The 72,089-nt window shown below is 43.7% G+C and overlaps 1 protein-coding gene across 2 annotated transcripts; it reads left to right on the top strand.

Moving 5' to 3' along the window:
* The first annotated feature begins 21,603 nt into the window (after nucleotides 1-21,603).
* CLRN1 (clarin 1) lies at nucleotides 21,604-59,559 on the top strand. Of its 2 annotated transcripts, XM_065876846.1 has the most exons (4): nucleotides 21,604-21,856; nucleotides 44,642-44,821; nucleotides 45,888-45,921; nucleotides 59,289-59,559. In XM_065876846.1, exons 1-4 carry the CDS (start codon nucleotides 21,604-21,606, stop codon nucleotides 59,557-59,559), a joined length of 738 nt encoding a protein of 245 aa, XP_065732918.1. The 2 variants fall into 2 exon arrangements, with proteins under 2 accessions (XP_065732918.1, XP_065732919.1); XM_065876847.1 differs by lacking the exon at nucleotides 45,888-45,921 and having other exon boundaries at nucleotides 59,294-59,559.
* The last annotated feature ends 12,530 nt before the right edge of the window (nucleotides 59,560-72,089 follow it).

The raw sequence follows: 72,089 nt of genomic DNA, 5'->3' as shown, positions 1-72,089 counted from the left end.
TGTCCTTATCCCAACCAGACGATGCTGGGGGAGGAGGGGCACCGTCCTCCTGGTGCCCACTGTGACTTTTCATTCCTTGGACAGCACCCTGGCCTACTAGGGTCTCTTTCCTCTCTGCCTGCCCTGTTTGTTCTGCTAACTACCCTTAAAGAGAGGCTTGGCTCTGCTTGGGCCCAGACCCTGAGCTACACTAGGCATCTCCCTTTTTTGTTTGCCTACAAGTTACGCAAACGGTTGTGCATAGAAACCTTGAGTTAACTGATGTCCTGCTTCTCACCTATTTGGGATGATTTGGAGGCTCATACAGAATCTGCACCCCAACCCAGCTCTGAAGGAAGGTGCACAAGAAAGTTCAGATTCCATACTGCTCTGTGTGAAAGGGGAAGGGGCTCCCCCTTGCAGGAATTGGCTAAGGAGGAAGAATTGCACAAACAGACTGGATTCCGGATTAGAGATTAGGGCAGTTACTTGCAAATCTGATTGTACCATGGAATCATTCTGGGAACTTTTAAATAATATTGAAGTCCTAGCCCCATTTCACCCCATTTAATTCATCTGGTTGGGACTTAGGATGATATATATATATATTTTAATTGTGGTAAAAAAAAAATCCACATAACATTTCCAGCATAACCATTTTAAAGTGTACACGTTCATTAGTGTTATGAAAGAGATCACCAGTTCTCTTTTATCTTGCGGCTCTGAACTCTAACCCCACTAAATATCAATTCCTCTTTTTCCCCCCTCTCTCCAGACCCTGGTAACCACCATACCACTTTCTGTCTCTATGAATTTGACTACTTTAGATATTTCATTTAAGTGGACTCATGCAGTATTTGTCCTTTTGTGACTGGCATATTTCACTTAGTATAATGTCCTCAAGTTTCATCCATGTTGTAGCATGTGACTAGTTTCCCCCCCTTTTTTTTTTAAAGGCTGAATAATATTCCTTTGTATGTTTGCACCATATCTTGTTTATCCATCTGTCTTTTGGTGGATATTTGGTTTGCTTCCAGCTCTTGGCTATTGTGAATAATGCTGCTTATGAACACGAGTGTGCAAATATCTCTTCAAGACCCTGCTTTAGATGCTTTTGGATACACATCCAGAAGTAGGATTGCTGGACCGTATGACAGTTCTATTTTTAAGTTTTTGGGAAACCTCCATACTGTTTTCCATGATGGCTGCACAATTTTACATTCTTATCAATGGTGTACAAGAGTTCTAATTTCTTCACATCCTTGTCCACATTTGCTATCTTGTGGGGTGTTTTTTGGTTTGGTTTGTAATAGCCATCTTAATGGGTGTGAGGAATGATGGTGATATCTCATTGTGATTTTGATATGAATTTCTCTAATTAGTGGTATTGAGCATCTTTTGATATGCCTGTTGGCCACTTATATATCACCTTTGGAGAAATATCTATTCAAGTCCTTTAGCCAATTTTTAATCAGGTTATTTAATTTTCTGCTGTTTTCGAGTTGTAGGAGTTCATTATATATTCCGGATATCAGTCCCTTATCAGATATTATGATTTGCAAATATTTTCTTCCATTCCACAGATTGCTTTTTCACTCTGTTGATTGCATCCTTTGATGCACAAAAGTTTTAAGTTTGACGTATTCCCATTTATCTATTTTTGCTTTTGTTGTCTGTGCTTTTGATGTCATATCCAAGACACCATTGTCAAATCCAATGTCATTAAGGTTTTCCCCTATGTTTTCTCCTAGGAGGTTTATAGTTTTGGTCCTCACATTTAGGTCTTTACTGTATTTAGAGTTGACTTTTATATGTGGTAAGGGTCCAACCTCATTTTTTTTTTTTTTGCATATGGTTATCCAATTTTCCCAACACCTTTTTTTTTTTTTTGGCTGCGTTGGGTCTTCGTTGCTGTGGGCTTTTCTCTAGTTGTGGCGAGCGGGGGATACTCTTCGTAGAGGTGCACGCGCTTCTCATTGCGGCGGCTTCTCTTGTTGCGGATCATGGGCTCTAGGTGCTCGGGCTTCAGTAGTTGTGGCTCACGGGCTCAGCCGCTCTGCGGCATATGGTATCTTTCCGGACCAGGGCTCGAACCCGTGTCCCCTGCATTGGCAGGGGAATTCTCAACCACTGTGCCACCAGGAAACCCACGACACCATTTGTTGAAGAGACTTTCCTTTGTCCATCGAGTGGTCTTTGTACTTTTGTTAAAGATCATGTGACCATATAGGTAAGGGTTTATTTCTCTATTCTATTCCACTGGTCTATATGTCTGCCATTATGCCAGTTTCACATTGTTTGGATCACTGTAGCTTCATAATATGTTTTGAGATCAGGAGTGTGAGCCCTCCAACTTTGTTCTTCTTTTTCAAATTGTTTGGACTATTTGGGATCACTTGAGATTTTATGTAAGGTTTAGGATGAATTTTTCTGTTTCTGAAAAAAACTGCCACTGGGATTTTGATAGGAATTACATTAAATCTGTAGATTATTTTGAGTAGTATGGACATCTTAATAATATTGTCTTCCAATCCATGAACACGATGTCTTTCCATTTATTTCTGCTTGTATTTTCCCCAGCCTCAGTAATTTCTTCAGAGATAGGTTCATTGCCCCTTCAGAGCCAATGAGACACAAGGAGAATTTTATTGAGATTTCTGAAACAAAAGCAAGCTCTAGTCCCATGTGCCCTGAACCTGAGGGGATAAAGAGACTAAATCTGTTGTTACCATCAAGCCATGAAACGGGAGATGGATGTCAACACAGTAAAAGGCTGAGATAAGAGATGGAGTGATATTGAGCCTGGATTATTTCCTCTGAGCCCTGAAGGCATCACTACTCCTGATCTTTTCAGTTATATGAGCCCAAACAGTTCCCTTTCTGCTTAAACAAGTTTTCAGAGAATTCCCTGGTGGTCCAGTAGTTAGGACTCCATGCTCTCACTTCCTAGGGCCCGGGTTCAATCCCTGGTCGGGGAACTAAGATCCCACAAGCCGTGCAGCCAAAAATAAATAAATAAGTAAATAAAAATAAAGTAGTTGTCGGTTGTCATTTCTGTCACTTGCAACCAAGATCCTCACTGATTTAGAAAACAAGATAGCTGTCAAAGAGTGGGTGACCAGGCAGCCAGAACCCAGGCCAGGAGTCCTGGGCATGAGCTTTCAACGATCAGAATAATGCTGCCCTTGAACAGAACTTGATCACTGGTTGAGGCCAGTCTGCAATTTGAAAAGGTAGCCCAGCTTGCCAACCTTGCAAGAATCTCCAGAGTCCCCAAGCCCATCACATCTGATTCTTGCAGATTACTCTTCTCTTCCTCCCAGCACTAATCTATTCTGCCCATCAACACTGCTCTCAGGGAAAGATGTAATTAATTCATTCCCACGAAGGTTTACATGACTCATATGTTCCTACCTGTTAGAATATCTACATTTCAAAAGGGAGGAAAATATCCCAGTAACGAATAACATTTCTAGTGACGGAATGTTTTAACATGAGAGTAGTTACTTATTTAAAATTTTAGACTGTCTTGGTTCACTGTACCATCTTTGAAGCACCATTCATTGAAGACAAATGAATTTGTCTATGCCTCTATAGCTCTATACTGATCATATAACTCAGTGATACAGTACTTTATTAATCATTATAGAATACAGCAATTCACAGTAGGCTCAGTTTACTCTCTTCCTATGCAAAAAAAGTGCAAAGTACCCTCAAAAACATCAAGGAAACCTCAGCATCATTGATACTTATTGAACACTTATTACACGTTCTGTATGCTAGGCACTGTTCTAAGAGCTTTGCGTAGGTTACCTGGTCTAATCCTCACTGGCACTCCATGAGGCAACTACCTTACGAATCACATATCGCAGCTGAGGAAATTAAGGCACAGAGATGTTAAGCAACTTGTTCAAAGTGGCACAGTTACTTTTTGAAGAAAACTACAGAGCAAAAAATTAGAGGCTCCAGGGTGGAGACGGCCTCCAGGGTTCCTCTGAGGTCCCCCAGGATTCACAATCTGGAATCTAATGAAACTGTGAACTGAAAAAAATTATTTTAGAATCACAGAAAACAGGAGTGTCCGATGTGCCATTAAAAATATAAGAAAAGGGCTTCCCTGGTGGCGCAGTGGTTGAGAGTCCGCTTGCTGATGCAGGGGACTCGGGTTCGTGCCCCGGTCCGGGAGGATCCCACATGCTGCAGAACGGCTAGGCCCGTGAGCCATGGCCGCTGGGCCTGAGCGTCTGGAGCCTGTGCTCTGCAATGCGAGAGGCCACAACAGTGAGAGGCCTGCGTACCGCAAAAAAAAAAAAAAAAAAAAAAAAAAAATAAGAAAAATGAGATCCAGCCCGAATATCAGAAATAAGACGAGATCACAACGCTGGTGCTTCCTAGTCTGTGCTCTTTGCATTCATTCATTCACTTATTCATACATTCAGCATAAACATTCCACAGAAAATGTTCATTCACTGCACATGGAAAATGTTGGGGGTGCCAAAATTTAAAATGTAAATATATAAGAAAAATAAATAAATAAGCTCTTTGTCCTCAAAGAAACAATAGTGTTGGGGGAAAAGTGTGAAATCATTGCCATGAAGTGTGATGATGCACTGATCAGCCACTTGGAAAGGGAGAATGAAGACAAGACAGGGAAGGGCCATCCAGAGAGGGAACCACAGAGGCCAGGAGACAGGGTGGGAGACAGCACGGGAAGTGTTTGGGGAGCTGCAGGGGCCTTGTTGCTGAAAGTGAGGCTGGGAAGATGGGCAGACAGGGTGGTGAGAATTCTTACACCAGGCTGAGAATTAACTCTTTTGGGGGGGGCCATGGGTGTTCTTGGTCACATTTGCAATTGGAAACAGATAAAAGTCTGGGATTAACATATACACACTATTATATATAAAACAGGTAAACAACCAGGATCTACTATATATCACAGGGAACAATACTCAGTATCTTGTAATGACCTATAATGGAAAAGAATCTGAAAAAGAATCACTTGCTGTACACTTGAAACTAACACAACATTGTAAATTAACTACACTTCAATAAGAAAATTTGTCTGTGAAGAAGGGGTTAGAGCTTGGTAGGTGTGCTGAGCGGGGGATTTCGAGCATGGAGGTGACCTGGTTAGAATTGCCCTTAGGTTTGGGGTGAGGTGGGGAGGCTTCTGAGGAGCTGGGAAGAAAATGGATGAAGTTACAGGGGGTCGGGTTCAGAGGCCATTGCCTTAGTCAGACAAGAGCTCACGAGCTCTCACAAGGGCTGCAGAGATGGGAGTAGGGGTGCGCTGAGAGATACATAGGAAGTAAACTCACAGGGCTTGGTTACTGAGCATATCATGTATGGGGGGCAAAAGGGAAAAAGGCAAGTCTGCCCCCTGGTTTCTGAGCTGGAAGATGGAGCAGACGGTAAGGCCTCAGGCTTCTTTTCTGCATTGGTACACGCAGGCTGTAAACAATTCAACCAGGCAGACCTGGAAGAAGCAACAAGTAAGAGCTCCCTTCTCTTCTTCCTGCCTCATCTCCAGTGCCACTCGCAAAGGCAGAACCATTGTTAGTGCTATCTTTGTGTATTCCTTCAGATGTTTTTCTATGCCCATGCTGAACTCAGATAATTTTTTTTTTTTTTTTTTTGTGATACGTGGGCCTCTCACTGTTGTGGCCTCTCCCGTTGCGGAGCACAGGCTCCGGACGCGCAGGCTCAGCGGCCATGGCTCACAGGCTCAGCCTCTCCGCAGCATGTGGAATCTTCCCGGACCGGGGCACGAACCCGTGTCCCCTGCATCGGCGGACTCTCAACCACTGTGCCACCAGGGAAGCCCTGAACTCAGATAATTTTTTAAACACAAAGAACGATTCTGCTACAGAGACATCTTGCTAAATTGTTGAAGTTTCTGGAGAGAATGTTTGCAATCAACTATGCATACCACAGTGTTGGGCAAAGTTTCAGGAAAGGGGGCAGTGTCAGAGATGACACTTCTGGGAACCACATTGCTGAGAGTTTATTTGGGGCTATGACACAGATTCACCCCGGGCTACAGCACAGTCATTCAGAGGACTAAAAAACTGTCACACGATGCCCAGGTATAATGCACCAGTAATGTAATTAATAAACCTTCTTTATTAACAATTCTCCTATAATATAGGTATATTCATCTCCAAAAATTAAATATAAAAATATGTCCTCTTTGGTATTCAATGCCCTGGAAATGCCAGCAGAATTGTAGGTACATCAGCTTTCAGTTGGAGAATTGGCTTTGGAAATTTTTCTTTCCCCTGTGACCGAGATAATATTACTTCTACAAATTAAAAGTAAGGTAAATGTCATAAGGATGTGAAGAGATGATTTTGATAGCATATGGAACTGCAATTAAATGGGATCTCTCTCTCTCTGCATCTCTCTCTCTCTCTCCACACACACACACACACACACACACACACACACACACACTCCATAAAAGTTGCTCAAATTTTCAGAGGAAAAACAAAGTCTACCCTTTTTATGGAGCTAAAATAAATCATACTGCACACACTAAATTGTGCCTGTTCCTATAGGGGATTCACTGGTTGGGAGCCGCTATCAAGAACTAAAATGGAACTAAATAGCCCCATTTAAGAACTCTAAATCTTTCTAAAGTTATGTTTCAGAGAGTACCTGTAACAACAGTTATAGTAGAATGGTAACTAAGAATATTAGGGCATTGGGCAAGAAAAATTTAAGTCTTATGCTTAATATTTTTAACTTGATGTAAAAATAGAAACTAATATGTAGCAAGTGTTAATTCTTGGTCCCTTGGTTTTCTTCAAATGTGCTTATGATTTTAGCTATTTCCAGTGAGGCATCTCCCCAGTTCAGGAAGTAATTATAATATGTTATAATATAATAATATCTGTTACTATGGTAAAGAATAGATAACATTCACTGAGCATTTATTAGGTGCCAGGAACTATTTTAAGGTGTTTGTATCATTATTCTATTCATCCTTGCAATCCATTATTATCCCCCATTTTAGACATATGACCATTCCTGACTTCTAGTATTGGGTGTTATAGACTTGAGGGCTGCTTAATCAGGGTATTGTTTTAGGGTGACAAAACATTAAAATGGTTTCAAAAACATTTGTGCAAGGAACCCTGTCCAAATCAGGTATTTGGGGCTGCTTCACAGCTGAGAGTAAATTGCCCAGGTTGGTAACGGCAATAAAATGGAAGTTAAAGCACTTGGTTCCACCCTTGGCACACAGAGAGTCCAAACTCAGAAATATTACCCTTTTGCATCTTGGACTACAGGTTGCCAGGATAGGGCATTCAACATGAATCCAGAAGAGAACTGCTTCCAGATCTCAAATGAGGGAGAGGGTGTGTATATCCTGGGAAGTCGCAGTGGGAAGCTGTGGATACGTGCATGGATAGGGTGCATACTTCATCAATGAGATCCCACCACAGAGTCAGTAAAAGTTGAATTTGTTGCTGTCAAAACAATCAGACCAACCAACCAAAACAATCATGTATATGTTCCCATTAGAATGTTCGCGAAGACATTTTATTAAATGAAAAAGCCAGATGTAGAAGAGTCTGCGTGGTACATTATCAATTGTTTAGAAAGCAGGTGGTGGAGGGAGGATGTATTTACATCTATGCTAAGATGGTCAGTGAATATAACAGGAAAGTTTCACAAGAAATCACCTCGGGGGAGAGAGCTTGATAAAAATGTAAACAGTGAAGGTCAAGGATAGAAGACTTAGTTTTCACTGTTTACATTTTTATCATTTTAAAATTTTGTAAACCATGTGTATACTTTACTACTTCAGTTAGATAGATAGATAATAGAAGGATGGATGGATGGATGGATGGATGGATGGATGGATGGATGGATGGATGGTGGTTGGTTGGATAGATAGAAAGATAGATATTTATAGTCAGCAAGATTTCTTACATTTCCCCCTTCATATCCATTTCCCCTACATATCAATTTTCCACTCTTCTCCACCATGCCCGATGCCCTGAGAGACTGACTTTTGGTTTCCAGTTAGGTTTGGCCAATGGGAACACCAGTAGCAGATCAGAGGAGAGGAAAAGGAAGTGGCTCTCTCCACACAGCCTTCTTTATCTATAGATTCTGAGAACTGTGCCCTCTCCAGTCCCCTTCACTTCTCATAGAGGATGACATCATCCCTTGTGATTCCTCTAAACTCTGCCCACACCTTTGTAAATTGTCCCTTTATTAAACTCTCCTGCTCAGATTACCACATTTGAGTGAGCTGAAATTTCCAGCTGGGATGCTAAGACAGACAGAGATGGTAGACTAAGATAGACAGATAGATAGAAGGAAGGAAAGGAGGAAGGAAGGAAGGTGGGAAGGGGAAAGAAAATAAGTTTAAAAGAGGGTGGTTTAGATGTGTTGGTTCACCAGGGCACCCCACTGCAGGGTCTGGCACTCAGCATTTCAGACGCATTAACTTGATTCTGCTAGGGCTCTGAGAATGGTTCTCTTCTTGGGGGTAGACTCCCACTAACAAAGGTCACAAAAGACTGAAGAATAAATCAGAACACAGGTTCCTTATTTAAGGCACAAACCAGAACTCCCAAAGGGACTGGCCACTTATCTGCTCTGGACAGCACCTTCCTCCCAGGAGAGGAATCCATGGGTAAAGCCAGATTACCCTCTGGGAGCAGACAACTAGGGTCAGAGCAGTGGAGCTCAGTGAGTCTCGTGTTTAAAGGATCAGGGTGTCATCATCTTTTTGGGTCCATCTCTGTTGCAGGAACGTCTTTGTATCAGGAACACAACATATCAGGTTTAAAGGCCAAAACCTCCCTCTTCCAACAACTGAAGGCACATTGCTAACTTTTTCTCTCTCTGACATTCTCTTTTATATTTTCTCTGCTGATTCTTCTGATTGACCTTTTTTTTTTTTTTGGCTGCATTGGGTCTTCATGGCTGCACGGGCTTTCTCTAGTTGTGGCGAGCTGGGGCTGCTCTTCGTTGCAGTGCACGGGCTTCTCATTGCGGCGGCTTCTTTTGTTGCAGAGCACGGGGTCTAGGTACGCAGGCTTCAGTAGTTGTGGCATGCTGGCTCAGTAGTTGTGGCTTGCGTGCTCTAGAGCGCAGTTTCAGTAGTTGTGGCTCACGGGCTTAGCTGCTCTGTGGCATGTGGGATCTTCCTGGACCAGGGCTCGAACCTGTGTCCCCTGCATTGGCAGGCGGATTCTTAACCACTATGCCACCTGGGAAGTCCCTGATTGACTCATTTTTCTCTTTAGACATGCTAATACCATTTACTCTGCAAAGATTTTAGACAGGCTATTATTGTCAGATTTTGCTTGTCCTCCCTGCTTCTGATCTGGAGAAACATTTTGCCTACACATGCACCCATTTATTCTGTTAATGGTATTTATTTCGGGTCTTCCCTGTGTCAGAAGATATGTGTTCCATGCCCTGGAGACATAGTGGAGAACCAGAAAATTTCCCTGTCCTCATGGAAATCTTATTCTAATGGGAGAAACAGACAATAGTCAAGTTGACCAACAAACAAATTATATAATACAATCTTAGGTGGCAATATGAAGAAAATAAAACAGAGCAATGGGACAGAGTGGTTGGCCAAGGGGTGCTTTCAAGGAGGGTGATCCAGGAAAGACCTTCTGAGAAGGCAATGTTTGGGCTGAGATCTACAATGGAAAGATGGGACCAGCTATTGGGAGGTCTAGGGGATAATCATTCCCAGCACAGGGAAGGACAAGAGCAAAGTCCCTGGAGCCCACACAAGCACTGACTGTCCCAGGAAGAGAAAGCAGACAGGTGCTGAGCCCAAGGAGAGAGGGAAAGAGTGGTAAGAAGAGATTTCATGGTGTAGATAGGCTGGAGCCCAGAGGAGCTTGTAGGTCCCAGTAGAGTCCAGATTATATTACGAGTGAGATGGGATGTCACCACAAATCATCCATCAGGTGTGTGATGGGATCTGATTTACATTTATAAAGAATCATTGTGTTGGCCGAATTGAGAATAAATTGTACAAGGGAGAGAACCTAAGAGGTAATTGCAAGAGCCCAGGCCAGAGCCAATGGTGACTAAGATGATAAAAACACCCAGTCAGTATCAGGATATAATTTGGAGACGGAGATGGAAGAATGTCCTGATAGATTGAATGTTGCAGAGTAGAAGGTGTTGGCAAAAATCAAGAACAACTCTGGGGTTTGACCTGAGCTGAGGGGAGACAGGGATGCCATTAACAGTATGGGAAAGGATCAGGATTAGGGAGTGGGGAGGAAGCGTTGTGTTTTGGTTTTGTTAAATGATTCTTCCAATCATTATCATCTGATGGTTCATGTCTCCGGGTTCTGGGGGGAGACCTGGCTCACATTCTTACTCTTGGAATTCCTTGCTCCCTCTTTTATCCCCCCATAATACAAGCAAGCAGAAAAGACAAATAACTGGATTTTTTCCCCTTCCTTCTATTTCTATGAAAAAGAAACACATGACAAATAAACCCAACTCGATTTATTTAAAATAGAACTTGCAGGGTGTCATAGGGTCAGCACAGTTTCAGCCTAGTGCTCTGTACCATCTGTACTCTCTGCTCTGCTTGGTGGGAGCTGATGGTCCAAGTGACCGTGGTGATGATCCCAGGACACTGCAGGGTATGTGTGTCTTCTGAATCGTCACAGAAAGATGAACTTTTGTGCAGCATCGTTAGTGTTAGGTAGACACTGTTTTATTATGCTCTCAGCCAAATCCCAGAATGAACTAACATGCTTCATGGAGACTATTTAATATAATAATTTTTCAAACAAGTAGAGGGTGACTCCCTCAACAAGTTCAGGTGTGTGAGAGCTTTTAAAATGTCTCATTACCGGGACATCCCTGGTGGTCCAGTGGGTAAGACTCTGAGCTCCCAACGCAGGGGGCCTGGGTTCGATCCCTGGTCGGGGAACTAGATCCCTCATGCATGCCTCAAGTAAGCGTCTGCATGCCACAACTAAAGATCCCACGTGACGCAACTAAGACCCAGCACAGCCTAAATTAATTAATTAAATATTTTTTTAAACGTCTCATCACCCCCAAAGATACTAAAATGACCCTTTGAGGGTTAGTTTCTCCCTTGGCTGCTTCCCCTAACCTGTTGGAAACCACTATCTGTGATGAAAACTCCCCCCAATGACAGTGGATTTTATCTGCTGCTCCTGCATAGGCAGAAGAAAAGGTTGAGAACTATGAATCATGTCAAATTTACTAGTGTGAAGTAGGAAAAAATAAAAGCCAAAGAGGAAAATTACTTGTCCATGGTCACTGGATAAGATAGTGTCAAGACCTTTAGTTGAACCCAGGTCTCCTGACTATGCCACTTCTAAAACACCTTGAAGGTTTATAGAACAAATTTTGAAAGAAGTATTTCTTGAATTGTAATTCCTTTAGAAGCAATGCTTCCTGTTAAACAAAATATTGAGTTGACGAATATATCCTGTTTTCCTATTCTAAGAAAAAGTTTAATTCATGTTTAACTTTTTAAAAAATTAATTAATTAATTAATTAATTTAGGCTGCATTGGGTCTTCATTGCTGTGCACGGACTTTCTCTCTAGTTGTGGCGAGCGGGGGCTACTCTTCATTGCCATGCGTGGGCTTCTCACTGCGGTGGCTTCTCTTGTTGCAGAGCATGAGCTCTAGGCACGCGGGCTTCAGTAGTTGTGGCTCTTGGGCTCAGTAGTTGTGGCTTGTGGGCTCTAGAGCACAGGCTCAGTAGTTGTGGCCCAGGGGCTTAAGTTGCTCCGTGGCACGTGGGATTTTCCTGGACCAGGGCTCGAACCCGTGTCCCCCGCATTGGCAGGCGGATTCTTAACCACTGCGCCACCAGGGAAGTCCCATGTTTAACTTCTTGCACGAGGAAATATATGGAGAGCTATATGTCGAGTGGTGGCATTTCAAGATATTTTCATTTTTTTCCCTTTTGGGGGATATAATTTCAATATAGTAGAATTCTCCCTCTAAAGGAGAATTAGGTGTGCAGTTCTAGAAATGTTGACAAGTGTTTTCAGGTATGTAACCCCACCACAGTCATCACCCAAATTTCCCTTCTGCCTCTTAATAGTCGATACCTGCCAGCCCCAGATTCTGACACTCACTGATGTAATTTTTGTCCCAATAGTTTTCCAGACATCGTATAAGTGAAATCATACAATTGAGTCTGACTTCTTTCACTTGGAAAAAAACATTTGAGATGTATCCATTTTGGTGTGTGTGTCGGTAGTTTGTTTCTCTTTATTCCTGAGTGGTATTTCATTGCGTCAATGTACCACAGTTTATCCATTCACAGTTGGTGGACATTTAGGTTGTTTCCATTTGGGGGCAATTATGAATTAAACCACTATAAACATTTGAGTACAGGTTTTTACGTGGCCATATGCTTTTGTTTCTCTTTGGTAAACATCTAGAGTAGATTACTGGGTCATATTGAAAATGTATGTTTAATTTTTCAAGGAACTACTAAACTTTTTCCCAAAGCAGCTGTGCCATTTTGCCTTCCCACCAACATGCATTAGAATTCCATTTGCTCTGCATCTTTGCCAGGACTTGGTGTTGTCAGGTTTTTTGTTGTTTTTTTTGTTTGCATGTTTTATTTTATCTTGTTTTAATCATTTTATAAGTAGATTATAGTATCCCATTGTGGTTCTATTTTGACCAATGATATGGAGCATCTTTTCAACGGCTTATTTGCCACTCACACCTCTTCTTTGGTGAAATGTCTGTTAAAATATTTTTCCCGCTTTCTTTCCTTAGGATGTTTATTTTCCTATTGTCGAGAGTTCTTTATATATTCTATAGACAAGTCCTTTATCACGTACATATTTTTCATATATTTTCTCCCATTCTGTGACTTACTTCTTCATTTTTTTTACAGTGTCTTTCAAAGAGTAGACACTTTTATCAATTTTTAAATTTTATGGTTCATATTCTTTTTGTCTAAGAAATCTTTACCTAACTTAAGGTTACAAAGATTTTGTCCTAGAAGCTTTATATTTTAGGCCTCATATTTAGACCTATAATACATTTCTAATTAATTTTTAATAGGATATGGTTCTCCTTTTAAAATATCTTTGTTAAAGTAATCTTTTTCATAATGATAAAACATTTCTTGTGTCATCATTGATATGAAAAAGTCATTGGCTAGCGTAGCTTTCATTCCAACAGAAGTGAAGACACAGAGTGAAGTGTGGTTCTCTTTCATAAGCATCTCGGGTTCACTGAATTTATATCTATTCTCTGTAGTGCCCGCGGCTCAGTGCCCAGGGCTTTGACATCATTTAAAGACACAGTGTCACGTCTGATCTGACTTGCTGGTCATTTTCAGCACATGACGAGTCAAAGAGTTTTGGCTCCTAAGTATGGTAATTCCATAGGCTCTTCCCAGACCAGCTTGGGTTTCCCAGCACTCACCACCCCTTTGTCCATCCATGGGTGCTCATCTTGGAAAGAGCCTTTAAAGATAAGGCATTTGTAGCCTTCTAGGTTGCTTTGTCTACAATTTGCTTTTATTATTTTTTCAAATAAGGACTATGCACAGAGAAGTCAGATAATTAATAAAAATCTCTTGTTCATTTCGATCTGAATTTCCTGGTAAGGGCCTCTTAACCTAGAAGTTTTGCCTTGCTTTACAAGAGCTTAATGAAGCTGTCTTGGCCACCAGGTTTAAACTGTTCAGTTTTAACGCTTTTATGTCCTAGTGACTATCTTATGTTTTACCATCCAAGAGGACAGTATTGTTTTACAAAGATGAATAAATACGCACTTGGGCAAGATCTTCCCACCGGTGAACAAAATATTTATTTTTCTAATTAAGCTGAGGAAGAGAGGGTTGGAGCGGCGGGGAGAGAATGGTTATGGTAGAAGAAAAGATATGTGAAGATTAATTCATGTGTGATCTGCCCTGAGGGTGGGCGGAAAGAATCAGATCCGAGTAGGGCATGCCTTGTTGCTTGCAGATTTGCTAAAGGATATTACAGTCTGGGACGGCAAAGAAGAGGAAGGGACCCAGTATTCAGGAGAGAGTGTAGAGGGAAGCTGAGTTTGAGCTAGGGCTGGGCATGCAGGTCAAGTCCCAGATCACCATACCTAACTGCACTGTTTTTGGGGGTTTTTTTAGTAACCATTTTTAAAATTTAAGTACAGTTAATTTACAATGTTGTGTTAGTTTCATGTATACAGCCAAGTGATTCAGATATATAGATATAGATGTATATACACACATGGATACATATATATGTACTCTTTTACAGATTCTTTTCCATGATAGGTTATTACAAGATATTAAGTAGAGTTCCCTGTGCTATACAGTAGGTCTTTGTTGTTTATCTATTTATATACAGTAGTGTGTATATGTTAACCCCATACTCCTAATTTATCCCCCATCCTCTTTGGTAACCATAAGTTTGTTTTCTATGTCTGTGAGCCTATTTCTGTTTTGTAAATAAGTTCATTGTATCATTTTTTTAGATTCCACATATAAGTGATAGCATATGATATTTGTCTTTCTCCGGCTGACCCTAACTGCACTGTTATACAATCCGTCTCAGGACCAGCTAGTGAGGCCCCACGCTGAAGGGCAGCCAGCACACTGCCAGCTACAGAGCTGCAGCAGGGTTGCTTGTATGTGCCCCAGGATTCACTTCAGCCCTACCTACTCCCTTCTGTTCTTCTCCATGAAGTCAATCCCAGGAAGGTCAGCAACCCAAGACTCTTGTGGCTCCTGCAGGATTGGAGCAGGGGGTCCTGGACACCTATGGGGGTAGGGACAGCATGAGAGGGAAACGCTCCTGCTTGATGAAAGAGGGACCAGCCAAGACCAGCCTGAGCAAAAGTTCCCATGCGCTAAGGCAGGGCGGGACACAGGGGCTCATGCACTGCACATGGGGTCCAAGGCTGATACCACACACCCCTCACTCAGGTGACCCTCCCAGCCAGTTCCACCTGGTGCAACAAACCAAGTACCAGACTTGGTGGGAAGAGCTGAAATCTGTGCTTCTCAGGAAAACAAACAAACAGATAAAAGACTTAAGAAAACTTGGGCAGGGGAGACCTACATTTGACTTCTGGGAAGAAGGGTGACAGCTGGCAGAAAAACAGAGCAATCAGCTAGAGCAGTAGAGGACACTTCAAGGCCCTCTTTGTGGGGCAAAACTGCTTCCTTCTTTCTGCAGACTGGTCTCCGAAGCTTTGACCTTGTGCCTCTCAATTCACCTCCAAATTTCCAGGAGACGGACTCTGAGTGATCCAGATGTCTATTCCTAATCAATGTAGGTGAGAAAGGGTGGGTCACACAGTACAAATGTGGTAGCCACAGAGTTGATATCTGTGTGTATTGAAGGAATTTCTCAAAGGAAGTGCTGGGGGCTGGGCAGACACCCCAAAGGCACACGTGTTACACTGCAGTAGCACCTACAGTAGTCATTTCACACTGTTGGCTCCGCGGGTATCATTGTCTGGTTAATTATCTTTTCCCGTGAAGCCCTGCCAACCCAGATTTCCCCAGGCAATTAACGTTTTCAAACCTGAAGATATCTTGTTGCTTTGGTCCCATCCTTAGAAACTCTTAAGACAATATCGAGTCTCCATTTGGTCATCTATTACTTTTAGCCCTCTCTGCCCATAGTCAGTGCTCAGGTAAAGGTTTGATATGAAGCTAACATTTTGAATGAGAGGCTAGTCTATGTTTTTAAGTAAGTCACTAATAAAAATGTATGTCTATGTACACACTGCTATATTTAAAAGGACCTACTGTATAGTACAGGGAACTCTGCTCAATACTCTGTAATAACCTAAATAGGAAAAGAATTTGAAAAAGCGTAGATGCGTGTATATGTATAGCTGAATTACTTTGCTGTACACCTGAAACTAACACAGCATTGTTAATCAACTCTACTTCAATAAAAATAAATATATTTAAAAAGAATATGGTAAATATGTGGAAAATATTAAAAATCACTCATTTTTAATAAGCCACGTTTATTATTTTTGCTTTAAGCAAAATAATGTAAATAATAGTGTACTATTGAGTTTATAACAAATGTAGAAATAAAATATACAACAACAAAAATAAAATTTAGAGTTAGTCTAAATCTCTCTCTAGCTAGCATAGCTCCATAAGTCAACACTCCTTGTTTCTGCAGATTTGACAAGATATAAATCCACCTAATTGTACTATCATTCAATTCTCCAAGTTGAGAACATTTTAGGAGACTTTGTGATCTGCCTGACTGAAAATTAAGCTATCCTACTACTTGGAACATCTTAACCAGAGAAGGGGTAGGAAATCTAATAATTGCCCCAGTGTGTCTGAAAAGAAATGAGTTAATACGTAGAATAACAGCTGAAACAGAGTAAGCCCCGCTATGTATTACATTTTTGTTAATATTTTGTTAATATTATTTTGATGCAAATCATCAAGGAAATTGTCAGGATCTTAAGCGTCACACACCCACACAAAAGAAAACATTTATACGATAATAATAGTTGGTAATGACAGATTCAAACTACTCCAAATCTCAACACACCTACCCTGGGTTATATCAACGAGGAAAATTATTACTATTTCCCTGTACTAGAAACTGGTTCATCTATTCTTATTAAAGGAGGTACCTCAGACTGTGTCTTCCTTCTATAATAGCTTGGGCATCCTGCTGGATTGAGGTTTACGAATCAACCTATCCTTGTAATGAGATACCAACAAGAAACCCAGAAATATCAGGGGTATCACACATCTTATCTGACACAGGCAGCAATTTTCCTCCACTCCCGGCTCTCTGGCTGTTCTGTATAAGAAGCCCAGCTCTTATACTTATCCCACAGTCATCACCAACCCTGAAAATCCCACACTGAATTCTCCTTCCAGTCCAAATCCACAGAGGCTTCATCTGTATTCTAAGAGAACTTTGTTTTCTTTTTCTTCCCTTCCCTCAACCCTTTTAATCCTCTAGTTCAAGCAATTAGCTCTACGAATATGAGCTGCAATCAAGGTCTAGCACATGTGGTAATTTTCCCCCTAATAAATCAATCAGTTCTTTCTGTGGAGTGGTTTCTTTTCCCCTTACAGTCATTAGAGAATGACAATGCTACTTCAGGATCACCAGCAACTTGAATTAGTCGAGGAACGTCAATCAAATTTGCCAGATTTTGCTTTAAAGATGAGAAAAATGGGATAGATTCACAAAGACCTCTTGTCTTAGAATAGGGAGCTTGATAAACCCTTGCTGAATCTCTCTTAGAGACGCCTTGGAGTATAATGATCCATTTGGAAGAAAATCGAAATCACTCTTACTTGTGACAAATCAGACAAAACCCAGAAACACTCACCAAATAATCTAAAAAATAATAATTGGAATAATCAACCATCCGGTGTTTCTCAGCCGTGCAATGTTCTATAATACATAACAGGTTAGTATAGCAAATAAAGAGAGAGAAATAATCTAGCAAATGGACAAATTTTAATACTATAACTTGTGAAAAAAATGTTTTGTAGTTAGAAGGGAATTAAACGATCATGTGGTCCATGCTTATCACACTTTAGGGTTGGGATGGGGGGCTCTTAGGGAATAAGGAGCGAGGGAGGTGCCCAGTGACAAGGCTCCTGGGTCCCCACCTCTCCCAATATAAAAGCTCGATTTTTATCTCTTATGACACCCAAGAGTTCAGTTGAGGAAACGGTTTCTCCAGTTAAAAATAATTTGGGAATTGCTATACTTATAGCCAAGACCACTCTTTTCATAAATGACTAAAACAAATGCCAGAGAAATTAAAGAATTCTTAATTTAGTGACGGACCTGGAGCCAGACCCTGGAGCACATCTTTCTCCCCAGCTCTCTCCCCACACCCCACCGTGCCGTGCTACCTCTTACTCTCAGGGGGCAAATCAGGTGAGAATCTCTATGCCTTTGGATTGGAGCTTTTTTTTTTTTTTTTGAATGACCATAAGGAAAAACCAATGAAGCCAAATTAGCGTGAGAAGAGACACAAATACTATATTGGAAGTAAAAACATCGACTGCAGTTGTACTCCTTTCTTGATATTGTTTCCAGTCACACTGGGGAATTATATCATCATCCAGCACCGGAAAGGGGTCACTGGGGAGGGTGGAAAGGCTTAGTTCCCTTTTCTTATGTCACCAAGTGTATTGCTATTCAGATTGAGAGAAGTAAAGAATACTTGGTGAAAACTTGCTGACATTAATGACTCACGTTCTCGGAGAGGCTGCAAGGAAAATGGTGTCATCACTGTCATTCAAGACACTTAAGATGAAATTTCAAAAGAAGGCTGTCAGGCATAATGACTGCCAGGTTCTATTATATCATTCTCAGAGGGTGGATCACACACGGTACTAGGCACCTTGTGGGTGGTTGATGTTGAAGTTTGAAAGGGAGCTGCACAGACAGGAGGGGAGACAGGCGTAGGACCCGAGGCGGGCCCTTCACAACCAGGAGACATCACCGCAAATGTTCATGTGGTGACTTGGGGTAAAAAGCTACGATCCACGACCTGGTCTTTCATCTTGGATAGGCTGACACTTGACCTCATCAGGACAATTCGACAAGACGACGCTCTCGCTGCTGAACAGAATTCAGGAAAGTCTGAGCTGTAAGTGGTTGTGCCAGTTTATTCATTTATAATGAGAAACTTTCTCTCAAGTGACCAGATGGCCATGCCTGATACATTCCACCGCTGAGATACCTGCAAAGCCCAGTCAGTCATCAGAAGGCAGCCGCTTAGAATGGGGTCTGAACCCTGGCTCCGAACCTTACTGCATAGTGCAATCACCTGGTGTGATTCGACATGAAGGCCATACTCGAAAATCAAACAAATCTGAATTTCAGGGATTAGAACCCAGACATCAGCAGTTTTTAAAAATCTCCTCAAGTGATTCCAATGAGCAGCTGAGAACCACTGGCTTAGGGCAAAGAGACCAGGTCTCCAGGAGGTTTTAGGCCACGTTGTTTCCACACGGGGATCCATAATTTGTATGTCATAGACAAGTAGTTTTTTTTTAACTGGGAACAGATATAGTTTTGTCAATTTTTTAGCTTGCCAGGTAAGATGTTAAAAATTCAACTACTATTATTCCATTAAAGAAAGGAAATCTTAACAAAAATTAGGAAAGACAAATTTCAGAATGAAAGGTGAACTCACTACGCTATATTTATTTTTCTCATGTTTCTACAGATCGGGGAAAACTTCGCTATAGACTGATGCAAACTTAAGAACTGACGTGATCTAACTGCTGTCCACACACAGTCAAGGGCTTTTCTTCTTGGACAGCTTTAGGTACATTTGACAGGGTTTTGTTCATTAAACCAACATCCTATGCTAACTACCCCTCTCTTACCGTGTCCTTTCTGTAGAGGTATTAATTGTATTGATTAAGTTGTAGGTGATTTCTGCTTCTAGGCTTGGAAATGTTCTGTCTCCTCCAATTACAGAATATGTTGATTTAATTAACTTAGCTCTCCTTAGACATCTTAAAGCTTCTGGAATGGGTGTGGCATATGGACCCTCACATAACGGCTTACTGGGGGCACTGGTGCCCCCTTGTTTTGCTAGTAGACAATCATGGCAATTATTCTAAATCCAGTAGAGGATTCATTGGGAAGCCAAATGAGTTGTTTATTCTGTGTGTCAAGTTACATGAAATAAATAGGCTTACTTATATCGTAAACCTAATTTTGAGTGACTCTTCGGAATCTTGTGTGTGCCCTGTCCTGTGGCCATGGTTTATGTTCCCCCTTCCTCCCCTGAAGGGACATTGGCATTATCGAATTGGTTCTATACTTAGTTGTCTATCTCCAACAAGACGGCCTCTGGCAACTACTAAAAGAGGGTAGCCGTGCCAAGAAGTCCAAGAGTATACCTTAAAGTCTCCCTCAAAGCACTGTTAACCTAAGACTCATTTATGCTGCCAGTGGTGTGGAATCTTCACAGATTAATTTCTTCTAAGCTGCCATGCTTAAAAGTGCATCAAGAGACTAGAAGCTAGCGTAAACAGGTGCTTCTGACCAACTGGGAAAGTTCTATTCGCAGATGTCTGTGTTTTCCAGGCACCCAAGACATATAACAGATGATGGGCTACCCTGCCGTTACTCCCAGCCCAACCCAACCCAAACTGAAGAGCCGGCCATCTCTTCAGGGTCAAGGGCTGCTACAAATAGCAAATAAAGCTCAGGAAGCCTGGATTTGAATCCAGTTCCACTACTCTCTTGGGCAAGGTGTTTGCTCGTTCTGAGCCTCAGTTTCCTTATCTGTGAAATGGGGATATCATCACGATCTTCTTCCTCATCACTTTATACACTAATCGTGAGAATTAGATAATTGAGATAAAATACTTAGCAAGGTGCCAGATGTAATAAGTTCTTACTAAAAGTTCAGTTTGTAGGTCAGAGCCTAGCACAATAATGTGGCATAAATAGACATTCATTAAACACTTACACACACACACAAACGAGTACTATATCTGTTTGCAGAAAGAGGAATCTCACTGCAAATGCGGTTAAAAACCTGTCACTGAATTCTGAACTTTAGTTTTCAGATCTCGACAATTTAACCAAACTCACTTTGCTATTTAGTGTTGCTCACACCTTGGTCTCTTGTCCCTCTGACCAGTTACCTCTGCTGGGACCTGTGCTTTTCAGTGACGAATTCTCAGTGCCTTCCATCTGACTACAATCCATTATTTCCACGACAATGCCTTCGTCTTCTTTCCAGCTTCTGGTATTTCTCAGATCCAGAACCACATTCCCTTGCCATTGTCCCAAAGCAGCCAAATGTTTTAAAGGAAAACATTTAGAAATCTAGATATTTGCACCTGCCTCTCCATATTTTTGTGTGCCAGGAAAAAACTGAATCAAACTCTCTATTGACACACTGGTTCTAAATCACTGATCTGGGAGAAAAGGAGTTAGGAGCCCCGGTGGTTGGTCTACGGTGCTTCAGACCCATACAGAATCCCCTTCAGTCCATTATTTTATCCTGCTACAATGAACATTTTCCAAAATCAATTAATTGCCAATATATATGTGTGTGTGTGTGTGTGCGTGTGTGTGTATATTCTTCCTACCTCTAATGACACTCCTCTTCTCTCCCCACCAAAAGCAAAAACAAAAATAAAAACACATCAATAAACGAACTTCTCAAGTTGCTGAAAATTTACCATAGGAGCCAAGCCCGTTTCTGAAAGTTTCAACTCACCCAATCAGACAAAAGGCAGAGGAGAGGGGAGGCATTCATCAAGTTACACGGAGGACTCCATCTGTTATCTTAGACCTCTGTTACCAAGGGACACAAGAGGAGATACTTGAAGGCAGTTTGAAAGAGTTTTATTTTACAGATGCTTAGTCCAAAGATTTCAAATTAGAAGCGGCAGCAGAAAAGGAGAAAAAAAACAAGTACGCGTGATGAAGCCACCTTCTTCCTGGCGTTCTGACATTTAACCTGGTGAGAAACACCGTCGATGGTGAAGTTGCCTTTTCAGCGGGGTTCTGTCTGTTCACCTTCCATAATAAATGCAGTCAAAGGGGCAGTCACTTCTCATCGGTCACAAAGGTCTGGTTTTTGAACCTCACCCTCACAAGAGCCATTTCTCATCATGCCAAGCCAACAGAAGAAAGTCATTTTTTGCATGGCTGGGATGTTAAGCTTTGTGTGTGCCCTTGGAGCTGTGGCAGCCCTGGGGACACCTTTGTGGATCAAAGCCACCTTCTTCTGCAAAACTGGGGCTCTGCTCGTCAATGCCTCGGGGCAGGAGCTGGACAAGTTCATGGGCGAGATGCAGTACGGGCTTTTCCATGGAGAGGGCGTGAGGCAGTGCGGGCTGGGAGCAAGGCCCTTTCGGTTCTCATGTAAGTAACTATTGCATTTGAATTATTTAATACTTTAGGCAAACTCTTCCAAGTGTTGCAAGAAATTATTTTGAAGAGCCTGGCCCTGTCTATTGCAGGACTTTTTAAACAGGTATGAACTACTTGAAATACCCAGGTCTCTTCTGGATAGTTTCTTCTTCCTCGTTTTTATTATTTCATTCTTGCTATTTTTCTTATGACAACTTATAGTTCATGAGTTGCCAGGGAATTAAACTTTTTGAAAAGACAAGCAATTAAAATTCTTAAATATTAATATTTATGTAAGAAATTATGGGCTCCGTTTTTAAAAGGGAGGAACTTGTGCAACAGGAAAGCTGTAAGAGATGATCTTGGTTTTGTTCTTTAAAAAAGAACCAGTGTCATGGGCTCCTTATCCAACTGCTTTTCCCCCTTGCACAGAACTTTGTTTCCTGTCTACACCCTTATTTTCCCTCCTAAGAGCTTTGCAGTTGAAAAATATTCTTTTTTTTTTTTTCCTTACCCAATTTGGATCATTTGACTATAGAAATTTAAAATGATATGCTGTGCTAACTGAGAAAGAATTAGAAGCCTATTTAGGATAGAAAATTTGCCACTGGTTAACCTTCAAATCACGTACAGAATATGAGACAGATTTTCCTGTCGCGATATTTGTGAAATGGAAGTGTTACCTGTAGTATTTACAACCTGTTTATCTTAAGAAGAGAATTTTTTAAAAATTACCATGTGAATAGGCAACTCATTAAATGAAAATTAATAAAAAGTCATTTGTTATATCTCTCCTAGTGCACATTCAGAAATTATGATTATTTCAAAAGGGCTGGTTTGGAACAATCTTATGACGACACAGCCAGGAAATTACTGCATAAATCACTCTTCAGGAAAGGAGGTTACCAACTGAGGCATTTAAAATGAATTATTATGTTGCCTGGGTATTTTTTTTCTAGCATAGGTAGAAGGCTAAATTAATTGAATTTATTATTAACGTATGCAGTGTCTAATTAAATTTCAGTGCTGGCCTATTTATATCTCTGCAACATTCCTGACAATTTCTTAGCAGTCACTGGACACCAACCTTCAACTCACACAGGCTGTTAAGTGATATGAATTTGCATAGGGCTCCAGAAAATCCCCAAGAATTAGTCTTCAGCTTTTCAAGAAATTATCATCTACTAGATTTGATGAAGTGGATACCCACCCTTTTCACTGCATGGCTTTAGTTCATTAAGGTAATGGGGCTCTTAGAGTTGCTTAGCTTCCCTTAGGGGGGAAAAAAGAACAAAGCAGAATGTCACGTGATTTGCAACTGTATTAAAAAACAAAAAAGGAAAAGAGATGAGTGAAACGATTTAACCATGAGTCATTGGCAGCTAAAGTGTGAGTAAAGCTTCTCACAAATGAACTTAGACAAAAGCAGGGAGCCTACGGGGATTTTTCTGGAGCCTCTGCATTTTGTACAGTGAAATGAAGATAAACTTTACTCATAGCACAGGACGTGTTCCAAAACAATATGTCTTCTAAACACTTACTTCACAGTAAGCGCTATGCATATCTTGTCTCATTTAATCCTCACAGGGCCACAGTCCTCTCTGGTTCAATGAAGGATTTTTTAAGGCTGTGTCCTACGTCGGCCCTGTCTGTAATGAAGTTGTTCTAATCAGGTGCCCCTTTGCTTTCTGTGAAGACTCACAGAGCTGGTGGGGTTTAAACAGTACCCTAGCCTATCTCACAGGATTGCATTAGTCCCCATGATACTCTGAACATTTTCCCCAGCCTAGTGAAGAAAATCTTGCATTGGACAGTGCAGATTTAGTTGGAGGTTTACTCTGAATAAATCGGGCATTGACAGTGTCCTTATTCTAAATGAATTTCTGCTTGGTTCTGCTGTACAAGTTGATGTGTGTTATTTTTATGTGCAATGTATGTGTCACTCTTAAAACCCAGATGTATGGTATAACGTGAGGATGAAGAATGGACCAGAGAAATAGTTAGGTGATGTTGTCATATTTGTTCCTATTAAATGTTCCCTATTGACCATTCTATCTCTTTTAATTATAACAAACATCTTCCCTGCCAGCATGCACAATTGTGCTGGGAAAACTTCTGCCTCGTTTACTCTGGCTGATTCTCATCCATTTATGGGTCGGTGATTCATCTTCTAGAGGTCACTAGCCTTCATACCTAGCACACAATTTCATTCATTATAATGAAGGACTGTTTTTCTTTCTAGGCAACACAACTTGGTCGGCTTAGTTTTTCCTGATATGTCACCCGTAAAATTTTAATGATGATGTTTAAACTCTAAATGTAGTCATCAAGACAAAAAGTACTGGCTTTTGAGCGCAGGGTGTGTGGGTGTGTTTCTGTTTTGGTTTGAAACAGTGCAGAGCGTCATCAAAATATGATACCCAAGAATCATATGGTGTCAATCATTCCTAGACACTCTGATCTCTTCACTGCCAAGACAGTTCAATGAGCTGGGGAAAACATATGGAATATTTTTTTTGACATGTGAAAAATAAAATTTAACCAATCACGTATCACAGCTCGCAACCTGAGTCATACTTTCTAAAGCATCTTGGACCTTATGATGGAAAATTTGGAAAAAGCTTAGAAGAAATTTAGCTGACTTCACGTTTTAGAGAAGCAGAGTTTCTTGACCAAATGAGGCATATGACCCAGACCGCAGAGGGAATGTTGAAACTACTTCGGTGAGCAAGCAGGTGGCTTCTCAAACATATTTTGGGGTAGAATAGTTGGGATTCAGGGTCTCTGTGACCAACACTGAGAGTTGGCACTCTGTCTCCATGGTCCCCTGCAAGTGTGACTCCTGTCTCCTGCTGTTCCCACCTGTTTCAAGTGATCTACTTGCATCTCTCCCATCACCCTACCTACACGTGGCACAGCTGCAAAGGTCTTTGACGTACCTCCTTCTAGTAACGATGCCTATCTCTCCCCTCTTCCTTAGCGCACCGCCTGTGTGGAAGCAGGCACAGCGCAGGTAGGAGGGACACCTATTGAGTTTGAGGAAGACTACCTGGTGGGAAGCCACCTGTACTGTGTCACCCAGCATGCAGGGCCCCTCTGGCCTTTTACCTCGGGGTGTGGGGGAGGGGCTACTGTCTAGTCTCACTCACCCATTGAAACAGTCCAGCTAATAGTAATGCTGTTTTCCTCCCATTGGGGGGAAAAAGTGATTAGTGGGATAGCGGATCGTAATGTTTAGGAAACACTAGCATGAAGGGGAAAGCTAAATTCTCACAGTTGTATCCTTTCCAGACCTTAATGTTCACTCTGTTATTTCAAATCACCTTGTACTAAAAGTGTTTGAGGATGTGTGTTTCACTGCAAGGAGAACTGGAGCCCCAAGAAGGCAAGGGGATGTGTATCCCTCAAACCATCCCGTTTCTCCCTCAAACCAGGACCTAGCATGACGTCTGTCACAAAGGGGTACTTAGTAAATGTTTAAGCAATTTGCGATGCAATTTTCCACTCGCTGGAGGTTAGACTTCCAGCAAATTATGTCACTTCGTTGGTTTTCAGTTCTTGCATCTACAAAATGGAAGGTGAAACTAGGCTATTTCTAATGTCTCTTCCAGTTCAAGCACTCTATGATCTGTATAACAAGGGGCTGGCTGTTCTAGACAAGGCCCTTCCAGCTTTAAATTTGCATGACTCTTCTAGCTTCAGTTGCTCGAAACCCCCACTGACAGATTTTAGCCACCATCATTAGAAGTGGTGAGTTTTGTGTGCCTTTGCTCTTTCATTTTCAAAGCTCCTGATTTTTAAAGTGAAGTATTCTGAGATACCTGCCATTTATTAGGACCCAGATGAATTTCATTATCAAAGTGAATGCTTCTTTTTTTTTACCCCCTGTCATAACCTTTTACTTTTTGTGTAGAAAATTGCAGGTTAAAGAAGGAGAAAATGAAAAATGGGGAATTCTGGAATTCTAAGGAAATGGGTTAATGGGTTCCAAAGAGCAGGAACAGCCATAAACACTCAAGTAATTAAGAGACAATTATTGAGAAAGCAAAAAAAAAGGGAGAAAATCAAAAGGCAGGGAGAGGCTGTCCTACTTGCTTCCGTTTTTTTCTTTCATTTTTCCTAGAAACTCCTCTTCCATTCTCACTGAAAAACTCCTCTTTCCTGAATCTGATTTCATGAACTGGTAATGGCAAGAAATGAGGAGTGACTAGTATATTTAACACTCCACAGGTATTCTTTACCCAAAGGCAGAACTTAAGCAGAAATTATCCTCAAATTAGCGAGAAATATGGAAAAGGTGTTTTTGAGAAAAGGAACTTCTGGCTCTCCTTGGCTAGTACAGGACAAGAACGTTTATTTCTCTCTCCTCCCTAACAACTACCTCTAATATCCTTACCAGAAAAATAATCCACAAAATCAGCCTTCTTTGACAACTGTAATTTTGCATATATGTGTACACACACACACACACACACACACACACACACCTTCCTTCCCTTTAAATTACCCTCCACTCTAACAGACAGTAAAGCCATTGACCTGGGCTTTCCTGAGAGATGAAGTAGAGGCTGACGTGACGGGGCTGCTTCTGAGGCTCTATGTGGCAGGTCCTCAGTGGAACTTCTAGAACTTAACCCTGGAGTGTGAACTTTACCTGTTGGAGGATGACTCCTAAACTGTCCTCACAATTTGCTGCTCTGCCTTCTCTTTTGGCCTCTCAGGGTGACTCATCATCCCCAAGGACTTTCAGAAAATCCAAAAGACAAAAATACTAATTTCAGCTGCCCGATTATTGGGTGTCTCACGGGTGCCAGGCATTTTGCAGATATGGACTCCAACCCTTACATGGGAGGTGTTATGATGCTACTTCTCTTGAACAAATATAGAAACTGGAAACTCAGAGAGATCACAAAACCTTCCCAAAGACACAGACCTAGTAGGTAGCAGACCTAGGACTGAAATTCTTGATCTGCTCGTTCCTCTGCCACAGTCTGTCTCCTTACAATACGCAAAAAAGGATGCAAAGAGTTGAGGAAAATGTAAGAGTAGGACTCAGTTTCACCACCTATTTAAAATATTATGTTGGGCTGGTGAGGGTGTGGAGAAAAAGGAACCTTTGTGCACTGTTGGTGGGAATGTAAATTGGTATACCCACTACCCAGTATACTACGGAGGTTCCTCAAAAAATTAAAAATAGGACTACCACATGATCCAGCAATTCCACACCGAGATATTTATCCAAGAAAGCAAAAACGCTAATTCAAAAAGATATACACATCCCTATGTTCATAGCAGCATCATTTATAACAGCCAAGATATAGAAACAAAGTATCCATCAACAGATGAATGGATAAAAAAGATACGTTTTATATATACAATGGAATATTACTCAGCCATAAAAAGAATGAAGTCTTGCCACTTGTGACAACGTGGATCAAACTGGAGGGTGTTATACTTAGTAAAATGTCACACAGAGAAAGACAAATACCGTTTGTTTTCAATTATATACGGTGAATTACAAAATACAAACATAACAAAACAGAAACAGACCTACAGATACAGAGAACAAACTAGTGGTTAGCAGACGGGAGTTGGGTGGGGCAGGCAAAGTAGGGGAAGGGGATGAAGGGGTACAAATTCCCAGTTATAAAATAAATAGTTATAAGGATGTAATATACAACACAGGAAATATAGTCAATATTTTATAACTTTGCAGTATAATCTATAAAAAGATCAAATTACTATGTTGTACACATGAAATTAATATAATATTGTAAGTCAACTATACTTCAATTAAAAAAAAAAACCTCAAAGATGAGAAACAATTATGTTGGTGCTTCACAAGAGCTAGTTCTCATATAACCAGGTGATGGTACTTGGCCTTAAGATTTGAATTCATTCATTTCCTCTTTATTTCACATTTCAGTGGCCCTGATATCTCAGTCCCAATCATTGACCTTTGGAAAGTAAAACTGTCAAGCCAAGCCTGTTTAAGAATCTAGGTTGAGGGCTTCCCTGGTGGCGCAGTGGTTGAGAGTCCGCCTGCCGATGCAGCGGACACGGGTTCGTGCCCCGGTCCGGGAAGATCCCACATGCCGCGGAGCGGCTGGGCCCGTGAGCCATGGCCGCTGAGGCTGCACGTCCGGAAGGGGCCACAACAGTGAGAGGCCCGTGTTAAAAAAAAAAAAAAAGAATCTAGGTTGAGCAGGTCACATGGGTTACGTAATTATATCACCTCGACGTTGATAGTTTACGTTGAAGGCAGAGATATCTGACCGCACATGTGGTTAGCTGAGTTAAAAATCTCTGCCAACGAAAATCTACACGGTATGATCTTCAAAGTTAGCTACTTGGACTACAATAAACATTTCACCACAGCAATGACGAAAATGGCAGGCTCCTTCCCGAGGTGACATGAACAGTTTCAAAACAGAGGCAGGGATGTAAAAAAAAAACCAAACAAAAATGCAGGTACATTTGATTCACTACAAAAAACGGATACTTTTTTAATGAGGAATCAGTGGGATAGATGGGATAGAATGAGTATAAACCCAGATCTCTTTTTTCAAAAGATGAAAAATAAAACCTCATTTTAATCTCTGAACTATATCGGGGTTCTCATAAAGCTAACGGCATATTTCTTTTAAAAACAAAACTCATCTAAATTAAACAATGACAAATGTGCCTTTCGTCTAGTCAAGCAGCTGAACGCCCAGACTGGCTGTGGTGTGACGCTCTTTTATTACAGGTATGATAGCACTGACGAACAGCTGACTGTACCTGGCAGACGAGTTTATGCAGGATTTGTATTCCGCTCCCTCTCAGCATGTTATAACTGTGGCAAAGCCATTCTTGGGAGTTATTACCCCAATGTAATCATACCCCATGGATTCAGAGCAGTTAAATGGGTTCTGTTATCAGAGACACAGATGCACCAAAGCATCTGCTGTCCCTCGGCCACTGTAGGTGATTAAGACTCACTAATGGGGCTGCTTCCAATAGGCTGGAGTCAGGCAGATACAGTTCAGCTGAGAGAAATTCAGGCGCGGTACCAAGAAAACTGTATTTTAAATGCTTCTATCATATCATCATGTCTCCCCCTTTTAAGCGCTGGGGTCATGGATTTCATTCTCCCTGACCACGTAGCCATCAGAAGCCTGGCTCAATACCTGGGTGTGCGACTAGGGGTGATATTAAGGGAGATGAATGCATTGAGTTTATGTCAGGGAATGTCTTTTACTGGATTTTCATAATGACTAGCGGCAGATGGGCTGAGGGGAAAGTCAGATCAAGAGCATTTCTGTAAGAAGAAAAGAAATCTTCCTCCTTATTCCCTTTCAAGAAAATGAATAGCTGAGCACCAAGGGGCCAAATACAACTTCTTTTTGAAACCTACCTTTTATGTGAAGGACAAGTTGAGAAGAAAAACAGGACCTCTGAAGCTACCATCACGGCTTTAATCTGGGAAGAAGTGGCGGCACCATTGCTAACATCCTTATCAGAGGGGCTGCTTTCATTCTGAGAGCTTCACAGATGGTGTTACCTGCAGTTGACATCTAGCCAGATGAAGACAAATAGGGTCGATGCGACCTAAACCATTAGATCAGTGGTCTGTAACCCTGGCTGTGATTTAGAATCACCCAGGGAGTCTTGAAAACTACTGATGCCAAGGCTCCACCCCAGACCAATTGAATCAGGATCTCTGGAGGTGGGACCTGAGCACTGGATGGTTTAGAAGCTCCCCAAGTGATTCTAATGTGTAGCCACGGTTGAGAACTATTGCGGTGGATGACGGCAAAACAGGTAGAATCAGGTGAGGCCAAGAGTCAGAAGCCCTCAGTGTTGGGGCTGCGCAGGTCACCAGAATGAGGGCAGTGAGGAGAAGCAGTATTTAGTATTGTTTCCAAGCGAGAACGGGACAGTAGATCAGACACTGAGGGGAGTGTGTGACAGGTAGCAAGTAAGTGATTAACTCTAAACCCAAAGTTCTTGGATTACGTACAGTAATAGTCACCCACCAGGTCAGGAAAACAAAACAAAACAAAACTCTGAGCTACAAGATAGTTTGCCTGACTTCCATGTAAGCTAAGGGCTCCTCTGGGAAGATCTTAGGTCCTAATGTACAGATATGACCCCACCTGTGGGCCAAATAACTCCTTTTCCTCCCAGTGATCAAGGTTGAGACTTGAAAATGCCAGCACTCTCACCGCACTGAGTTCTTACATCCACCGCTCTTGGTGGAACTACAACTCTTCTGCCATTCTTGTCATGTTAAAAAATATTTAAGTGCTTGCGTAAAATTTACAAAGAGCTCCCACATAAATGATCTCACTGTGTCTCTCAAAAATTCTGACTTATTTCTGTTACCACCCACATTTACAGGTAAGGGAGCTGAGGTAGCAGAGGCCCCCATAAGCAGTAAATGGAAAAAACAGATTAATCTCAGACTTGCCTAGTTCCAGAAGCTGTGCTTTTCCAAACCTGCCATTTTGTCCTTTGGTTAATGCCTGGCTATTTTTCTCTCTTCCCACCAGCTCCCCGCCCTTCTTGCTTTGGTCATGCATGATATTCTAACCATCTCATAGTCTTGGTTAGTGCCTAAACATAGGTTTAGACCGGGTTTACTGATTCCTGTTTTAAGAATTGCAGGATGAAAGATACGACTGCTAGACTGGAATCAGTAAGAGATAAAAAGAGAACAAAGTTTCAGGATAAAATATAACAGAAGAACCCAGGAGATAGAAATAAAATAAATTTTAAGGCAAGTGAAATGAAAGTCATACATTTATAGCAATCAAATAAAACATGGATTAATGGCAAGTAATAAAAGAACATACTTAGCAGTTAGTAAAAAGTTTTTTTAATCTTATTGCTTTCCAATGATCTACTGAAAACAGTGTAACCTCACATGTAAAACACAAATTCTTTGTAAGTTAGAGTATATGTGCCCTCATCCCTCTCATCCCCCACAAAAAGATCATTGGTGCTATGTGCTCAAGTGTTCTTCTAGACTCTGAGGACACACAGGGAATAAGAGAAACAACTAAGAATCTAGCATTCGTGTTTTTAAATAACTGACCACTTATAAGAGCTGTACAGGTTCCTCAGTCCAGAAGGGCTAGGTTGTGTTTTAATAACAAACATGTCCAAATGTTATAGGTTTAAATCAACAAAGAATGGGAGTTCCCTGGTGGCCTAGTGGTTAGGATTCCAGGCTTTCACTGCCATGGCCCGGGTTCAATCCCTGGTCGGGGAACTGAGATCCCACAAGCTGCGCAGTGCGGCCAAAAAAAAAAAAAAGCCAACAAAGATTGATTTCTTGCTCACAGTACGTATTCGTCAGAGATTAGCTATAGGTCTGTTTCAGGATGCAGCCACCTTCCGGAATGTCACCAGTTGTTGCAACAAAGAGCTGTGGAGGCTCTCACACTGGCAACTAAATTCTCCGACCCGGAACTGACACATGCCACTTCCACTTATATTTTCTTGGCCAAGGTTGTTACATGGGACCTCCAAAGGGGCCAAAACGTGCAATCCTATCATGAGAACAGAATGGGGAAGAACCAGAACTATGGATGGGGGAATAGCACCCTTTACCATCACCATGAATGCTGTTGTTCAGAAAGCTCAAAGAAGGAGAATTACTCTCTGTCAGGGCAAGGCACAGAGAAATCAGAGGAAAGGAAGGATTAGAGTTAGATTTCACTAACTGGCATTGAAGAGGCCAATCTGAGCAAAGGAACATCATGGGCCAAGGTATGAAGAGCCTACCGTGGCCAGAGTGCAGAGGGTGTGTGAGAGACAGGTGGAAGAGGAAGGTAAGGCTGGAGAGGGAGCAGGGACCAAGACGTGAGGGACTTCGCGGACCGGAAGCAGTTAGCTTTATCCTGTGGGCATTGGGAGACCCTTTAAAGATGTTTAGCAGGTATGTGTCAGGACAGAAGACGGATTGGAAGACCAAAAGAGAGGTGGGGAGGATAGTCAGAAGGCTCCTCCAAGATTTGGAGGTCCAAACCAAAGCACTGTCAGAGGGCTGGAAAGGGGAGCAAATATTTCCAAGATAATCAGAAGAAAAATCAACAGGACTGCAGTGGTTGGGAGTCCGCCTGCCGATGCAGGGGACACAGGTTCGTGCCCTGGTCCGGGAAGATCCCACATGTCACAGAGCGGCTGAGCCCGTGAGCCATGGCCGCTGAGCCTGCACGTCTGGAGCCTGTGCTCCGCAACGGGAGAAGCCACAACGGTGAGAGGCCCGTGTACCTCAAAAAAAAAAAAAAAACCAAAAACAAATCAACAGGACTTGGTGACAGAGGATGAACCCCAGATTTCCTCTGGAGGGACGGTAGTGATGATCCACCAAGCTAAATACAGAAGGGGAAAATTTAGAGAGAAGATGAAATTACTTTGTGTCATGTTTAATGAGGTTCACTTATGGGCCAGCAACAAGAGATATCCATCAGTTACGCAGATCTGGAGGTCATGAGCGAGGCTGGGGTGGAGGCACAGTGCCGGGAATTGGCAGATTGGAGGTGGCAGCTGGAGCTACAGCTGAAGAGGAGGCTTCCCAGAGAGGGGAATCGAATGAGAAGGCAAAAGAAGATGTGTTCTGGAAAAGACCAATATTTCCGGGTAGAGGAGGAGGGACTTGAGAAGGAGACTGAGAGGGGATGATCAGTGAGCTGGGAGGGAACTGGCTGAGGGGGAACCGTGGGAGGAGCAACCTTCAACCAGAAAGCGATGGTCAACAGTCCTGACCACCACAGAGGCATCGCGTGCGAGACAACGAAGATAGCCCTGTGACTCTTACAGACGATCATGGGGGACCTTTGCTAAAGCAGTCTTGATGGAGTGTTCCTCCTTTAAGAAGGGAGGTCCTTGGGGCTTCCCTGGTGGCGCAGTGGTTGAGAGTCCGCCTGCCGATGCAGGGGACGCGGGTTCGTGATCTGGTCCGCAAAGATCCCACATGCCGCGGAGCGGCTGGGCCCGTGAGCCATGGCCGCTGAGCCTGCGCGTCCGGAGCCTGTGCTCCAACAGGAGAGGCCACAACAGTTAGAGGCCCACGTACCACGAAAAAAAAAAAAAAAAAAAAGAATGGAGGTAAGGTTGGCCTGGACCAAAAAGAAGGGTGGCCCTGGGGTACTGAAAAGTTGAGGTAATTCCTCTGATAGCCTCTGTTTTCTCTGTGAAATGGAACAGTGCGGTTCACTAGATATTTTCGAGCCTTTTGTAGGCCAGGCAGACAAGACTAAGGGAAATGGAGTGGGGATGTGACAGTTGCTTAAAAGCGGGGGGAGGTTTGGAATATCTGACGAGGGACAGAAGAGGGAAAGACTGGAAAAGGCTTTGCAGAAATGGGGGTGCCACAGATCAGAGGCTCAAGGAGAGTGGGAGTCCAGAGGCAAGACATACAGCCCAAGGAATAGAGCCTCCCCCCACCCCGGCCAAATGACAGCAGGAGAGTAAACTTCCTAAAGAGAGCATCCCTGTGACTGCGTTTTTACTCCCAGTCATTAACCTGTGATTTACTCAGCTCTGTTTCATAATAGTAGACTGTAGTCATGAGGGTACCACAGCCTTCCTCCGTGCTGAGCAAGCTATGTGATATGGGTTCCCTTTCTCTCCTCTCCCTCCTGTGACGTGGCTGCCTTCTATTCTATTGGTAGAGTCAGTCAAATGACTAGTTTCTTCTAGCTCTGTTTCTGACTCGATATCTTGTCAGAAATCTCCACTTTCCAGACTTCACAGAGGGGAAATTGAGCTTTGAACCAGGAGTTTAACATGTATGTTACAGACTATAACTCAACATCTTTAGGTTCCCTCGACCTTTACATATCTAGATAGCATTCTTTTAGAAAGCATGCTGGCCCAAGTAATTCTTTTCCTGGGAATTCATCCAGAAAGGTTATTCCTGCTCATCACCCACCCTCATAGTAAGAGAGAAAAAGGTATGTGCTTGAAAACGTTCATGGAAGCATTAGCTATAATACCGAGATAATGGAAGGCTACCTGATGGACAATACTGCATCAGTTTGATGGAAAATTCATGTAGTTATCTAAATGGTAGTTATGAAGACAATCTGTATGACATGGGAAATGCTTATATTCTGAATAAAAAGAACAGAATGTGGCCTTAAAACTTCATTATGATTATAGTAATGTACGAAATATTAATTAATATTAATTAACAATATTAATTAATATTTTAAAATTAATAATAAATTTTTTAATTTAATAAAATAAATTTTATTTTTATTAATAAAAATAAAAGTTAATTAATAATATTAAAATTAATAATAATTAAATATTAATTAATTAATATTAAGATGGACAAAGGTTTGAAAGGAACAAAAATAAAGGAAAAGCTTTGCTTTTTATGTTGGTGAGACTGTGGGTGAAATTTGCATCCTAATTTCCATTTCACTGTTATAATGTTCAATTATAAGATCCCTCCATAAACAGTTGGACCTTTGCTCAAACTAACAGAAATATGGAGAGAACAAGTCCATCTTCCCCCATCCTCCTGCCCTGCTAACAAAAAAGAGCTGTGTCATGTTCAAGTCTGAGATGGATTCTTTCACAAATCCCAAACTTTAAACCTTATTATTAAACAGCCATCAGTTTCCATCTAACATGTTGACAATCTCCCAAGTATGTTGGATTAAAATTTTTCTTTTAATAAAGAGATTTGAAATTCCATTCCAGTTGCCAGCCAGGTCTTTCAACTTCTTAAAAGGAAAAAAAAAAACCCACACTGGCTCCTATCATCCCTTTGGCAGCTATTCTATTTTATTTCCGCATTGTCCCAGATTCTCTCCAAAAACTCAATTCAGCTTCTATTACCACCAACCCCAGAAACAGCTTATATCAAGGTCACCAGTGACTGCCTGACTCAAAGGACAAATTCAGGTTCTCAACCAGAAACTCCCATCACACTTAAAACTGCCAACCCCCTTCTTCTTCTCCTTTGGCCCTGAGGTCACTATCTGTATGGTCCTCTCCTGTCCTTCTTTCCCTCCTCACCAATGTGGCACTAACTCCTTTCCATCAGAATCACTGGCTTCCACCAAGAAACCCCAAACCTGCTAACCAGACTCCATCCCTGCATCCTACTCCAAGCAAAATGTATCCATCCAACACATCTGTGTCCAGAAGCTACATTATGTATTCTCCACAGCAACAAAACCCCCTAAGGAGGTGAAAATTGATTCTTGGGGACAAGAAAATATCCCTTACTCCTTAGAAAGTACGTATTATATGTGTATAAAGTACATATACAAATACAATACAGAAACCAATATACAATATATCTGTGGTATTAAAATTTCATGAGTGGAGGGTGATTAGGAAGAATGTCTAAAAAGACTCCTTGGTTAAGGAGCAACAGTGAAAACAAAAGGTTGAGAAATACTGTTTTGCCAGCATTCTTAGGTGCTAGGAATACAGCAGTGGATAAACCAGACCAATGCACCTGTCCTCATGTTACGGGGGAAACAAAGAAACAAATAAGTAAAAATATACCACTTATCAAACGGTGATAATTGCTATGGAGAAAAATAAAAACAACACAAGGTGTTGGGAATTCGGGGGTGGGGGGGTGACTGGGCAGGGGGTTGCAACTTTAAATAAAGAAGGCCTCCCCGAGAAAGTGGCATCTAAGTAAATACACGGAGGTAAAGGAGCAAGCCATGAGTTATCTAGGGAAATATACAAGCTGAGGGAACAGTATGTGCAAAGGCCCTGAGGTAGCAGTCTTCCTGGCTCGTTTGAAGTACAGTAAGGAGACTAGTGGCTGGAGCACACCAAGCAAGGAAGCAGGTAGCAGATGAAGTCAGAGGTCTGACAAGAAGTCCAATCATGTACTGCCTAGTAGGCCATTGTATTGACTTGGCTTATACTCTGGGTGAGATTAGAATTTTCTAGAAGGGTTTGAGCAGGGGACTGAAATAACCCAATTCACTTTTAAAAGATTCCACTGGCTACTGGGTTGAGAGCAGATTGCAGGATGGAGGGGTGGAAACAGGGAGACCAGTTAGGAAGCCCTTGCAGTCCTCCAAGTGAGAGATGGTGGCTCAGGAGATGAGGTGAACCAACAAAGTAGTTCAAGATGGTAGCCAGGGAGGTAGCAAACCCAGGAGAGTGCAGTTTCTGCAAGCCAGGGGGAAGAAAGCGTTTCCAGGAGGAGGGAATGAGCCTCTGTGTCAAAAGTAGACTAGGTGAGATGAGGAGAAAGATGGACCATTGGGTTTGGCAGCTTGAAGCTCTTTGGTGCCCTGGGAAATGTAGCATTAGTGCAATGGGTTCAAGAGAGAAAGTGGAGAGAGGAATGAGAAGCTGAGAGTGTAAGCAACTCCCTGAGAGCATTTGCTGTAAGGGAAACTGAGAAAGAGGGTAATAGCTGGAGAAGGACTTAAGTGAGATTTTTTGTTTTAAGATGAGAAAATGATAGCATGTTTGTGTGATGATGGAACCAATCCAACAGACGGGGAAAACTGATGCTGTGGCAGAGAGAGGAGAGAATTCCTCAGCAGTGTCTTTGAGGAAGTGGGAAGGGTGGACTGTGGTGGAATTGGCCTTAGGGGCGCACCACAGCAGACCTCTACTAAACACCTACCATGCGCTAGGTTCTCCATACGCTGATGTCATTGAATCCTCACAGATGTAAGAGAAAGATGGGATTAGTCTTATTTTTCAGATAAGGAAATCAAGGTTTAGGGAGTTCAGAGAGTTCGAAAAAAAGCTGAAACATGAACTTCCTTTGTCAAATTTCAAATGACTGGGGCTCCCCTGGTGGCGCAGTGGTTGAGAGTCCGCCTGGCGATGCAGGGGCACGGGTTCGTGCCCTGGTCCGGGAAGATCCCACATGCCGCGGAGCGGCTGGGCCCGTGAGCCATGGCCGCTGAGCCTGCGCGTCCGGAGCCTGTGCTCCGCAATGGGAGAGGCCACAGCCGTGAGAGGCCCTCGTACCGCAAAAAAAAAAATTTCAAATGCCTGGTCATTTCCCAGGCTGCCCATGGAACACTCTCATTTTACAGAGAGGAAGAGAGACCAATTAACCTGCTCAGGGTCCCATAGTGGACCAGAACCTGGGCGCCTGACTCTTGGCCCAGTAATCCTTTTCTTCTAACTAAGCTCTTCCTTCCTCCATGCCAAACGGTCACCTTTGCTGAGGCCATCACTCACGTCTGGAGGACCCTGCTCATTCTAGACCTTGTTCCTCCTGCTTTTTCTTGTTGTCAGTAAGGCTTATAGAGGTAAAACTACATACAATACACCTCATCCTTTTTAGGTGTACAGGTCTATGAATTTTGACTGATGCATAGAGGCATGTAAATACCACCACAACCAAGATATAGAACATTTCCATTACCCCCCAAATATCCCTTGTGCCTCTTTGTGGTCAATATCCTTCCCTACCCTCCAACCCTGGGCAAGCACTGATCTGTTTTCTGTCCTTATCATTTTGCTTTTTCTAGAATGTCACATATACGGAATCATACAATACGCAGCCTTTTGAATTCACTTACTTTCAGTTAGCATAATGCATTTCAGTACACCCAACCTACTGTATGCACCAGCAGTCTGTTCCTTTGTATGGCTAAGTAGTATTTTGTTTTATGGACAGGTCACAGCTTGTTTGTCCATTCACCAGTTGATGAATATTTAAGATGTGTTTCAGTTTTTAGCGAATATGAATAAAGCCACTGTAAACATTTACATACAGATTTGTGTGTAGACATATGTTTTTAATGCTATTAGGCAAATATCTAGGAGTGGGATTGCTGGGTCATATGTTAAGTCTATGGGCTTTTTAAGTACTGAAACAATTGGATATTCATGTGCAAAAACAAATTTAACCTTGGCCATGTACAAAAAATAACTCAAAATGGATCACAGACTTAAAGGTAAACCTAAAGCCAAAAACTGTCTAGAAGAAAAACATACAGGAAATTATAGGGAAAGACTTCTTAGATTTGACCTCTAAACGTGATACATAACAGAAAAAAACTCATAAATTGGAATTCATAAAAATAAGGACTGCTCTTCAAAAGATACTGATAAAAGAATGAAAAGACAAGTCACAAACTCAGAGAAAATATTTGTGAATTACTTATCTGATAAAGGGCTTGTATCCAGCATGCATAAACAATTCTCAAAACTCAATAATAATAGTAATAAACAATTCAATAAAAAACGCACAGAAGGGCTTCCCTGGTGGCGCAGTGGTTGAGAGTCCGCCTGCCGATGCAGGGGACGCGGGTTCGTGCCCCGGTCCGGGAGGATCCCACATGCCGCGGAGCGGCTGGGCCCGTGAGCCATGGCCGCTGAGCCTGTGCGTCCGGAGCCTGTGCTCCGCAACGGGAGAGGCCACAACAGTGAGAGGCCCGCGTACCGAAAAAAAAACAATGCACAGAAGATATGAATAGACACTTCAACAAAAAAGATATATGGAAGGCAAGTAAACTCACAAAAGGATGCTCAACATCATTAGTCATTTGGCAAATGCAAATTAAAGCTACAAGATAAACTACACTTCTATTAAATGACTACAATTTTTAAAAACCTGCCAAGTGCCAGTAAGAATGCAGAACACCTGGGACCCTCGTACATTGCTGGGGGGAAGGTGAAATGGCACAGCCACTGTGGAAAATACTTGGCAGTTACTTATAAAGTCACACATATAGGAGCTGGGGGTGGAGGACGGGTTGACTACAAAGGGGGAACAGGAAGCTTTGGGAAATGTGGAATAGTTCTATAACTTGATTGTGGTGGTGGTCACATGATCGTAAGCATTTGTCAAAACTCACAGAACTGTACGCTAAAAAGAGAATTCTTTTTACTGTGTTAATTTTGCTTTGGTCTTAATAATAGGGGGAGAAAGTAAAAGCCAAGGCAGCAATGCCACTGTGTGACTTTACACAAATTACTCAACTTCTCTGCGCTTTTTTTTTTAACCTATACACTGAGGATAAAATAGTACTTTCCTTATATTGTTGTAAGAATTAAGTGTGTTGATTTATGCAATATACCTAAAACACATGGTACATAGCAAATGCCATATAATTAGTGGCTGTTATTTTTATTCATATTATTATTACTCACATATTTCTCTTTGAGGAAGTCTGGTAATGAAATAATGAAGAGAAAAGAAGGGTAATTAGGGGTTTGGGGTGGTTGAAGGATAAGGAGACCTAGACACACGGACTCATAGACAGAATGGAGGAAATCAGTGATAAGGGAATGAAAGAGAGAGAGAGTAACGCTGAACCCACAGACCAAGGCTGTGCTGCTAACGTGGCATCGGCTGCCCGTTTTCATAAATAACTCCCTCTCCCTTGTCAACAGCTAATCGAGTAATTTCTCAAGGCCAGAAGCAACGCTGGATTAATGACAGCCCCTCCACAGATCAAAATGTTCAAATCCTTTTCCTGTGTTGTAATCCTACACCCCAAAGAATGGAAAGGACCGAACAAATCTACCTCCTAGATACACAATATCCAATATCATTAAAGTGACACCTCCCAATATTTATTTCAATGGTCTGCTCTCATCTTCTGCAAAGGGAAGCTCGTATTAGTGTTGGCTGGAAAATGGACAGTTGTTATCAGAGCTCTGATTGGTCATTACAGACTCAGGGAATTTTCATCAAACAAAGAAACCTGCTAAAATGTAAGCATAACGTGCAGGGATTAGTGCACTCCTGGGTGACTTTGTCACAAGAGTAGGAATTTTAAGAGACTTCATAAGAATTAATATGCTCCACATGAAATTTATTTTAGCTTCTGGCTTTTCTTTCCAGGAGGCAAATCAGTGCAATTTCTTCTGCCTTTGTTTCAATTTGGTAACAAACCTCAATTTTCAGAGGGGCTTCACCTAGCTGCCCCATCACACACAAAGAGGTGGCTACATTTTCTACAAGTGGGGAGATGGAAGGAAGCAAGGTTTTTGATAACTGCTAGTCAAAACCAAGTCAACAGCTACCCAAGTGTAAGAACAACAGGTTGGATTGATTGAGCTATCTCAGCAGTTGGAATCTCTGGAGGGCTGGTGATCATAGACCAGCTGCTTTGCTCTTCGCCCCCAGAGCACAGGGCAGCGTGGACCAGTACAATCACTGACAGCTGAGGCTCAGCCCCTGTGCGCTTCCACACCCCGTGTGCCTCTGCACCCTCTTCCAAAGCAGACATTTTCTTGTTTTATCTTTATCTATCCATCCATCCATCCATCCATCTATCCATCCATCCAATTTCTAATTGATAAGGACTTTTCAAAACACAATCACAACACCTTAACATAACCAACAAAATCAATAATAGTGGGCTTCCCTGGTGGCACAGTGGTTGGGAGTCCGCCTGCCGATGCGGGGGACGCGGGTTCATACCCCGGTCCTGGAGAATCTCACATGCCGCGGAGCGGCCGGGCCGGTGAGCCATGGCCGCTGAGCCTGCACGTCCGGAGCCAGCCTGTGCTCCGCAATGGGAGAGGCCACAGCGGTAAGAGGCCCACGTACCGCAAAAAAAAAAAATCAATAATAGTTATGTAATATCATCTAAAACTCAGTCCATGTTCAATTTTCCTTGGTAATCTCAAAATGCCTTTCATAAAGTTTTGTTCAGATCCCAAATAATACCTATATGTTGCATTTGGTTAGTACATCTCCTAAGTGTCTTTTAATCTAGAACAGTCATGGGAAATTTTTGTCTTCATTTATCCTTTTAATTGTTTTTTTAAAGTATTCATGTATTTATTGAATAGATAATGCTTGCAGAGTGGTAAAAAGTTTTTTTCCAAACTGTACTAAAAGGTACATAATGAAATATCCCTCAGTCTCCTCCCCCAGAAGCAGTGTTACCAGTTTCATGTGTAATCCTCTAGAAATAGTCTCTACCTAGACAAGCATGCCTGTCCCCAGGCTGTAGCCTGGTAGATAAGAGTGAGGACATGAGTTCAAGTCTGTACTCTGCCACTTACTAAGTAAAAATCTTGGGCACACCGCCTCTGAGCCCCAGTTTTTTCCTCTGGTAAATAGAACTAATAATAGTACCTATCTCATGGCATTGCTGAGAGAATTAAATCAGATAAGTTAAGTACCTAAATAATTACTTGTTATTATATACATTCTCCTTTGGCTTTTACCCAAATGATAGAATGAGGCACTTTTCTTTGTTTGATGTGTTTTTGTCATCTAACATCGCATTTTGATGATAATTCCATACCTGTTCTTAAAGATTTGCTTCATTGTTTGAAATCATTGACTTAATTCTACTGTATGGATGCCATACTGATAGACACGTAAGTTATTTCCAACCTTTTGTCTTTACCAAAAACATGCTGCCATGAATACCCTTGTGATATTTTATTGGATTCATATGCAAAATATCCGTAGGATAAACTCCTGGAAGTAAAATTGCTGAGCTAAAGGATATGGGCATTTTACTTCTTTATAGGTAGTGCCCAACTGCCCCAGAGGAAGCTGTACCAATTTACACTCCCAAGAAAAGTGCCCAAGGATCTCCATTTCCCTACACCTTAGCTCACACAGGATATCACTAAACGTTTTAATCTTTGTAAATACGATTTGTGGAAAATGGTATCTCATAGATTTAGTGTGCATTTCTCTTATGGGAAGGTAAAAGAAATATAGCGCAAGTAAACCTCAGTAGTCAAATGACCTGCCCATGACTTCTGAGCAAGGACCCTGAGTGAGCGCCGGCAGGGCACAAACAAATGACCTTGTCGGTACTCGTGAAGAGGATGTTCCCTATCTGATAGCGCTAAGCATGTTTTATGCATGTCTGTAGGTAGGTAGTTATATGTAGCAGTGGTGAAGGGTTTGTTCTGAACCCTTCAACCGGGTTGCAACTCCTTCACCTGGTTGCTTTCTGACACGTGGTCAGGAGCACAGCGTTGTGGCCTTAGGACATGTATTTGCACAGCCGACCGCTTCCTCCTTGAAACATTTTCTTCTCTTGGCTTCCTGCTGTCCAATCCATGGATTTGCTCCTAACTCACAAGCTCTCTTTCTCTCCTGGGCCCTTCTCTCCTCTAGCTACAGCTTCTCCACAGGTGATAGCCATTCCCTTGGCTTTAAATACGAGCTCCAGAACCAGGGTGAGGCCACGGAGGCACCTAGGTCATAAAAGTTAAGGAGACATTTACTCTTGGGCTTGTGCAAGGGCAGGCTTGGCCCCAGAGCGTGACTGTCTCCTTAAGTTTCCCTGTTTGCCCTAGGTACCTTGCTTTCCTCACCCTAGTTTCACCTCCTTAAATACTCCACCCTCTCCCTGGACCTGCAGACAAATCCTATTTGTCGTCTCTACTCGGATATCTGAAACACAGCTCAAACTTAAGATATCTAAAACAGAACTCTTGCATCACTTTCCCCTCCCCCGGCCAAACCTGCTCCTTCTACTTATCTGTCTCAATAGCGTCACCATTTATTCAGTTACTCTAGTAGGAGTTATCCTTGATTTCTTTCAACAAGTTCTGTCTTCCATCTCCACATCTGACAAGCTCTCACCACTTCTACTGCTACACCTTAGACCAGGCCTCCATCTCTTATCACCGTAAATACCTGCCACCTCCCCACACCCACCCCCAGTATCCCCGCTTCCACCCTTGGCCTCTCCCTCCCCCTCCCTTCCCCTCCCCCTCCCCTCCCCTCCCCTCCCCTCCCCCTCCCCTCCCCCTCCCCTCCCCTCCCCCTCCCCTCCCCTCCCCTCCCCTCCCCCTCCCCTCCCCCTCCTCCCCTCCCCCTCCTCCCCTCCCCCTCCCCCTCCCCTCCCTCCCCTCCCCCTCCCCTCCCCTCCCTCCCCTCCCCCTCCCTCTCCCTCCCCTCCCCTCCCCCCTCTCCATCCCCTCCCCCTCCCTTGTGTACTCATTACTCAGCAGGCAGAGCGATCTTTTCACATCCTGAAGTAGATTAGGTCACTCTCCTACTTAAAACCCTCTAGTGGGAAATAAGAGATACGGGAACATATGTGTATGTATAACTGATTCACTTTGTTATAAAGCAGAAACGAACACACCATTGTAAAGCAATTATACTCCAATAAAGATGTTAAAAAAAAACAAACCTCTAGTGGCTTCCAAATGAATTTAGCCTAAAGGCAGACCCCACCCCCACCCCCGCCACCACAGTCAACAGACCAGGATCTAGCAGGTGCCAAGAATCTGATCCCAGCCTACAGAAACCCACTTCTTCCTCCACCTCATTCACCAGGAACCGTGGCCCACACCGGCACACTGCTGCCTCAGCTGTGTTCCTCTTCCTTGAAACGCTCTGCCCCAGACCTTTATACAGGCACTTCCTTCTCAACATTCAGGTGTCAGCTCAGGTGTCACCTTCCTGACCACCCCCATCCACTCATCCAGTCACTCAAAATCCCATCACCCTGTTTTCTTTCTCCACAGCATTATCACAATCTGAAAGTGTCTTGTTATCAGTGGGTAATAGCCGCTCAAAACTCAGGGGCTTGAAACAGAAATTTACCAGTTCAGCTGGGCAGTTCTTGATTGGGACTTTCCCTGTTGCAGTTAAACAGCAGCTGGGGTTGGAGTCATCTGGAGGCTTTTCTGGGCTGGATGTCTAAGGTTCTTCCCTCCCTTGTCTGGTGCCCCGGTGCTCCTCTGGGTGGCCTCCGTTTCCAGCAGAGAACTGGACTTCCTGCATGGCAGCTCAAGTCTCGAAGAGGAAAGAAGTGGAAATGGTTGGTCCTCTTATAAGCCAGGCCTGAAAGTGGCACAATGTATTTCTGCTGCCATATTCAAATGGTCAAAGCAGTCATAAGCCAGCCCAGGTTCAAGGGGATTGAGGAATAAATTCTACCTCTTAAAGCAGAAGTGACACGTATGTAAACGGAGGAAAGGAATTGATGGTGGCCTTCTTTGGCAATCAACTGTCACATTCATTTGTTTACCTGTTATTTGTCTATCAACTCCCATTAGGTTATATAAACTCCATAAGACAACAGGGACCTTGTCTATCTTATTTTATGGCTCTATTTCCAGCGCCTAGAACAGTGTCTGGCACACAGTAGGTGCTCAATAAATAAAGTCTGGGAAACTAAAATGGACTAAACTGAACTTCTCCAGTTTGGTTTTTCCAGATTCACTGATGCTAAGCATGCTGATGACCCACCAGATAAGAGAGATCCTACATTTATAAAGTATTTCATTTCCTCTGCAAACAAGAAAAACTTGCCCTGAACACAAAATCTAGAAATAGATTTGGCATGTTTTCTAAATGGAAAATATTTCTTGTATCACCAGAAATTATTTTCCCACAGCTTGTGCTACATCAAAATATTGAAGTTGACTGAAAATACCCCATTCTTTAATCTGTGTGGACAAGAAACAATTTTTGTTTTTGTAGCAAAGGAAATATAGAAACCTCCTGATGTTTGAACTCCCCCAGTCCTGAAAATGTCATTACAAGATAGACCTTTTTTTTTTTTAAAGACTAATGAGAAATGTCATTAAAAGTTTGGTCATCAAAATGTATAGATTTTGATTATAAAGCCAGCACTTATTTATTTAAGTAATTACATATGAGCGAGGGCAAAAAAAAAAAAAAAAATTCCCTCAAATCTCCCCCTTTGCTAGTTTTTACTGGCGAGTTCTATAAAATAATCCCATGTTTAAACCTTTTTGTAAATCCCTTGTAAATTAGTGAGAATGTATTCATCTGAAGGATCTTAGTGATTTTTGAAGTTAAAAAAAAGAGGGATTTAATTTTTTAAAATTACACTTGCAGATGACCGCTGATGAAATTTCCCCTAATCTTTGTTTTATCTTCAGTTTTCCCAGATTTGCTCAAAGCCATCCCAGTGAGTATCCACGTCAATGTCATTCTTTTCTCCACGATCCTTATCGTTTTGACCCTGGTGGGGACGGCCTTCTTCATGTACAATGCTTTCGGCAAGCCCTTTGAAACCCTGCATGGTCCACTGGGGTTGTATCTCTTGAGCTTCATTTCCGGTGAGTACAGAATTTTACCTCTGAAGACAAATGCGCTTTTCAATGTGCAAAAGACAGAGCTACCCAAATGTAAAGTGACAGTACATATATGTGGATGTCCACGGTGGCACTGTCTATGAGAGCAAAGAGTGGCGATAACTATAATTATCCAACAATAGGGAATTCAATAAATTCACTATGGTGATCTATTTGACTAGATGGCATTGAACTATATTTTTGAAGAAGATGAAATCAAAAGAACAAGTGCTTGTATCAAAAAGTGAAAAAAGCCGTATATAAGATGTTATGAACATGAACCTAATTTGATTTTATATATAAATATGGAGAATATATACATATATTGTATATAGACTCTCCATATATATAGCCTACATATATATACATAAATACATATATATATATATATATATATATATATATATATATACACACACACACACACACACACATAGAGAGAGAGAGAGAAAGAGAGTGTATTCTGTTGGTAGTAGTTATCTCTGAGCAGTAAAATTACGGGTGATTTTCATTTTTTCTCATACTTTTTACTATTTCCAAACATTCAGTAATGTGCATTTATTTATTCCTAATCAGAAGAATAAATAAAAGCCATGAAAAAAGAGTAAAGAGCCAGTGTTCCACCCACACATGAGTTGCCATATTCAGGCCTATAGGGTCTTTGTGTAGCCTAAGTAGGTGTATCTGGGCAAGGAGAAAACCCTAAACCCCAAAATTAGTTCATTAATAAACACGTCCTACCCAGTAACTAGGGCTGATGGGAAACAATATAAAACCCGGTCAGTGCCACAGGGTGCTTAGGATATATTTACAAGAAAGAGAAAGAGATGAGAAAATCGAAAGCGTCTACATAACTCATATGCACCATCCTTCAGTGGGAGGTCTCTGATTTCACCCCACTCCAAACTTGCAAAAAAGACTCGATGCCTTGTCATATCCCCGGGAAGCAAGTAATTGTATTAGTGATTTCATGGAGAGATGAGAGAGAATATAACTCACACCAGCAAACAGTGTATTGAAGATCCATATCAGACTCTCTGCTTCTCTGCAGCTGCCCTTTGGCTGCCAGCCCCCAGCCCCCAGGCCACCAGGCCCCTTCCCTCTCTTGACACTGCTCCCTTCTCCCGGCACAATTCAACTCCAGCCACAAACTCGCATAGCTCCCTCTCTATCAAACAAAGCCTTGTAGTTAACGGGTGCTCCCTTGTCTTAGAAAGCAGTATATGAGCCTCTATTCATGATCACTTGAGCACCCTCTGTTACCAACCTGGGTTCAATAGAAACTGGTGAAATGCGGAATTCAGGCAAGGCTTTACTGGGACTTGTGCTGGAGCACAAGGGAGTAACACCAAGTAACAGGTACCCTAGCTTGCTCGCTGAGGTGGGGGAGCCGCTTCCTTAAATGGGGTGAGGCTGGGAGCAGATCGGTGGGTCAGGCTGGAGGGGTGACGGGTGGTCTGCTCACCCCCTTGGTGGTGCTGTGTGCAGGGATCCCGCGCAGTACCCCGCTTTTGCTCCCCGCAACTCAGAAGTGGCAGCTGCGCTTTGACCTTTTTGTATCTTACTGTTCATAATTTGCCCCACGTGCACATGCGTGCAGTGATTTTTAGTCCCTTGTAGTTTCTTTGTATTCTTTCGTTCGAGGAGACAAAGGGGCCCAGGTCTCAGCCTGTCTCAACCTCTTGGGGTCTTCCGCCATCTACATCTTGCTATTCAAATTATTTACCCAACCAAAATAGTTCTCTCTCTAGCGGAGGTTCTGCTAATATTTTCTCCATATTTTTCACAAGCAAATAATACAGTTTCAATTGTGCAGAAATGATTACCCTATGACGACAGTGTCTAAGTCCTTCTCATCTTTGGATCGCTAGGGAAAGCATCCAGCATGGGCCTCTGCACACAGTAAACGATTCAGTACGTATTCACTGACTTGCGAAAGCAAGCCCAGAAGGAGATGTTAAGCCGGTCACTTAAACAGCACAGAATGCGAATGGGACGGAATTAGCAGAGTAGACCTGCAGAGGCGGTGGGACAAGATCCAAAGAGATGGAACAGAATAATGTAAAGGAAGGCCAAGAGCTTTGCAATCAGGGCAGAGGAGCTAGAACGCGAGTACAGGGTGCACACAGACAGACAGAGGTAGTGGTTCAATCTCAAGGGAAGCTCAGGTTAGAAGTGGGTATTGGGATTACTTCACCCCACCCACGACAGCAAACCAAACTGGAGGATCTGGGTGGTGTGCCGTTTTAGTGAAGGCCCTTGAAGCAACCAGGGACCAACTAGACAATAGGATACACACTATTTTTTTTTTTTTTTTAAATTTTATTTATTTATTTATTTTTGGCTGTGTTGGGTCTTCGTTTCTATGCGAGGGCTTTCGCTAGTTGCGGCGAGCAGGGCCCACTCTTCATCGCGGTGCGCGGGCCTCTCACTGTCGCGGCCTCTCATTGTGGAGCGCAGGCTCCAGACGCGCAGGCTCAGTAGTTGTGGCTCACGGGCCCAGTTGCCCCGCGGCATGTGGGATCTTTCCGGACCAGGGCTCGAACCCGTGTCCCCTGCATTGGCAGGCGGATTCTTAACCACTGCGCCACCAGGGAAGCCCCAGGATACACACTATTTTAACAGAGAGAATATAATGTTCAGCCGTGGCTCTTCAAGTGGAGTCCCCAGACCAGAGCATCTGCATCACCTGGGATCTTGATAGAAAAGCAAATTCTCCAGCTTCACCCCAGACCGCCTGAATCAGAAACTCTCGAGTAGGGCCCAGCCATCTGTACTTTACCAAGCCCTGCAGGTAATTCTGATGCAAGTTCAGGTTTGAGAACCAGGGCTACAGGGAGTTGATTAAATAGACGTTGGAGGACTGAAAAACAAGGAGACGCTGAGGTAACTCAGAGATGGCAATGTCGCAAAGCAGTGGCCAGCCCTAGGGCTGGGGAACCCAGGGAAGTGTTTAGTGTTACCAGAACCTAGAGGCTTAAGGAGAGGCCTCGGGGCACTGGGTCTCAGACCTCTGAGGAGGTGGCACTGTCATGTGACACCAGCAGGCGGCTCTGGCAATGTGGAAAGGGCTTGGGAACTCCTCAGCTGAGGCCCAGAGAAGTGCTACCCCGTGGCAAGGCCAGCCAGACCTTCCTCCCCTGCCCTGGTATCCTCCCTGTTGGTAGGACTGGGGCAGGTGACAAGGCAGAACCAGAGTGGGGGGAGTCTGCACCCAGCATCACAAAGCACAGGAAAGAAGAGAGCTGGTTTGATGCCAAGACACAACAGCTTATTAAGTGGCACAGCCATCTCACACTCTGGCTTCTGAATGAAACTGAGAACAGCCCATTTGGAAGACAAATTATCTGACCGTTCTAAGGGACGACCAAACTAACAGTATTTGAAAAGCAGGATGACTCAGAGAATGCAGACTTTAATCCAAGTCCCAGATCTTATCTCGGCTTTTGGCCAAGTCTAGTGCAGAGAAAACCTGAGCACAGAAATATATGCGGGAACACAGGCCCTGGGCTCACACTGTACTGTATTTATCCTTGAACTTGTTGCAAAAGCAGGTGCTCAATAAAGGTTTGTGGACGAGGGAAGGAAGAGAGAGGGAGAAAGGAAAGAAGGAGCCCGCTCCAGATCTGCGTCTTACAGAGGATAAAGGCCTAGTGTTTCCAGATTATCTGTTTTTTTTTTTTTTTTTTTTTTTTGTGGTACGCGGGCCTCTCACTGTTGTGGCCTCTCCCGTGTGGAGCACAGGCTCCGGACGCGCAGGCTCAGCGGCCATGGCTCACGCGCCCAGCCGCTCCGCGGCATGTGGGATCTTCCCGGACCGGGGCACGAACCCGTGTGCCCTGCATCGGCAGGCGGACTCTCAACCACTGCGCCACCAGGGAAGCCCTAACATTCTTATTTTTAAAATAAGAATTCTTATTTTTAAAAACCAGAATTTTCAACAATTTAAAAAAAATTATTATTTTTAAAAACTAGAATTTTCAACAATTTTTTAAAATCTGTGCCTGACAACGAAACGTGTTTGAAGGTCAGATGGACTGACAGTTTGTGACCTCTAGAGGTAACAGGTCACTCTTGAATCACAGACTAACTACTTCATTCCCTTTGATCTACGTGTAGTACCCATAAGCCCCTGGAGGCTTGGGAAAGTTTATCGAAGGTTGTAATATTCACAGAGACCCCAGCTTTAGACTCCACTCGTGGAAAGGTGGGGATTTCACGGCCCTTATCACAAACACTCGGAATGTGAGGCAATGAATCAGAGGCCAGAGCCTGTATGGGGGGGGGGGGTCCCTTAATGCCCGTGGGAGTCACACTTCACTAGAGACCTCCTTCCCCTGGGGCAGCTCTCTTCTGCTGAGTTTCCTTCCCTGTTTCTCTACCCCGGCGGCCTCCCTCATAGCCAGCAGAGAAAAACTCCTTCCTCCCTTTTCTTCTTCTCCTCCTACTCAGCCCTGGGTTCCCCAAGATGCCACCTTTCCTTGTGCTGACGTCACACCAGGGCTCTTTCTTCAGCTGTCTACCTCCCTGCTGGATGAGACCCCCAGGCTTGGCATCCTCCTTGGGGGGGAAGAGAGGGGAAAGGAGCTCTTCCGGCTTGTCTGTCTGGGACCTTGCATGCTGCCTAGAATAACAATGCTGTGGGCATCTCCTTGAGTTCCCTGATGCACTGCAAGCCAGACCTCAGGGGGAGAAAAGGAAAAAGGGCGCCAACTTCTGGATGAGGTCAGCAACGGTTTGTCACCATTGCAGCCCAATATCCTGTTGCCCTCCTGGACCAGAAAAGTGCCTCTTCCACTTCTCACGGCCTTCAGTCTGGTTCACATTCCTCAGCCTTCTTCATGTAACTTTTCTTCCCACTATCATTGTTCCATGAAACCCACCCAAGTCAATTTGCTCTTTCTCATCTTGTCAATCATAACCCAGGCCTGAGAAGTCTTTCCCTGAGTTAGGATTTTAGTAATATCTTAATGATCTCCCATGGTTCATTTTGGACAGTGATTCTCTTCCCGGACCATGCATTAGAATCACCAGAAGTAAGTTCCAAAAATACTGATGCTGGTCCCACATCACAAATTGGAGTCTCTGGGGGTGGAGACTGGGCACTGGTCTTTTTTCTTTTTTTTTAAGGTTTCGTAGGTAATAATTCTAATGTGTGACCAGTGTCAAGAACCACTGATACAGGTGCACTCATTTCATTTATTCAACAAACGCTGACTGAGTGCCACCACATAGCAGCCATTATGAGAGGTACTGGTGTTACCACAACCCATCAGGCACACAGTCCTGCCTTCGTGGAGGCTAAAATCTAGTGGGAGAGTCAACAGAAGTTTACATAGGGAATTAAAGATCACAATAATGGTGATGAACAGGCTGTTATGATAGAGAATGAAGGGAAGGGAAGATCGGGTCTTGATATGGTGGTCGGCAAAGGCTACTCCAGGTAGCTGAGTTCTAAAGATACAAAAGAGCTAAGGATCCTCAGAGAACTTCCCAAGGAGAGGAAAAAACACACATGAGGATGCTAGGGAAAGAGGCCAGCTTGTTGTAGACACTGAAAGAAGGCCCTTGTGGCTAGAGAACAGGCAGTGAGGGGAAAATGGCCAAAAAAAAAAAAAAAAATTAGATCAGTTGACGTCAGTTAACGTCAGACCTCAAAAGCCACGGCAGGTCTTTCAGAATGGATTCTAATTGCAATGAGACACTTCTGAAAGTCCTTAAGAAGCTGTCTGATAGCTGATTTACCTTTTAATTTTTTATAAATTTATTTATTTTGGGCTGCATTGGGTCTTTGTTACTGCGCGTGGGCTTTCTCTAGTTGCGGCGAACGGGGTCTGCTCTTCGTTGTGGTGCACGGGCTTCTCATTGCTGTGGCTTCTCTTGTTGTGGAGCACGGGCTCTAGGCACGTGGGTTTCAGTAGTTGTGGCACATGGGCTCAGTAGTTGTGGCTCTCAGGCTCTAGAGCGCAAGCTCAGTAGTTATGGCACATGGGCTTCGTTGCTCCCTGGCATGTGGGATCTTCCCAGACCAGGGCTTGAACCCGTGTCCCCTGCATTGGCAGGCGGATTCTTAACCACTGCACCACCAGGGAAGTCCAATTGATTTCCCTTTTAAGAAATGTCTGGTGAAAGACTAGGCTATTGCATTGGAGATGGAGAGAGATGAATGTATTCTAAAAGCATTTTGAAAGTAGATCCAAAATGTTTTGTAGGTAGCTTAAGCAATTAGTAGACAGTGGTGGCATTAACCCAGCTGAATAAGACAGGGGAGGAACAAGCTTAGAGTTTAGGGCAAAAAAGAAGTGGGGAGAGGAGCTTAGCATTAGAAATCAAGTGTTCCATTTAGGGCATGTCAAGTTTGAGATCCTATGAGATGTTCAAGAGGACATTTCAAGTAGACAGTCAGATATATGAGTCTGGAGCTCAGAGAAGAGGTCTAGACAAAAAACATAAATTTAAGAGTTGTCAGGATATGGATATCACTCAAAGCAATGAACATGGGTGAGATCATCTAGGAAGAGAATGTAGATAGAGAAAAATTGGCCTAGGACCAATCCCTGAATAAGATCATCAGTTAATTTTGGGGTTGAGAAGAAAGAGGAGAAGGAGGCAGCAAAGGACACTGACTAGGCGTGTCTGGAGAGGAAGAAGGGAAATCAGGAGACGTGGTGTCCCAGAGGCTACAAGAGGGGGATGTTTCAAGAGTGCAGGCCAACAATAGAAAAAAAATTGGTGGTTACCAAAGGGGGAAGGGGGTGGGGAAGGGATAAATTAGGAGTCTGGGATCAGCAGATACTGACAACTAGATATGAGACAGATAAACAGGGCTTCCCTGGTGGCGCAGTGGTTGAGAGTCCACCTGCCGATGCAGGGGATGCGGGTTTCCGCGGCTGGGCCCGTGAGCCATGGCCGCTGAGCCTGCGCGTCCGCAGCCTGTGCTCCACAACGGCAGAGGCCGCAAGATTGAGAGGTCACACTGGAGCACTGATACATGCCTTTTACACATTCCATTTGAGAAGGTTCCCAATTGATGATAGAGAGTCTAACCCACATATGCATCTAAGAGAGCAGGTTATGCAGAAGACTTGCCATGGATCCTTAGTGGGACATCCTGGGCAGTTCAGGGAATATTCCCTGAGGATGCTATGAGATGTATTGGTTCAGGCCTTTTAGAGGTGATGAAAACCACCGAAATGTGGACTTATTGCAAAGCGTATTTATTATGCCTTGTCTTACATGTAGCATCGTGTTTGAGTTACACCAAGCAAGGCAAACAAAGAAAACAACTGCCTTTCTTTAAAAAGGGGATACTCCTAAGATGGACATAATTAATTACGAAAATTACAGCCGTGGCATGGAACATAAATAAGCTCAGCCATACGTAAAACAAGAAGACAGGAAAATAAAGAGCAGCACAGGACTAGAAGGAGGCTTCGCGTCATGTACCAGTTTCAGTATTAATCATACCCTGGCCTCTGTAATAAGTCTAGGGCATATTATTCTGCAACTGTTAGAGAAAAACCATCTGCAACTTAGTTCCACTTCAGTCCTTATGGAGGAGCTGTTGTTCAGAGTCCGAGAAAGATCCAGGGACACCTGGGCGTTAAAGCCACAGAGCCTGAGGAAGGATAGGATTGGTGGTAGGAAAAGTCAGCAACAAAAAGACTAGTTTCTCAGCATAAACTTTGGAAGGAGGCCACAGAAGGAAGAGAAGTAATATTAGCCAGCCCGTGATGGTCAACGGACAAGGAATTTTGTTTTGAGATACAGGGCAGCATCTGAAGGGGCAGAACCGTAGTGACGGGATTGCGTTCAGGTCATTCACGGCAAGGACACGACGGAAGGACTGTTTAACTCACTTTGCACGGGGCCCGGCCGTGCGTGATCTGGTGCAAGGAGATGCTCAATCTTGTCCTGTCACAACTGCAAAGAGACTCCTGTCCTGTTCAGAACGTGCACAAGTGTCTCCCCTCTGTTTCATTTAGAGTCACAACCCAAGTCCTTGCTACGACCACCAAAGCAGCACTCGCTGTGCCCACCCTAGAAACCCGCACACATACCTCACCTCTTACTCCCCTCTGCCTCGTTCTCTTCTTCTCTCTGCTCAAATCCCCTGGTTCCCTTTGCACTCTCTGTTCCCTCAGCTTGAAATGCTCTTCCCCTCCAATACCTACCTTCTCACCCCCGACTTCTTCAAGAGGCACTAAAGTGTCATCTTCCTCAGGCCATCCCTCTTCCCTGCTTTATTTTATTCTCCTTAGTACACATCACACTCTGATAAACTACAGAATGGAATTACTTATGTTGTTATAGCCTCTCTCTCCACGCTCTCTACCACTGAGAGCTCCATGAAGATAGGGATTTTTGTCTGCTTCATTCAGTGCTGTATCCCCAGTGCCCAGAATAGTTCAGTCAGCACCCAATAAGTGTTTGTTGGTAAATGAATAAAACAGAAGCAGCTCTACATATTTTCTAGTAACACATGACAGTCTCCTTTTCTGAAAATCAGTTCAAATGAGAAAAAGATCTTTGCATGAATCACTCTTCTCACTAACATGACATCTGTAAAACTTAAGTTAGATATGGGCTCTTCAACTCTCCATTACAGAAGACATTATATCACAGAGGAAGGGGAAAAGCTGAACCCAGCTGGTGTTATAACTTCCTCCTCACCTGCTCCTTGGAAATACATGACCAAATTCCTCTCCATTATGACCTCAAAATCTACTCTTAGATATTAGCTTGCTTTACTAGTCTAGATGGTAGCCATTGGTCTCTAAAGCAGTTTGGAACTGGAGCAGCTTCCATTTGGGGAAGAAATCATTGCTGGAGATCTCACCAATAATAACTGACTTTCTAGTGAGATTACATAATTTCACAGAAAATTAGCACTTACACCTGAAGTGGCTTTTTCAACCCCATGTATCATCTCTCAAGACTCCTTAAAGAAGGAAAATCTTCAACTTATCATTCTGTAGAGGAAATGGAATGCCTCTAACAGTTGTCATTGTAGGGGAGTAAAAGTTTTCACTCTTCCCTTCCAGGTTCTTTGGCTGCCTCATAATTAAATTGACATAAGACAGGTTAACAGGATAAGAACAAATTTCGTTTCATACGTACAGGAGCTCATAAAATATGAGACTCAAAGAACTGACCCAAGCAGCCCGCGTTTATACCTTTCAGACAAAGAAACAATAAATTTGTAAAAAACTGACCAAAGTAGTTTGGGCTTGGGGTAGTAAATTAGTGACGAAGTAGCAAGGTTTGTTTATACAGCCATCTCGGCCCTGAATTCCCTATCTCTGGTGTTAAGGATGCCTTCTACCCTCCAGGTGCAGGGAGGGTACGCTTCATATGGGAAATTTATTTCCTGATTTCAGGGAGACAGAGGAAGGTCAGAGTATCCTTCTTGCACTAGTTGTTTCTTAAGTAACTTTAATTCAAAATAATCAATCTGTTGAAGTGGTAATATTTAGGAGGGGCAAATCTTGCTTCCACTCATCATCTCTAAGAGAGTTTAAAGATGACATGTTAGCTTTCTGGAAATCTTGACCATTACTTTAAATGGAATAGAAATTCTAATTTACTATTTCCCAGATGTAATCTTAGTGATAATAGGAGAAAGTTTCAAAGGTGTTTTTCACCTTTGAGAACACATGTCTACTGAAACCCATGGTACCCTAGACTCCCATGGACCCTGGCAGGATCTTCCCACCCATAAAGTACAGTCACTCTCGGGGGTCACCGAGGGATAAAGAAGCAGCTTTCTTGTTGGCTGTGAGCTTCATTCCCTATATTGTAAGGGACTGGAGGGGAGAGGTGACCGATTCTGTAGTCTCGGCTGCCAGAGGAGAGCCCTGAGTGTGTAGTGTCTAGTACATAACACATGTTTGTTAATTGACTGATAATTCATGGTGTGACAGCCCTATAACTCAGCTCTCCTATTCGGTCGGAAATTAACTCAGTAATCAAAGTCATTAAAAGGAGAAGGGAAAAAAACAAAACAAAACACTACGGTACCAGCCAGATGGTGGGGAAATCAAACACGTGAAAGGAAAATGGCTCGTCTTTGAGTAAGACACCCGGCTGCAAAACCTCGTATGCCTGGTTATATTCCAAATTCTAGCTTGAGCAAGGCTTGTCAGGTTTCCCTAAATCTGGTGTAAACTTTAACCTTTCTTATGAGCTGCAGCAGTGCTGGTCAGATAGACAGACAAGGGGGAAATCTGTCCAAATGGCCCCAGCTGAGTTTGGGCTCTTGGGGGACATGGGTAACTGGGAGGAAGCATGCAGGCTTGATCCTAACCCTTGGGCAAGAGCACGAATGAAAGCCCACATACCACGTGTCTCATCATTTAAAAGGTATAAGCTAATAGACTATTCAGTGAAACACGTTTATCCTTCACCCTTGACACACGTCTCTCTAGGACCTGGACCTGGAGGCCAGATTCAGATTTAGACTTCTCGAGCCCTGGGAATTCTGCACCTGATGTGGTGATGAGAGGAGGGCCGAGCCCTGTCTATTCGTCTCTCTTCCCGTGGCTGGTTCCATCCACGCCGTAAAGGGCCTCGAGCATAAGTGTGTGAACACTCCACCGTATATCCGGGCTCTGACCATGCCCCCCAAACAGCTGTTCCTTGGCAACCCTCAGGCCTGTACAGCAGAAGCCACAAAATCCACCCCTGTATAAATGGACCCAGGGAAGATGCTCGTGCCAGCCCAGGAAGCGTGCTCAGGGCTGTTTGTGGAGGAAATTCCTGGGTCCCAGGGGTACCATCTGGCATGTGGCCAGGGACTCCAGATGGCCCCATCCCACTGACATCAAGCATTCCTCCAATGGGGAGGGGTGTCAACAGGAGAGAGAGCAGGACCCTCTAAATGTGGGACCCATAGCAGGAGCCCCCTTGCTGGAAGCGAAGGGCCAGACTGGAAAACGTGCTGAGCCCTGTTCCTACCACCACTCACATCCCTTACACACCTCTCTTCATGTCCCCAGCGGCCAGGCCACAAACAGAAACTCTTCCTGGGTATTTTTTTTTTTTTTTTTTAGCGGTACGCGGGCCTCTCACTGTTGTGGCCTCTCCCGTTGCGGAGCACAGGCTCCGGACGCGCAGGCTCAGCGGCCATGGCTCACGGGCCCAGCCGCTCCGCGGCATGTGGGATCTTCCCGGACCGGGGCACGAACCCGCGTCCCCTGCATCGGCAGGCGGACTCTCAACCACTGCGCCACCAGGGAAGCCCCTTCTTGGGTATCTTTTGGTCCATAATCCATAAATAGGTATTGGTGGTCCCACATTTCCTTTAGAGCCAGGGACAGAGAGAGGCAAAAATATCCTAAATTCACACTGAGTTGTTTCCCTCCGCGTGTCCTAGCGTCGCTGAGGGGTTGGCAGAGACTCAGGCTGGGTTTCCATGCTCTGACTCTGAAATGACCAAGTTGACCTCACGGAACACCCCAGACTCCAAGAGCAGAATCTCAGACCATCCTCTTAACAACTATATCGTGTTTGGGGAGCTTGCATGCTTGAAGTATTAGCTCCAGTAAAGGGCTATGGGTCTTAGATACCCAAGCAACTTTTACTTTAAGAATTTGAAATGCAGTCTCAGTGTGATGCCTTCTCCTTAACAAAGCAGTACCTTTAAAATATTTAACAACTTGAAAAAGAAAACCGAGCTTGAATTTTCCTTTCAAGCACCAGGGAAATACAGTGTTTCGCTTCTGTCTGAAATTCACCATCTCCTCACACAAAGAGGTTCTTATGGTAAAAGCAATGGCATTTTCTCCACAATTTTCAAATAAAAGATAAAGAGAAAACAGCATCTCAGCCTTTTTGTTGGATCCAACAATAAAGGAATAATACAGTATTGCCAGGGGAGAGCTCTGGTTTTAAGCTCAGAATACAAAAATAGGCTGACAATTTTTACAAAGGAATATTCTCCAAGGCTGGTGGGAAGTGAAGTTTCAAGAAAATTATATCACTTAATTACTTGGGGATGTATGATGGTGGCGGGAGCCGGTCCCAGGTGAAATTCTCACAGAAGAAATAGAATTTCACCTTTCCTCCTCACCCCCAAACCAACCCCACCCCCATCTTACCAACCCACACCCAGCCTTCGGAAAAGGAATGGGAACATCATTTGCATGGTAGCACCTCATGTCTGGAGCGTTCTCCCCACACGGCCCAACCTCACTTTGCTAACTTTTCCTACAACTACTTCCAAAGGACCTTCTAGGATGCTGCCCACCTACTCAGTAAGAGCTACCTGCACCTCCCTTACTATGACACCCACTGCAATTGGTTTACAACTGTTTTATCTGAGTTCCCTGCCCGATTATACTCTCTGTTACAGCAGAAACCATCTGCATTTTCTTTAATGTTGAAATCTCCACCACTATTCCCATGCTTGGCCCATAATAAGTCTCATGGAATACATGAATGAGTGAATTAATGAATGGGAACTTAAGCCACTATGTTGCTGCTCCCAGGGCATTTGAATTGACTGTAATTGAAGGCAAAAGCACTTACCCCTCCTCAAGGAGTCATAAACCTAATGGGAGAGCATGTGGAGGAACGAGGCGCTATAGTATCAGTACGTTCTCTGGCGTGGCCTATATGATGGACTCAGGGGTTTTTTGGCGTGTGGTGGAACGAAGACTTGCAAGATGAAAAAATACATAAAAACCAGAGGGACAGCTACCAGTTAGTGATCTAATACCAAGTGTTAATCTTGAGTCATCTTTATTGTCCACATTTTATAGACAAAGAAATGCAGGCTTGGAGGTTAAAATTGACTACTTTCACATAGCTACTTGCAGAATCAGGGTTTGAACCCAAATTGGTTTGACCAAAGTCTGAAAACCGTCTCAGCAAGTTTCCTGTTAACTAGCACCCCACTGTGATGCCCTAGGATGCAGATGTAGCTGTGGGAGCCCTGGGAGCCCCAGCTCTCCTCGATGCCCCTGACTCTTCTGCCCCTGTGCCATCCACCCATCTGAGGGGCTCTCATTCTCCATCCTCACGGGAGAGGGACTATTAGAGTTTCCAGGCACCACTCAATATGACGTGCTCCTGTCCTGCAGAGATCTCATCCAGGCCACAGCCACACCACTTAAGATTAGATTAGGTTACCAATGAGTGATAAATAAGGGGAAAATAATAATAATAATAATAATAATAGGGCTTCCCTGGTGGTGCAGTGGTTAAGAATCTGCCTGCCAATATAAGGGACACGGGTTCGAGCCCTGGCCTGGGAAGATCCCACATGCTGCGGAGCAACTCAGCCCGTGCGCCACATCTACTGAGCCTGAGGTCTAGAGCCCACAAGCCACAACTACTGAGCCCACGTGCCACAACTACTGAAGCCCGCACACCTGGACCCTGTGCTCCGCAACAAGAGAAGCCACCGCAATGAGAAGCCCGCGCACCACAACGAAGAGTAGCCCCCGCTCGCCCAACTAGAGAAAGCCCACGCGCAGCAACGAAGACCCAACACAGCAGAAAATAAATTAATTAATTAAATAATAATGGGTTAAAAAAATACATGTTTATTATTCTCTCACACAAAAATCTAGAGGTTAAAGTCCACTGAAGACACTGGTGGCTCCCAGTGTCTGATATCCAAAATTCCTCCCTTCCTGTTCTTCCATAATATATGGCTTCCATTTCTAAGGCCACCTTGTCCAAAACGTCTGCCGGTGCTCCAGCCATTGCATCCATATTTCAGCTACAGGAAGGAGGACAGGGGAAAGAGAGTGCAGGCCCCTAACACTGCACACTTCAAGGAAACTTTCCGGCCCCTACATCCCAGCCCCCCTCAACCAATGTAGCCCTCATTCAAGTCAGCCACGTGCCCAGGTAAAAATCCTGAGTTCTATTACAAACGAGGAGAACAGATACTCTCCGCCTTGACACCTTATCCATGGCTGCCTTTGCTCAGGGACACATCTGGGCAGCTGTGGCCAGGTGGGAGCCCAAGGAGGGGGAGAAGCCATGAAAGCCTTCCGAAGGAAACCCTCAGCCCTTTCACAAGGGGGCTGGATGACTGCCATTTTTTCTGCATGACCTGTGAAGTACAGAGAAATTGTTCTTTTGAAGCCACACCATAGCGGTGGCTGCTGCTTTATAGCCTGACTCCACCACTGTGCTTTTGAGGTGCCCAGCAATTCAGCCTTCTCCTCACGCAAAGTGGAACGTCTCCCAGTCTTTGTAAGATCGGCTTGATTCTACCCACACCACCCCCGAAAGTCTTCTCACGCAGAACCGTAACCCAGGCACTACCAGCCATCGGTTGGAGAACCAGGCTCGCGATTACAAATTTGAAATATAGTTTTGCAGGAGAATGCAAATGAGGATGACGGGAAAAGGCTTTCCTTAGTTTGCACACAAACCCTCTTCCCTGTCCCTTACAATCAGGAAATATTTGTCCCGACATGCTGTTTGTTCTTTCTCTTGCAGGCTCCTGCGGCTGTCTTGTCATGATACTGTTTGCCTCTGAAGTGAAAATCCACCGCCTCTCAGAAAAAATTGCAAATTATAAAGAAGGGACTTATGCCTACAAAACGCAAAGTGAAAAATACACCACGTCGTTCTGGGTGGTTTTCATTTGCTTTTTTGTTCACTTTTTGAATGGGCTTCTAATACGATTTGCTGGATTTCAGTTCCCTTTTGCAAAATCTAAAGACACAGAGACAACTAACGTAGCTGCAGATCTAATGTACTGAAGGGCAAACATGGTTAATTTTGTCCAACCTTTTAGATGCACAAATTAAAGTACCAAACCCTCTGTGATAATGTTTACAAACTACGTACTAAGGATACAGGCCAGGAAGTAAGGGGAGCAGAAAGAAGGCTTTGGAAGGTTGTCTAACCTGGTGGGAAATTGCTTCGCCTGGGTAGTCAAGACAGTTGACTAGAATGGACAAATTGGTACTCCGTATCCACACCAGAGTGCAAAATGCCTGCTCCCTCAGGTAGGAATTGGAAGGCATGGGGAATATATTTTAATACAAACAAATACTATTTCTGATATATCTACACATTTGTTGCCACAGGTACCAGAAAACAGAGCTGGAATCATTTTCCTAAAACGATAGTGCATTAAATGAGCCTTGATAAAGTGTATCAATGCACTTTTTTAAAGTCATTTAAAGCACACTCTTACTATCCATGCCTATTGGTCAAAATGTATAAACTTCTAAGAGGAAAATAGAAGAAACACAGTACTTTCAACAGACGTAATTGCTGGGACCACTGAGGAATCGTGAGAAATGATTCTTCCTAATAAACTTGATGCAAAATGACTCATTGGGGCTGTTGCTTCTAAGTTTTTAGTGTTTTCAAGCACTAATTCCCAATTATGAAATTATATTACATTCTGGGATTACAGCGATATCACTGTCATCTTGGGTTTTGGTCTGTCACAAAAGCATGACTCAAGTCAATTTTTTTTTCCTGAATTACCCATGAAATTGATCTGCCTCTAACCAAAGGCCGCAAGTGAGCCTAGAACTGACCGTTCCTCTATCCTCCACCTGCTGCCCTCGAGAAAGCGCTCAGGAAGAGGCAGAGAATGACAGAGAACACACCGCCAGGCCCCTCACCACAGCTGCTCGGTACTCAGCCGCCACACAAGAGGTTTTGAAAGTGCTGGTTTTAAAAAATACTTTTTTCTCTTTGGGAACGAGCTACAAGAAAAAACAACTGTCTGTTTACCTGAGAATTAACTTGCTCTGATGGTGACCTGCAACCCACAGGCTGACATCAGAACACTCCCTTCGTTTCCAGACGTTAGTCTCTCTACCTTCATTCAGGAAATATATCTGGAGAATTTCTAGAAGACTACAAGTCAGTCTAGTGATGAAGGGGATGCTTATTTCAGTAACGGGCTAGTGGAGCCTAGTTCTGGAAGTCTTCACGAAACAGTTAAATACAGACGCATCTCGTGGTCCCGTCTGCTTCTTCAGAGCAGCTCCTCTAGGAGTGAGCAGGAAAGCACAAGGAACTTCACCGCCAAGGGTAACTGGCCTGAGGCCCTGGAAGTCCCCAGAGTCCCACTGGATCCCTCTCTCTCTTCTCAGAGTTTTGAAAAACTTCTAACACGAAGCTTTCTTCTTTAGAAAACAACTCCCTGGTTGTTCTCTGTTCTGTAAACAGAGATAACTCAGAGCGGCAACTGAAACCTCAGTGACAACCTAATAGGCAAACTAACAATCTTCCTGATGGGAAGTAGAGGAGGACTGCTGACCCCCGCAAACTGGGTGGAACACAAAAATACAAGAAGATGCAACCTGGGCCCTCAGAGGACAGCACTTAAGCTGTCCCCTTCTCTTCTCTCAGATGAAACATTTGTGACACATGGCCTGAGAGTAACCCTCCCAAGAGGGATATGGCCAGGACGTTCTCTGTGGGGATCGGAGGCCCCGGGAAAACAATCATCGCACTGTGTCCGACCTCCCACCCCAGGTGGCAGCCACTGTCTCACCTTCCCTCTGGGACTTGGGGCCGCCTGGTGGCTGCAGGGCGGCAAACACAACACCACGGTTGGGGGCTCCTTTCCCGGTGTCCGTACACACCCTCAGCCCCCAGAACATCAGTGCTTATTGTGCTGTGGGAGAGAATGGCAAGAAGCTGTGAAAGCTGGGTCCTTTGGGGCAGAGCTGGGAGTGGACACGGAACAGGAGGGCACCTTCCCTCTGTGCTCACTTTACAGTTTACACGTCTTGTGCTCTGGAGGTCCCGACTACTCCTTCAGCGCAGCTGCCCTCATGTCACTTGGCAAGCATTCAAGGTTGATCACTTTGGCTGGTGACTCACACAGCACACAACCCTGGGGCAACGCCTCTCCTCTCTGGAGGCCCATTTGCAGGGAGAGAGGTGAGACGGGGAGGTCTGCCCGTCTCAGCTCTGGTGGAGGGAGGAGGGGTCCACACCGGCGGCAGCGCCAGGATGCACCAGCTAGGAGGAATACACTAGCCTGCCATTACAGTGGGTACTGTCCCAGTCATGTACCTAATGGAAACCCAAACAACTGGCCAGGGAGAGGCTGGGGAGCAGAGAGCTTAACCTCTCTCAATTTTCCTCAACCTTTCCCCTTCCAACAAGACCCAGTATAAGTAAAAAGGGTGATGGTTTAGAGAAATGCTGCTTCAAGACCAGTCCCAAGCCATCAGCCCTGTTTTTCTAACTGCCTTGCTGCCCCTGACCCCTTCTATTTAGATGTTAGGAGCCTGTGCTATTTGGGTGCTCGGGGTGTGATCTGGTGGTCCGCCCATTCTCAACCCCCTTCATCATGGCTCATGGCAGTCGTTCATGGCTCAGGGCAGATGTCTGCTTCAACAGGTTAGCCCCCTCCTCCAAGTGACAAGGGACAGAGCAGTGCCGGTCAATTTAGAGAAGAGGTACCTGTTCCTTGAAGCTAAAGGACAGAGAGAAAGGCTGGGCAGGCCTGGGGCCCTGGCTTCCAGGATAAGATTCCCACTCAGGAAAACCCCCTCTTGCTGATAAAAATGCAAACTCAATAAACTTACACTTTGATTTACAGACTTTGCGATTCCCCCGTACCCCCTTAGATAACCAGACACACCTGCCGTGTCATGCCCAGAGCTGGGACTCACTGGCCTGTTTGGAAAGTCCGAAGGAGCCCAAGGCCAACTGGATGACCCTGTCAGAAACCTCCAGAAAGTGTCCCCTGTGGGTCCTACAGGACAGTCTCACACAATGGCGGTAGAGACCCTGGGGAATAGCTATGGTGCTCTGAAAGCCACCCAACAATTAAAAGGCACACAGTATTGTAAATCAACAACACTTCAATCATTTTTTAAAAGGCACATGTCTTAAAGGGTAATATCTCTTTACTAGAGTCTTGGTTGGAGGGACTTCGACTCACTCGCAAAGAACAGGATGAGTCGCAAGCTGGGTGTGTCCCTCCCTCGGCACAAGTTCTCTTCTCCCTATGGGCCAGCAATCCAATCCTTCAGGAGGGGGAGAGTCTCAGGGGCTCCTGATCTAGCCTCTGTTCCCTCTCTCCTCCAGTCTGGTTTGTAAGGGGGAGCACAGAGGTGTCTGGACCCTCAAGCAATTCAAGCCCATGCCCCAACAGAGACACACAGTCTCAGGGCACACAAGCCGCTCGCCCTGTCGTTACAGCCTCCTCAGGTTCCAGTTTGTCATGGAACTTTACCTAGTGCAAAAAAGGGTATCACATCTAATTCACAGGTATGCATTCTAACATGGTCCAGCTCACTAATTGCACTTAAATTGCCATCCTTTCATTTAGCCAAGGAAAAGGAAGAGTATGGCCTTCACGTGGGGAAGGACCATGTTTGATGCACATTCCCGCCAGACACCCCAGGAGAAGCTGGGGTAGACACTCATCTGCTCCCACATAGGTGCTCCCTTCTCCCTGATCTTTGGCTGTCACCCCCTCCCCACTGGCCCTCTGTGGCAGACACTGCTATGCACTCCCCACCCCGTTCCTCTTAGGAACACAGTTAAGGCACGTTTCCCAGCTCCTTTGCAGCTAGGGCCATGGGAGTGAGTCTGGATTGATGGGATACAGGCTCAAGTGACCCAGGCCATTTTCGGGGCTGGTCCTGAAGACCCTCCCGTGCGATGCTCCAGCTCTGCCTTCCCCTGGCACTGCAGGCTTGGAGGTCATGGGATCCAAGTGGCGAGGCTACAAAGCAGAGGCAGTCTTCGTGACCTGCCCTGGAGCGTGACAAGAGTGGTAAATAAACTTTCTGTAGAGCCGCTGAGTTTGGGTGGTTGTTACTACTTAGCCTCGCCAACAAAGCCCTGCTCTCCAGGAAAGTTCTGCTTCATGACAGTGAGAAGCTCTTTAAGTCCCTTGAGATACAGCCTGAGGCCAGGTACACCCTCTATCACCACCACTGAGTGGCTCCCTACGCCTTCGTCCTCCACAAAGCCATGGCCCTCTGGCCACATTACTCATCACTCCCCACCTCCGAAATGAAGACCAGAGAGTGAATTTTCTGCATAAATATCTAACGAGTAAATAAAATACTTTTGCTTTTTCTGGTACCCTTCAGGATTCTTTCCAAAGGACGATTAATAAACCCCTTTTCGTTCATTCAGAAAGGTTTTATCTTGCATCTACAGTGGATCTAGCTGTGTGTAAGGCATTGAAGATGGGGGGAGGAAATGTAGAGTCAGAAAAACATTCTTTCTTGATCTGTGGTTGAGAGCAGAGAAGAATATCTGTCGATATCCTTATTTCCTTTTTAAAGCTTCAATTTATTATTAAAGACAGAGCTTTAAAATTTGTGCAGTAAAAGCTCCACCTAATCACACGCGATTCCTTAACTACATAAATCCGCCCCCCCCAAATCAACAATTATCCTAGAGTTTCATTTTTCACAAAATATTGTAAGAACTGTGAAATTAATTAAATCATGCCAAGGAAGGTTTTTTTAATGTATCTGAAAGAGCCAGGAGGGAGGGGGGAAGCTTCCATCACTGCCCAGGTTTGGACTGTCACCTGGGTCGTGCCTAGGCAGGCAGCCATTTTCCCTTCCACAGTACCACTTGCCCTTACTTCCCCCTCCTGAGGGGTCAGGGCATTTGGAGGAGGTATATTTCCACAGTTCTGGGTCAGACGAGTCCTGAGTGAAGCCTCGGGGCCCTGAGCAGAGTCCTTCCTGCAAGGACACTGATGGGAAACCCTCTCCCTGTTGTCAGCTGACTTCACCTGGACGGCAATGAGGGTGACACCCAGGCACTGCCTTCATTTCCCCAACATTCTCTGGTGCTGGAAAAAGATGGTACTTAGTCTAGCAGAGATTCTAGGTTTAATCTAGGTGTACCTCTCCCCCTCCTGCCCATCCCCAGCCCTAGGAATTTTCTAGCTAGTTTGGAGACAAAAGCAAACTTTTTCTTCAAGAATGTATCTGACTCTGTTTCACACCTAAATTAGTGACTACTGAACTTAACATCAGTTTTTAAGTCCACCATCGTCACCCCCTTCTCCCCAAAGTTTATGTGTAGCTACCTGGACTGGGCAGAGGTATCTGGAATACAGGTGAAGAAGTGAAACTGACATAGGAAAGCTGAAAAGCAAATAGAACCCGTGAAATATTTCACCCTCCACCCAACACACACACATTAACATGAAACTGGCAACAAGGACCTACTGTACAGCACTGGAAACTATCCTCAGTATTTTGTAATAACCTACAAGGGAAAGGAATTTAAAAAAGAATACATATATATATACATAAAACTGCATCACTGTGCTGTATACCTGAAACTAACATGACATTGTAAATCAACTATACTTCAATTTAAAAAAAAAAGAACTGGGAGCTCTTTCCTTCACGTTTTTTTTTTTTCCACTTTCTAGCAAACTTCACAACTGTCCTCCCACCTGCACAAATATGCTATTTCCTTTTTAAAATTCATAAATATATAAATACATAAAGTATATTTATGCTATATCAATTAATCCTCTATTCTTTACCCCAAAAGAAAGAAAACTTCCTATTTCACTTAATATCTTGGTCAGTGACTATTTAATATAGAAAAAAAACACCACTTAAAACATCTTAACCATCTCCATCACACTAGTACACGAGGACGGCCCCAGGGAGAGGCAGATCTCGTGGAAAGCCAGTAGGACCAAGGTTGCCCTTCCCCTCCCTTCTCTTCTCTCCTACACTCTCCTCTGTGTGTATTTATGTGTGTGTGTGTGTGTGTGTGTGTGTGTGTGTGTGTCTAAGGCCACATGCCTCTGGCCCGTTTCTCCCTGTACCTCTAATTCACTTTCCTCTCTCTCTGCATACCAGCTTTCTTTGTTTTTCAAAACATGAGGGGGAAAAGTCCAGCTCTACATTATCTGCAGGATCTACATTATCCCCAAGATCCAGAACCAATGAGTGAGAGGGAGTGGGGGAGGGAGGGAAGGAGGGGGAGAGAGAGAGAGAGAGAGAATGAGTATCAGAATGATGCAGCCCAGCCTCTGCACCAGATGCCCTTGGTCACGTGCCCATCCTTACTCCACGCAACTGAAGAAAGAGAGAGATGAGTCACAGAGGCAGGGAGGGGCTGGGCCCAGAGGATGAGTGTGTGTGTGTGTGTGTGTGTGTGTGTGTGTGTGTGTGTGTGAGGGGAGGTCTCCTAGAAGAGGATATGAGTTTGGCAGGTACCCCAAAACTACCCATCACGGTCGGTTATGTGATTCTGCATCCCATACATTAATCTTTATTCCTTGTTACCTTTTAGTGTCATTTCTTGCCTTGTAATGACTGATCAAACTTCCTTCACAATTTCTTTCCCATTTTATTGTTTTCTAACATCAGAGGGAGAAAGACATGGAGATACATTGGGAGAAAGACGTGGAGACACAGCTTCACTTTTTCTCTGTGTATCTCATTCACAGATATCCCAGCTGACCGAACAGTAAGTGCTTCCTTAAAAGGGGGGAGGGGGAGGGGCTCTCTAGATGATTTCTATGGAAAAGGCAAAGCAGTTTCATTTCTAGATGTATTCATTCTACTCTAACGTGACAGCCTTTTCCCATCCTTTCTCTGGCCTTCTTCACCCACTCCATAGCACATCTATGGCCAAACCCACATGCACGTAATGAGCCAGGTGAGCCAGAGGGCCTGAGCGGAGATTGTTCTGATCATGTTTACAAACCCACATTTCTCTGCAAGAAGCTCACTTCAAGCCTTCTTATCTTCCTCCTGCCTTGCTTCCAGCTATTCTGTGAATCACATTAAAGTTCTTTATCTCATGAAACACATGCAGGATCAATAGCCATGCTTTCCCGTGTGTTTAATGTCTGCTGAAGAAAGCGGCAGGGCCTGACGCACAATGGGCACGCTTGCCCCCCCCTTGTTGCAGGAGATGCCATGTGAAGCCACGAAGCCCTGGCCATTGGGTTCAAGGTGAGAGCTCTCCCAGCCTCACCTGAGTGGCCTTTGGCTTGTGATATAGGCTCATAGCACATCCACAGAGCGTCCTGTTTTTTGGAGGATTCTCAAAGGAATTTCCTTCCGGTCTTGGTATTAGGATTTGTTGTTCTTCTTCCAAAGAACCATGGTTGGTTGGTTGTTTCAATGGTGGTATCACCACCCCCCCAAACCCCCAAGTTGTTCAGTCACCGAAAAGCCTAAAGCAGCATCTGTGGCTCACTTGTGGCATCTAGGATTTCGAAGATACATGTTGTGTCCTAGTAACTAGCCTTATTCCTGGCTGGATTCGGCTTCTAACGATTTTTAAATTTTTTGAAATTTACTTCTACCTATTACTTCCACTTCTATTTTATGATATCTTCATGAATTGCATACTACTTTAGAAGTTGCTATAAGTTTTTTTGAACAAGCTGGGATATACATTTTACAAATCCAAGTCTTTCCATCATCCTGGGACTGCAAGGGCTTAAGGAAAGATGTAAATAAAATATAACCCAATCCTCAAAATGCTTTCTCCATAAATCAATTCTGTTTCATCCACTGCTGAGTCCCTAGAACAATGCCTGATGTGTGCTGAGCACTCGATAAATTTTTGTCGAATGATAATGGCCAATTTTCAACCCTTCTTTCTGTCCCAGAGACCTGACTGCTTCTAATCTTTACTGAAGTCCCTAAACTCAATCCCCTCCCTACCGTCTTGCACGTACCCTTCCCCTTGGTTTCTGTCTAACCATAAATCTACCAGGGCTTTCACGCCTTCATTTTGGAGGGGGTGGTGACGTTGAGATATAAGGTCTACTGTACTGCCACATCTGCCCAACCTTTTGTCAATGACTGCCTACAACACTCCAGAGAAGATGCTGGTACCGATTCTAGTGAATGAATCAAATGACTCGCAAGGTATTGATTAAGCTTCAACCACATGCCCTACAGGAAAGACGTACAAGGCGTTGGCCCCTGCTCTTAGAACTTAAATCAGTTTCCTAAAATCACTGAAATTACGCTGCCACTAAAATACAGACTCTCTTCTCAGTAAGTAAATTCAAATTGAACCAGCTTGCTGAAACAGGAAAGAGACTTGGTTTAAGCCCAAACTCTTGCTCTCGCCAGTTCTGTAAGGTTGGGGCATCATCTAACTTTTCCTGACCTTTGTTGACCCATCTGAAACCAATCTAAATATCCCTAGACTTCCCCAGTAGATGAACATAAATAACAATCACACGAGATTTAATTTCCAAATTTCGATGGCTCTTAATAGTCAGCCCCCTGCCAAAAAGAGAACCAAGGCATTGCTTCCCGCCCTGCCCTCCCACCCAAGTCCCTCCTACTTCATTCTAGAAGTGTCTAAGTCCTCCTGTTTCCTCTGCTATCCCAGCTCCCACACCAAGGCAGCTCACAGCCTACCTGCCTCTGAGGCTTCTGTGACAAGACTGCTTTCCCAAGGCAAAGGAATTGTTCCCCAGGGACACTCTGCAACCCTAGGGTTCTAGAATGCATGGAGTCTGTGATAGAGAGAGGGCATGGGCGGAGAAGAGCACACTCTGTCATCTGTACTCCCCACTAGCCTCGTTTGTGCCTGGGATGTCACATACCTTTCAGGAAAGCCCAAAACCAGACCTGCAGGCTGAGTGCAACCCAAATGCCACACATGGGATGGCATTCTCTCCTGTCACAAGTCCCTATTCTCTCCTCTCCAGGCACCCAGCTACAAAATTTCCTTCTCTGACCCAACAGGTCATGCTTATCAGCTCTTGTTGATGTCTTATAAATGCATCCAGACTACCCTAGCCTACGATCTGTAGAGTCAGGGCTGGATCCAAAGCTGCATTATACATGAAAGACGACCCACTCATAAAACCTCTACAGTCCCTCTCGACTAAAGCAGCTAATGATTTGAAGGAATCCAGCACTTCCTGGAGAGCACAGCAGGGCCAGGCAGGACAGCATGTCACTGGGAGCACTGACTTTGACTGTGCAGGGGTGAGGAGGTGGTACCAGGACCTGCCCTAACCTGGCAGCCCCACATCAGAGGCATTTGCGAGTCTGTTCTGCACAGGGTCCTGCCATGCAGACCAAACAGCCAAGAAAGAAGGTGGACAGTAGGTATTTTAAGCCCTCAGTATTCCTTATTCATCTACTTTTAAGGCTTCTTCTTCCTTTTCTTTCTTCTTCAGTTATATTAGTACTACTTCCCATTTTTCTTTAAGCAGTGAAAGGTTTATATCATATTTTTTAAATGGCTCACTTTGGAAATTGGAAGCTTCTGTGCAGGGCATCTTGGGAGCTTTCTAAATCTGCTCCCTGCTCAGAAAGTTCAAAGCTGTATCTTCAGCACCTTTTGAGTTACAAATACCTCAGATTCCAAGTCAAAGTAATCAATGCCTTCAGCTGAGGTATCACCCTGGCCCCCATTAAAGGTAAAGAGGACTATGTTGGCTCAGCTAGGTCACAGAGCCAGAGCAATGCATTGACGATTTAGGTCTACAGGCCGGCCGTGGAGAGATGCTTAGGGACCTGGGGAGGCCATATCTGTGGAGGCGGCCTGGAGGAAGCAAGAACCCATCCTGGGGAGGGGACCTTGTGTGCAGTCGTCTCACAGCAAATTATCGAAAGGAAATGGCATAGTTGGATTTACGTTATAGAAGGACATGCTGGGGCCTGTTGAGGAGGGGTGGGAACAGAGACTGGTCAACCAACAAGGACATTTTATAGAAAGTCACCCAGGAGATGATGAGAGTCTGACTCAGGCAGTGAAGGGATGCAGAAATGTTTATGAGGCCAAATCGTCAGGGTCTGATGATTGACCAAGTGTGAGGAGTAGAGGTGAGTTCCGTTCTATACCAAAGTCTCTCTCCCCTACTGCAGTAACTTGAATAAAATCTCTCTTGGCATTTTTAATAAGTGTCTGGTGAACATTTTTTTCTGTTAAACCAAAGACAAGCTACCCAAATATGAAGTGGGTGAGGAGTGAGAAGACAGAATGTAGGACTAGAGCCTCAGAGGTCGGACCCCCAGTTCAGTGAGAGCTAAATGCTTGGGAGGTGTCTTGGGGGCAAGAAGAAATAGCCAGGTAAACATAGGAGAAGCCAGGTCTTCTGCCTTCAAATCCGGTACAGCTAAGCTTGCTTGTGATTGCACGGAGTGTGGTACGCAAACGTGGAAACATACACATGTGGGCACACACACAAGCAAACTAGGCAGCCACCTGTGCAGTACAGTGTTAAATGGGGGTGGAGAGGGTCGAAAGCTCTTCCCTTTTGCCAGAGAGGCCACCTTTTCATTTCTGTTCTGACACCTAAAATTCTTTTATTAGAAAAAAATATGTTTTATTATGTGATTAGAATTCAGGCTGATTTGATCAGCCTGGGAGAGGTGTATATCTACAAATTCACGCTTTTTACAGTGTCAATAATTGTTGTTGGATCCTTTTCTAATGGCCAGTTTTGATTGGGAAGGAACATGGAAACAGAAGAAACCACAGTTTACCTTTCGCTTTGAGAGATGAGGGCACCAAATGTTAAACACTGCCAAGTTTGCCAATAACAGAGTTTAGTTGAGGTTCTTGTATGGAAAAGAAACTAACCTAATAAACTGAAGCAAAGAAATGGAATTTATTGAAGGAATAAGGCATCTCACAGAATACAAAGACTTGCTGACCTCTAGCACCGTGGAAAGACTCTAGGATCCCAGGGTTTGTGATTGGCCCCTACAGACCTCAACCACTAGTAGGATTCTCTCACCATCATCTGTCCCTCCAGTCCAAATGCATATTCCCCAAATAAAAAATCAAGCCTGTTTGGGACAAGATTCTGTGCCTGAGTCAACCAGCTGGAACTGGGATGGGGTCACGTGCAGACACAGGGCTCCTGGGGGCTCCCTCGGTGAGAAGGACAGTGTGATCAGATTCGGGAAAGGTGCGGCGTACCTGGGCTCCCTCCATACATTACTTCCCAGCCATGTGGCTCTTCACCCTTTATAAAGCCCAAGCACTTCCCCACGACTATTCTCATCCTCACAATTCTCACATATGTAGGCTAAGCAGGGACTCTTTCAGATGCAATGATGCCTTCTTTCAGGTGAGGAAGATGAGGCTTATAAAGCTTAGTGGACTTACCCAAGGTCACAGATAGATTAAGTAGAGGAGGCAGGACTTAAACCTATGTCCCCTGTGCTGCAAAACCAAGTATGTGAGTGTGGGTGTGGGAGAGACAAATGACTACATGGGTAGAAATGCATGAATAATAAGTAAGGGGGTGTCTGGATCAGAACAACTAGAACTGAAGGAACGTGGTCACTTGCACTCTCAAACTAAGCTATTTACAAGAGAGCAGGAAAATGGGGAGGAGGGATCAGAATACAGATGGAGGTAAGGGAAAAGCAAGAAATAGACTCAGATCAAGAGGAAGACTTCTGGAATCCGCACGTAAAACATACCTATAATGTATCAATGGCAGAGGCTATTCATTGCCCCCGCAATGGCTAGTCTCCCCTTACAATATAGTAAAAACATTCTTAGTAGAATGAATGGCTGCCCAGCTAAGGGTTACATTTCCAATCTCCCTTCCAAGTAATGGTCACATGGTTCTGGCTTTTGGGATGTGAGCAAAAGTGACATGTACAAATTCCTTGTCATGCTCTTAAAGGGCATGTCTTTTACCCCTTCCCCCTTTCTACACTCTGGAATACAGAGTTAATGGCAGGAGGTAAAGCAGCCATATTGGACCATGAGGTACAAGCCAAGAATGAGGATGGCAGAGACACAAAATGGATAAAGCCTGGGTTCCTGACGATTAAGAAGCCACCATACTAATCACTGCCAACCCAGACTTATTTTCAATTCCAAGAAGTAATTTTATTATGGTTATATTGAAGAAATAATATAACGCCATGCATCATGCAGTATTATAGTAGGCACTGGTAAATGTTAAATATTTACATGATTGATATGCAGGCTAAAAAAAAAGTCGGTGTATTTGGCTATGGAATTAGTGGTAAGTTCTATGTCTTCTTTATCTACTTTAAGATTTAAAATGATTATATATCAATAGTGAAATTATTAATAAACTATATTCCATCCATTGAAAGTTTTTGAATGCTTACAACTTTTAATACAATTATTCCTCTTCAAGGAATTTTTTTTTTCTCATAGGGAAACTTTTTACCAGAAATTTCTATCAAAAACACAATGACGGTAATTATATGCTTTTGGCTCTTGTGTGAGATTTTTCATAGACTAAATTCCTTTAAAATACAAATTTTAAATCACTGGTTATGAACATTAAATATTTTTAACTTTTTACTGTGGAAAATTTCAAATATAT

The sequence above is a fragment of the Phocoena phocoena genome, chromosome 4 (genome assembly GCF_963924675.1).
Source record: "Phocoena phocoena chromosome 4, mPhoPho1.1, whole genome shotgun sequence".
NCBI classification, from domain to species: domain Eukaryota; kingdom Metazoa; phylum Chordata; class Mammalia; order Artiodactyla; family Phocoenidae; genus Phocoena; species Phocoena phocoena.
This window is presented reverse-complemented; position numbering and strand designations above follow the sequence as displayed.

Bases quoted from the DNA above. Each gene is read 5' to 3' on its own strand.
- CLRN1 (XM_065876846.1), top strand. From the start codon at position 21,604: ATGCCAAGCCAACAGAAGAAAGTCATTTTTTGCATGGCTGGGATGTTA. The intron at 21,857-44,641 runs GTAAGTAACTAT...TTTTATCTTCAG, and splicing joins AAGGCCCTTTCGGTTCTCAT to TTTTCCCAGATTTGCTCAAA. The intron at 44,822-45,887 runs GTGAGTACAGAA...GCTTCTCTGCAG, and splicing joins TCTCTTGAGCTTCATTTCCG to CTGCCCTTTGGCTGCCAGCC.